General features: G+C 40.2%; 1 protein-coding gene across 9 annotated transcripts; it reads left to right on the plus strand.

The window, feature by feature from the left end:
* Positions 1–13,104: 13,104 nt before the first annotated feature.
* On the plus strand, positions 13,105–50,570 carry PPP1R21 (protein phosphatase 1 regulatory subunit 21). 9 transcript variants are annotated; one of them, XM_075147329.1, is made up of 22 exons: positions 13,108–13,266; positions 16,400–16,468; positions 16,900–17,046; positions 19,083–19,184; positions 19,894–20,058; positions 20,159–20,217; positions 22,625–22,719; positions 25,098–25,150; positions 27,346–27,495; positions 30,595–30,696; positions 30,772–30,860; positions 31,726–31,862; positions 32,872–32,964; positions 34,845–34,972; positions 35,415–35,567; positions 36,342–36,434; positions 40,995–41,228; positions 42,722–42,757; positions 43,998–44,114; positions 45,053–45,151; positions 47,376–47,504; positions 49,337–50,570. In XM_075147329.1, exons 1-22 carry the CDS (start codon positions 13,207–13,209, stop codon positions 49,364–49,366), a joined length of 2,340 nt encoding a protein of 779 aa, XP_075003430.1. In that variant the 5' UTR covers positions 13,108–13,206; the 3' UTR covers positions 49,367–50,570. The 9 variants fall into 9 exon arrangements, 8 of the variants coding, with proteins under 8 accessions (XP_075003436.1, XP_075003437.1, XP_075003434.1 ...); XM_075147331.1 differs by lacking the exon at positions 13,108–13,266 and adding an exon at positions 13,572–14,153; XM_075147334.1 differs by lacking the exon at positions 13,108–13,266 and adding an exon at positions 15,581–15,668.
* The last annotated feature ends 203 nt before the right edge of the window (positions 50,571–50,773 follow it).

Consider the following 50,773-nt stretch of genomic DNA (forward strand, 5'->3'; position numbering starts at 1 on the left):
CAGCGTCTACCCTTCTGCTCCCCTATACTGATTTGGGGGTGGAAAAAAGAACCCAAGAGTTGATGGTGGTGACAACATGGATGGGGGGGAGGCTTTAGGTGGCTGCTGAAAAGGGAACGTCTTCCCCCCTAATCGGAGACAAAATAGAATAGCTTCCTTTTGGATCAGTGAACCCTGAATTGCTTTTGGGGTTTTTGCCCCTTCTCCCCAACGCTCGTTGTTTTTTGTCCCGTGGGCATCTATGCCTTTTTTTTCCCAGATCACTGTGCCTTGTGCTGTGTGAGTCCTGCCAGCCTCCTGCTGCGTACGGGGCACCTCATGGGCAAGGCTTCAGCCTTCGGATGCACATCGTAGCTCAGGAGGACCTCTCTGTTTCAGGAAGAAATCCCTTCACAATTAGTTTTTGCAATAAAAGAATCTCTTTATAGTTCCCAGACATCCTTTGGCCAAAAATGTTTTAGTGGTATGGTGAACATTTTTCCTCTTTTTTTTTTTTTCTTTTAAAATCAGTGGTGATTGCTTAATCTTATTGTAGATGATGGCTTTTTTTTTTTTTAAAGTTTTCTGTTCACAACTGGGTAAGCAGTTCTGTTGGAGTGGGTTTTAACAGTACTGTAAGTATAAGGATGCCTTAAGTAAGTTGCAGAATCGTATACAACTATCAAAGGTCATCTTTCCTGTTTTCGAAAGGTAGCATGATGTGCCATAAATGTTCTCGCTAACACGTGAAGCTATTGCTTCCAGCAGGTGTTGGGCAAGCTGGTTGAAAATTAGGAGCAGAGCCACCTAGGAAACCAATGTCCACTGTTTTGGTTGTTGAAAACAGTGCTGGATTGAGCCAAAAGTTAACCTTTCCCTAATGGGGTATTTTTCTGGTTATTCTTTGATCAGTGTGGTTTTTTGTTGGTTTTTTTTTTTTTTTTTCTTACTTGTCAGTCTCTTCATGAATACTGCCATAAACTGTCTACTTTAAATATGAACACAGCCATGCTGCTGAAGGTCTGTTGCTCTGAGGGCCTGTTCCAGTGCCTCTTGAAGACAACGGTGGTGCTCCCGCTGACTCAATGGCTGTTGGATCAAGCCTGAAATATTTGAGGTTCTTTGTGTTTTGGAATTTAAAGCCAACATTATTTTTTTTTAAAGCACAAACACTAGGGAAAAAAGTGGTTCTTTTTTCTTTTTTTTTTTCCTTTTCTTTTCTTTTTCCAGTAATTTCAGTTTTAAGCATGATTTGTTTTATTTCTTGAAAGGGAAGAAGAATACTCTGCTGCATTCCTGCTTTGTGTGAACACCTGTTGGCCTGCACTTGTAACAGGGCAACGTGTGTGCAGATGTGTATGTCTTCTGGATATCACAAGTGGTGCATTAGCCAATTAGATCTGATATCGGATGTGTTAACTGACGGATAGTAGGGGTAAACCTCGCTATTTAAAGGAAAATGAAGTACCAACGCAGTGGTTCTTACGATTTTGGGATGTGGAGATGTGAATGCTTGGTGGGACTGCTTTTTGCTCACGGATTGCTTTTGTACCTTGGATGGAAAACTGCAAATGGCAGAGTTTGTGTCAATGCAAAAACGAGGATTCAGCTACACAGAAATATTGTTAGCAGTCTGGGATTTTGCTCGGTGCCATGATTTCAGTTGCACGCTGTTGAAGAGGGGTGCTGCTTGGCTCCCGCTGAAGGTGGTTGCAGCTTTTCTGTAGCTTCCAGTGACAGCTGGATCAAGGTCCAAGTATTCTGGAAACTGCGGTCATAGTTGGCTCCGTGGCTTGGTTTGGTTCTGAATTATTTTTTTGCCTCGGATAAAATTTGAGAAGGTTAATACTTACTAGGAGCGTGGCTGTGCCACTGTTAACCCCGAAGTTGGTGATAATGACTTCAGCATTTCTGAAGGGATGGGGTTGGGATGCTAACGATGCATTTAATTCCCATATGCAAGGAGCAATAAAACCATACTAATCAGAAGTTAACGATGAAAGCTGCATCCATCCTTACAGCTTTCAGCCTGGGAGAACTGGAATTGTGGAAGGGGGGAAGCGGGGCCATGCTCTCCACGCTTTGCCATCTTCCCTCTCCCCTTTGCGAAGGAGAAGGCAGCTGATCTGTGCCCCTGACCTATTCCACCACGTTGTCCCATGCCTCTGCCCGCATGTTTTGGCAGGCAAAGGCTGCCAGCTCAGTTGCGGAGCACCCCTCTTGGTAGCGGGAGAATAGCTGCCCTCCTTTCGCTTACGTACCTAGCATCGGGTTTGGGTTTGTTTGCCACCTCAGTTAGAGACCCTGGTGTATATAGTATAAATGGAGTATAATTAAAAGTTATTTTGATTGTTGGGTTTTGTTTTTTTTTTAGCGATATATGTAAAATGTTCATGCCAATGGTTGACTCGGATATATTTTGGCAAGAAAAGTATTAATGAACCACATTCAATTCTTTAAATGCCGTGAAGAAGTGTATGAGACTCATGTACAAGGGAGGCTGCTCTATTCAGGATAAATCTGATGTGAATACTGTACGAACCTGTATTGGCCTTTCAGATTCCAATACTAAATTACTGCTTTTGCGAAAGTCACATCAAACGTTTTCAAATCCGACTGTAAAATGGAAGTTGTATGGTTTGCAACTTTTCTTCAGCCTGAAAAGTAAGTACAAGCTTTGGTTAAAGCCAAGTACACTCATACACGTTAATAATGGTGTAGTCAAAATATTTATTGAAAAGAAAAGGTAGAATATTTTAAATGTTGCACCTGCCATTATATCGTAAAGCACATTCTTCACACCTAACTGCCAGTGCCATTATCAAGTCTGTTTTATAAATGTACATTTCTTCAAACTAAAAAGTGCATAATTAAAAGTATTATGTTACTGCCATATAGTGATATAAAACATTTTATAATTGCCAATTCATTGTAACTATTATTTATTTAAAAGTGAATTGTAAGAATGCTTTCTGATCAAATGAACCAGAGTTGTTTTTAAACCGTTCCCATTAGCTTGTTTCTAAAGTAGCATAAGCAATGTCCTTGGGTTTGTTTAGAATAATTTTGCCAGTAGGTGACCAATTCTAACCCTGTTTCCTCCAGTTTAGTCCTTTACCCGTTTTAAAGACGATTTACAGAAGTTTAGTTTTTTGTATGCTAATCTCTGTTAATTAAAATGTTTATAAAGTTTATTTTTACCAAAGAGATGCAATTCATTATGACAAAATATTGCAGAATAAACTTTGTTTTATAACATTTGTGACTTTTCTGCCCACATTTTTCATTCAGATGATCAAAGGGGCTTTTCTAAAATAAACAGCATTGCAAACAGAAAGCGCTGTGTTCTCTCTTTATCTCCAGACCCTGGTCTCAGATGGTGCTCCAGGTCCCCTGCCTTGCCATTCAGATCTCTTCCACAAGACTGGGCTAGTGTAAAAAGCCAAATGTGTAATTCATTGTAGGTCTCGGCTTGGTTAAGACTGTTGCATGCGTGTGCAAGTCATCTGTACAATAACGGAACCCTACCAAACCATAGCAGGGTTTGCTTACAGTCAGGTTCATCCACAGCTGGCCCGCAATATTTGAAGAGCATCTTATTAAGGCCAAGATTTCACCCTTCAACCTGGAAGTGGAGGTATGTTTTGACATCTTGGAAATTGCTGAAATACTATTGCATACCTGTTGCCTTCCTGTGCAAAGCATTTGTTTAACCAGAAATAACGCTAATCTTTTTTTGGTGAAACATCTGTGATTATTTGCAGTTCTGTATCCGTATCGCTGCAGCTCAGTTGCTTGTGTGATACTCAAAGACCAACAGCGTAGTACAGGACAGGTAATTTAAAAAGTGTGTCCCTGGATAAAGCTGCGTAGGTCTTGTTTGGTATTTTTTCAGTATTTACTTTTCTTTAGATATGATTTACAGCGTCTGCCGGGTCTTTATACACAGGGCCTTATGGGAAGCACACAGGTGGGAACGCCCCCCTCTTCATTAGCAGGAACGAAACGCTCCCCATCCCACTTGCCTCAGCTTGCTGCGCCGGGCAGCCTTCCCGCAAGAGCACGCACACGCGTGCGCCCTTCCAGGGCCCGGGAGGCAGAAGTACCAGAAGAGGGAAACAAGGCATGACACGATGCTTATCTCTCTTAAAGGCAGACATTGGTCCATCTCTTCTATTTTTATTTTTTTAACCTACTAGTATCACTGAGTTAAGTTTCCTCTGTAGGATCTGATGGAAATACAGTTTCTTTTGCAATACTTGAAGTGATGCAGTAGATTTTAACAAAGACTTGCCTTCATCAAATAATATTTAAATCACAAATGACAGAATACATAGGCGCTATTAATATCTTTGATTTAGTGTTCATCCTAATATACTGATAAGAGTACAACTGCTCCAATTAGTTCAGACAAAATCACAGCTATGTATCATATGTTAATGATATCTCTCTAATTGTTATTCACTATATTGTGCTAAGAGAGCCTTAAGTTCGTTGTTAAATTTCCCATGAGTGTTTTCCTCTGTTACGACTTTGCTGGAAATTACCCTCTGTATGGAGCCACGAGTCTCGAAATAAAGCATTAACTGAAGCAATTACCCACTTATACCAGCTGTATTTTAAGGACATTTGTAGAGGAGATACTTAATAGATCAGATTTATTTTGCAAAGATGGCTGTCTAAATTTAACACGGAACATGGTTATACTTTCACAGATCTTGAGCTTCCAGATACCTGTAAGTGTTCTTAGTTTGTGTAGTCTGAGTAAATATAAGATCCGGTGTGCTTAGAGGTAATCACATAGGAGTATTAGTCCAGCAATGTTCCTATGAACTTTCCCAGCATATTTGGACATGGAAACTTTCTTCCCTGTTTTTACCTGTGAGAGTTGTTCTTGCACCTGAGATAGCAAAGCAGTATTGCCTCTGCTCGAGTTTTGAGTCTTCAGATCAGCTGGGTTTGTTCTTCTCCCTTTTCTTCCAGAAGGCTCTCCTGAAAGCTACCTGCTTTTACAGTTATAAACTACTTACAGCTAAAGTAAGATTATTAACTACCCTCTGCCAGTGTTAGTTTAAACAGCTCTTCGTTAAACATCGGAGTGTTTGTTTTCCTATTGCATCAGTACAAAAGCAATCATTTCCCTCCTTAGGCTCTCGACTTATTAAACAAACCAAGATTATTTGGTTTCCGTTTGGAAGACATGATCTTTATTCCTCTTAACCACTTTCCTGTACTTCAGTTCCAGTTTGAATTCAGCCTGCTGGCACGTGCATGAGAACAGCTACAGACACTCTTGTAGAGTGCGGGTGGGTTTTGTAACCTGGCCTTCATACCTTCCCTGACTTTGGAGCACCACTCCTGCCTGGCGTGTCCTAGGCTTGTCATGGCCTTTACCATGGTCACATACAGTCAGCTAATCCTGTTATCAACTAGTCTGTCCATGTCTTTGTTCTCTTCCCATCACTGCCAAACAGTGAGGCCAAAAAAGTTGGTAGTTCATGACCTGGAACTTGATTTAATGAGATCTGTCCTGATCCTGCCTCTCCTGGTAACCTTCCTGCTCACCAGGAACTCCCTTTTGGCACAGTCTGTCCAAATAAAGGAAGAAGGACAAGATTTGTCAGCCATGATACGTATTTCGTCAATGCACGTTGCCATTCAGCTCATTTTGCGCTTATCTACAGGGTTGGTTTTTTTTGTTTAAAACAGTGGGGACAGATCAAAGGTGTCTTTGCCTCATGTGTTTATAGGAGATGCTACATTTGCCATTGTCACAATTCATTTGAGTCATCGGAATGACTACCCTCAATCAAGTACTTGTCTGTGCTCTTTCAACATTCAGAGAAGGACATCCAGTTTCTTAAAACTAGGTATGCCTACCTGAGTGTTGCTTTTGTGCTGGTTGCCGTAATCTCCATTTCCATAGTGTCTTGACTTTGCAAGCCCTAATGGGCAGCATACTAGGTTGGACTGAATACCTAATTCCTGAATCCATTCCGAAGACGCTGGTAGCAGTTAAGCACTTGGGTATTTTCATGCCTAGAGATGCAGGTTGGTCCCTATCAGACCAACCTCAGAAGCACTGATCTGCTTATGTGCTTTGCAGGTGGCAGGCAGGTGTTCAGAAAAATCTCTGTAGGTGCCTATATCAACCTTTACACAGCATCACTTTTAAAAACAGATTTTGTGCCTCAAAGGCTATTTTTGATTTAATTAACTTGGTATCTTGGTTTCTTACTAAGATCCAGTAGGTTCCCTGTTGTTTTAAATGCTAAAATTAGCTCAGCAAACTAAATTTTCAGTTATTTTCAGTAAGGGTACATTTTATTCTCTCTCATAAGCTTTGTGCCTGTTTTCCGAACTGCTGGTGGAGGTTTCCATGCTCTGAATACACAGTCAGACCTCTGCAAATTACAGGCATTTTGCTTTTATTTTGGCTCTGAGTAATTTGAAAAAATTAAAAATTCACCTGTTGAGTGTGACTACGGTGTGCTGGCTGAAACGACCTGCTGTTTCGCACAGACTCTGCGAGCCCTTCTGTGGCGCAGGTATGGTGTAGGCAGAGCTGAGCCATTTCAAAAGAAAAGATGTTTCCTTAAATCTCTGAGTGGCTACACAAATCTGGGTATTAACTCGAGTGCCATCGTGGTGTATGCTACCTTAAAAAAATGATGCCGTTGTGCTGCATGATGTCACCTTGACCCAATCATAACCCATTTTCTGTGAGCATAACGCTAACTCCCCAGAGAAGCATCTGCTGAGTGACAGCAGCATCCCATGCAGCCGTTGCTAAGCGACAAGATTCGGCTTTCAGCAGGATCTAATTTTAAAGTATTTAACCCTAGATCTGTCAAGGCTCATTATTTCCGATGTGGTTGTTAATCCCTACTTGTTGGTGTCCAACTTCGCAAATACCCTGTTTCTGGTAGCATTGCTGTTTTATTTATCATACATAGTGGCTCATAATGAGGAGAAGCATAAGCACCCCGGGTAGATCTTGGTACCAAATTTCATTTTAGTGCTGATCTCTATACGGAAATATGGGATGCAATTAGAGGTGGAAAATAGTGCGTTGTCATTCTGTGAATCTTCCTTTCTTTGCTGGCTGGCGCAAGTGGCACCTACTTTCTCCCTAAGGAATGCTGGTTTTCAAATGAATGAATGCTTATGGATGGGTACCTGGCAATAACAATTCAGCTTCAATTTTTAGTAATATTATGTGTCCTCTTACTTCTAGCTGAATTTCATCTAGGTTAAGAAGCTTGTCTTCTTATCTTAAACCATTCCAATAAACTGCTGTCATTTTGAAATGTAGTGGTTTTTTAATACTTGGAAAACTTTAACTCTTTTAAATCATTACATAGAATATTTACAGATCATGAGGAGGTTCTACAGACTTTTTTTTTTTTTTGTAAATAGTTTTCTACATTTTTTTTTCCTAAACTCCCACATTTTACAAAAAAAAAAGAAAATATTTCTGACCCACTGTGTCATTCCTTGATTAATTACTGTACATGTCCCTGTAAGTGCACTCAAGTTCACTGCTAGCTTCTTAAAGGTATGTGATATTTCACTCAGCTGAAATAACGCTGCTTTTACTGGTCAGTATCATAACCACACACACACACACAAAAAGAAAAAAGGCTGAGAACTGCACAAAAAACCCCATAAAATGTAATAAAATGCAAAAAAAAAAAAAAGATTGGACCATTCATATTTTTAAAAATGCTAATATAGTCCATCTCAGCCTTGTAATCCCCCCCTAAGATTCTTCCTCCTCCCATTGTTAGGATTCAAAACCGACACTGCTTTGCTCCTCATGCTGTTTCTCCTTTCCAGTTCATACTAATCCGCAAAGACAAACCTGTCTCTGCCAAAGCACTTTTTCCAGCAGTCAATTTGATCGTAATACTCCCCTGCTGCCTTTCGATCCTCCCGGGGCATCCCCCCTTCCACTGCTTCAAGTTCACGTTTCCCATCACCGGGCCTGCAACGTACAAATAACTGTTTATCGCTTTCTCCTTCCGCATGGCGTGTTCTGCCTTCTCCCCTTCCACCCCTTTGTCTGTGAGGAACCCTGCCCCACGTCTCCTTCATCCCTCTTATTTTTCCACGATGGTCTTTACATATCAAAGACCTAGCTTTAGTTCATTCCAAAAGTCCAAATTATTTCTGGAGGTGCCACAATTTTTTTTAAAATAAAAAAATAAAAATGTTCATGAACAGGAATGGTTCTGATTAAAATGCTTCCTGAACTACTGGTAAATCTGCCAGCTCTCTCTCCTTTCTCTGCTCATGTGTCTGTCTCTGGAGATTTGAGAAAATTACGACAAACTCATGCCATCTTTGCTGCAGGTAACAGCTCCTGGTTTGTTGATGTTACTCGCATGGGTGAGTCGGGACTTCTTTCAAAGGCGTGCAGGTCGGTGTCCACAACTGGTGTACGTGAAAGAGCTTCTAACTGTACAATCTTCATAATGCTCCTTCTTGTAGACATTGTACAGTCTACAAATGTGCAAGACTGCAGAATCTGAGTGGAGGCAGTCTTAGCTGGGCCAATGTTTCTCAGCTATGGCCCCTGCAAGCATGAAGAGAAGAAAAGCAGGAAACGAGGCTGTAGAAGATGTGTAGACCTTCAACAAAAGATGGCCGAGCTAGGGAAGAGGTTTCATTTTCCTGGAAGAAGGGAAATTCTGCATTCAAAAAAAATGGAAGAAACAAACTTTTTCAGCTGTTACTAAGTTCTGCTGTTCTATGGAGCGAGTATCAGTAAGGATTTGCTGTGAAGATACAGAAGTTGCTGCTGTTGCACCAAGGGCTGGTATGTGTCGTACCAGAGTGGAACGTGAGCTGCAAAGTCAACTCTGAATTATCACAGGCAGCTGCCTGCTCAGTTTTTCCATCTTCTCCTTCTCAGCAATTTCTTTTTACACAAAGGCACCACTCCCCTGGCCATGCACACACCCTACAGATGACTCAAGCTATTTATCCTATGGGCTGGGAAGGGACGCAAGAGACAGAGAGACTTGTTTTCATTCCTATTTTTAAATGCTACAGAAGCACTGAAATTATGATAATGAAGACTACAAATAATTAAAAGAAGCTGTTCTGTGAAGTGCATATCTGTACATGCATATACTTTCTTTTTTGAGTACTTGGCTTTTTTAAATTTTATCAGAACAATCAGATTTTGAAAGAGGTGAAAGGTTATATATAACAAACGGTTTGTTACAGAGTCACCATGAGAAATAACGAGCGCATATCGTGAGCACATATCCTGCTGTTCATACTTGCCGTTGCTAAGATAACAGAAACAAAACATCAGTTTAGGGTGTTTGCAGCTTCCGAGGATGTGATTTATGCATTGCTTGTGATAGTCCGATGACTGAAGATGGCTCCCTTCCAATCATTTTTGAATTTTTTCCGGATCTTAGATACCCTTTTGTTGTGAATACTTGTAAGCATGTAAGTGATGACAATGAAGTTTATTTTCCCAAAGCACAGAAAACATCCTGGATGATTCAAAATATATTCTTTGTTTATTTCTCTACCTGCGCCTATTCACAGGGTATGTGAGTACAAGTTCTGACTAATCGGACAGAGGGGAAGGCACTGTTTGAGCAGGGAGGGGAGGATAAACGAGCTGAAAATAGAACATATCAAAACAATCACTGTAATTCTTAAATAAATTATTTGTCTTGAGACAGCATCTAAAATTCAACACCCATTATACTACCTGCTGAGCACAGATACAAGAAAAGGACAGCCTCTGTTCCACTGTTCCTTTGCTCTCCATTCTCCCCCATGAAAGCCAACAAGACAAGCAAAAATGCCATGACCCTTGTAAGGGATTTCTTTGCTCAACACGTCATGTTTTAGCTTGCATTAAGTTCTGCTGCCATAACGTGTACTTATATTCGTGTGGGTGGATTTGCAGAAGGTAGTATTTTGGGGGTCCTGTGGCAACCATCCCACACTGCTTGGCATTCCACTCACTTGACCTCTCTTGCTCCGAACTCCTGATGACAGGATCAGTCCTTTGCAATTACATTCCGAGTCACTGACAAGAAGCATTACGACACCACGCTGCAGCAGCACGCGTTGTGTGCCTCGCCGGTGCAGTGGTTGGACAACCTTGCTCTCTAGGGAGAGATGAGTATTAAGAAAGTGCTTGCGATGAAACAGCACAATAAAGACATTTTTTCACAGCTGAAAGTAGGGGAAGTTGCACTGCAGCTGCAATGACAAATCAAAAGGATGAATCTGAGAATTTCCTGTGAGAAAGTTAAAAAAACCTACCAACCAACGAAACAAACAAACAAAACAAGCCACATAACTTTTGTTACCTGTATGTTTAGGGAACTTTGACTCAAGCTGTTCACCAAGTACCACCATGGAACGGTGATAAATTACAACGCTGTATGTTCCTAGCATTATAGGGACTCCAGGATCCATGAGAAACTGGGTAAGAGACAGGACCACTTTAAAATAAAAGAGGCTGGCCTGATGCTTAAAATACACTGAAGTAGAGCTGTTCTGATGAGCCTAACAATCCTGCAGTCAGCTCTCAGCCTTACAGCCTTTAAGCAGTAAAAGCACCCATCGTTTGATTCACTCAGTCCGCTTGTGTTTTAAGAAACTGGCATTACCTCCTATGATAAATGCCCTACATAATGTACATTTGGATCTTGCTATTCTGGATGGATGCAGGCAAATAAATTCTGTGTTCTTCCACCCTGAATGCTAGCTGCCCCATCACAAACACCGTTGCTATCAGTGGGAAGGCAATTCATTCTGCTACAACTAGGCACTGTAATTCCCTCAGCTCCTTTTCCCAGCTTTCAGCTGTGAAACCTCTCTGCCAGCATTCACTGCACCAGATACAAGGAGAAAATTTTATCACAAAAGCATCTTTGAACACAGCCCAAACCAGGAGTACTGTATTTTGCAAAGTATGTTCAAAGCATTTCAATCTAGCATTTCATGAAACACATATCCTAGAAAATGCAAACCTAAAAATACAGGCTTAGAATCAATTGTAAAGGTTTTTAATAATTTTCCAGCGTAAAATTTACTGCACTGACATGTGAGGACATACTATGCAAGGTATGCTGCTGTTAACCTTGGCGTGCTGAATGGCAATTGCAAACTCCATTTACTTCGTTAAGAACTTCTGTAGGGAATACAAAATGGAGTGGAAGGAGTAGTCTATCATGGCTCTAATGTTAAAAACTAGAGCTTCCTTATTTCTTATTCTAGTATTGCTATTTAAGCTCTTCTGGTCATGCAGAACAGCAGCAAGATCATTTGGATGAATAGTGACAATCTGTTTTGCTTTCTTCCCCTTTTAGACTTCCTAAAAATGTGCAGTCTCTGTTCTTGGCAATATGGATCAGCGACATGTCCTCCAACATTAAGACTTCTTGTGGAGATACAAACATATTTACTAATCTGGCCACCATATCATATTTAGTGCTTGCCAATTCCATTACTGTGATAAGCAAAAGAATAGCACACACCATCAAAGCCTCAAGACTGAAGACAAGGATTAGCTTCCATTACAGGCACCTACTACCTACTCCTACTTAAGGGAAACAACGAAAAAAGGAGGTAAGAAAATGATGATTTAGCATCTCTAGCACTACCCACTACTGAGGAAAGGCTATGAAGACACCATGCTGAAATCAAGTGGAAAAAAAATGATACCATGGAAACTGAACAAAAATAATAATTTGCTGTTACATCTCTATCCTAGACCACGAAGCCCTTAACCTGCAAATCACCAGATGCTCAGCATATACTGGTGAAGTATCATCATATTTTTGCCTTATTATTCTTTTTCTTACACATCTGTTTCCAGTAATTTTCAGAAACAAAATCCTGCATTGGCTGGGTATCTGGCAGGACCGAATACACCTATTATGGTGTCTTCAGATTCTGCTTAAAGAGTGCTGATGGTACACACACATTTAAGTGTTTGGCAAATCTGAGGATAAAGAAGAAGAAAATAGGAGATAATTAGCACAGTTTAAGCAATTTCTAAAGGAGGATGGCTGAATGGTGGAGAAGCTGAAAGGCGGCTCTGAAACAAAGGGACCTACAGACTGGAGGCAGCAAAGAAGGGCCCCCCCCCCCCCCCGGGAACCACAGGGTGCAGATACTCAAAATGACCCGCGAGACTGTGGAATTCGAGTTTCTGCAGCTTGAGAGCAAACTGACGGCACTGCAGTAACACACGATTTACCCGTGTTCCCCTTCGTTAGGATATAATGGCCCTGAAGGTTGAACGCAGCAGGAAGAGCCAAGTGCTGGCACCGACTAATCCCACCCCTGCCACTCACTTGTTGCGAACCATGACATATTACTTAACTGTCTTTTGTTTCATTTCTTCACCTATGGATGTGCAAAAAATGTATTTGCCTCAGTTTCTGTGGGTATTATGTTAGACAACAGCTGTAGCGCGCTCTGAAGGAGCAACGCCCGCCGCTCTGTGCTGCAGGCCTCCCTCCCTCGCAGGCCCCGCGCCTGACCCTCTCCCCCAGCAATGCACCCCCAGCTCAGGCTCCGCCGGGCGCCGTCTGAGGAGCAGCCCCTCAAGCAACCGCCCTCAAACATCGGCGGCAGGACCGGCCGGGCCTCTGCGGCCCGGGCTGACCGCCCCCCCCGCCGCCGCTGCGCGCCCCGCTGCCGCAGGCCCGGGCCCTGGGCTCCCCCTAGCGACAACCCTGCCTCGGGCGGGGAGCCGCGGGACGGGCCCCGGCACTCTGCCCAGGCAGGGAACGGTGCCCGGGCACCGCCCGCCGCTGCCCGCGTCGCGATCCGCCGACATGACACCCCCGCCCGCAGCCTCCCCACCCCGCCCAGCCCCGCCCCGCGCGCGGCCGATGCTTTTTGGGCTGGGTGGGGCTCCGTAGCCTCGAGGCCGCGCAGGGCCCGGCGGCTGTTACTATGGCAACAGAGGCGGCTGTGATCGCCTCACTGCCGTCACGTGGCCCAGCCCATCCCACCCCACTTTGCGGCCCCGCCCTCCTCCGTGCCGCCATCTTGGAAGTTGCGTCAAGATGGTGGCGCCGGCGACTTAAGCTCCGCCCTCCCTCCCCTCGGCGTGTGGGGCGGTGTGGTGACGTCATCGCGCTCCCGCCGCCTGAACCCGGAAGTGCGTCTTCCTTTCGCGGGCGTGCGGAGCCGGCGGCTGCGTTAGCGCCGAGCCAAGCCGGCGGCGGGGGGATGGCGGCCGCCGCGGAGCTGCAGGGGAAGTACCAGAAGCTGGCTCAGGAGTACTCCAAGGTATCAGGCGCCAGAGCCCGTCCCCGATGCCCCGCGAACGGCGGCCGCCGTCCCCTTGCCGGTGCCGCCCCCCTCCAGCCGCTCCCTGCGCGCGGGCTGCCGGCCGTTACGCGCCTAACGGCCGCCTCCCTGAGGGGAGGGGGCCTTCGCCGCTTGGCCCGCGGGGCTGCCCGTGCCTTCGCTCAGCCTGCCCTGCCCTGCCCTGCCCTGCCCGGGGGAGCCGGCTGCTCTGCCCCGGTGCCGCCGTGGGGCGGCGGGGCCCTGAGCTCTCCCGCCCGGCTTGGCTACCTTCGGCGCTGTGCTCTAGCCGCAGCGGGGGGCTGAGCTGATTTTTGTGGCAGCATGAAGTGTTTGGGGCCCAAGGGTTGCCTCTTCTTGAGGATGAGGTGAAGGCAAACTTGGGAGGCAGGGGAGGAGTTTGCAGGTGCCGAGGGAATACCGAATGGCCGAGTGCTGGCTGGGCAAGCCGATGCGAGGAGCAAAGCGGTCTTGTCTGCAGAGCATCCAGTAGGACAAATAATGGGTTCAGCTACACCAGGGAAGTGAAACTAGCAGTGCTTTCCCTTGCTTCTCCACTTCCCAGTCAGGCATGAGGCTTAGTTATCTTTTTGGGTGTGAACATTCTTTGAGGTCTCGATCTTGTATCTTACCCGTAGACTCTGAGTTTGCTTTGACTGGTGGATGTGGAAGTTCAGTGGTCTTAGTAGTGCTTGCAGTGGTGTTGCAGTGGCTTGGAAGTGAGGATACTTGATTCCACTCTTGCCTCATGTCTGTTCCCATTCTTCTGCAGCTGCCCTAGGTGACTTTGCTTCCCGTTTCTGGTGCTGTTTAACGGAGTATTTGCAAAGACTTCTGGCCCATAGCAGAGAATGCCTTTCCTGTCCAAGGTGCTTGAGATGATTTCTTAAATGTGTGCCTTACTTAATACGGAACTCTTCATTCTTTTTTCTCCACTAAAAGGAAGAGGAGACCGTTGGTCTTGAATAGCATAGTTCTTCAACGGCTGTGGGAAAGAAAGCCAGCACTTGGTTTTTGTGTAGCCAGCATCAAAGTGTTTGGCACAAGGCACTTGACTGTATTCGACATCTTTCCCTAGATTACAGAACAATGCATTTTTTAAATACTGTTCTCCTTGGGACTGCAATTAAAAACCTGTACAGAATCTAAATTGTTCAGATATTTATTTTTTTTACTGCTTCCACAAAATCATTTTAAGAAAACTGAATTCACTTTGGGGCTTTATAGGTCACAGAGTTCATCTTTCTTATTGCTTTCTACAGTGGCTCTGCTGTACTTTGGAAATTAAAAATGGATCAGGGTAAGGAAATTGAGTGACTTTGCTGCTTGATTCCCGAATGAAACTTTGAAATGTGGACTTTTGATTATAGCTTCTGAAAGTTCCAGCTGCTCTATCCTCTTTCCTTTAGTATCGTGGTGTCCAAAAGCTTTCATTTAACTTCATCTTGCAACTTTCAGCCTGTGAAATTTCATTGGTTCTTTGTGGGAACTATTTTTTGGTCTCATCCCACTTCTTGTGCAACAACGCCGGGGCATTGTGGGATCCCCTTTGCAGATAACTCTCCTCTTTGTGCAAATGATCAGTTGTTCAGTTGGCTGTTTATTGTGTGCAGGTGGAAATGGAGAGTAGCCCTGGGAAGCTATTTCCCTGTTTGCTTAATTGTGTTGTGGAAGCCAAGGAGAGAGGTAGACAAGAGCTTGATAGACTGGAGGGGTGGGATGCCAAGGGAATTACTTGCCAAAGAATTGCCTTCCCTCTCTGTTCACTGAGCAGTCCAGAAGAAGGATGTGCATTTTCAGAGTTTCTTCTTCCACTGCAGTTGCAGCTTCTGGCTCTCTCTCACAACTCTGATGGAAGTAGTAGTCAAAAGGCTCTTTGAACTTGTGACAGCCTTTGGTGGATCACACTTCAGCTTGGATATCTTAATGCAACACGATTGAGCTAGTTCATTCACTGCACCTGACATTTGTTCCTGCATTCCTGTGGAAGAAAAAAGGCGTAGAAAACTACTGCACTGCTTTTTCTTGCTAGGGAACCCCTGTGCTTGGAAGTCTTTCTGTGGCACTCTTGCAAGTTTCTTCTCTTGCCTTTGTGATGCCTGAGCAGCACAGTGGGAATACTGCAGGGCAAAAGCCTGTGCTTAGCAATGTCAGCTGACTTTTGATCTTTCAAATCTATTCAGTCATCAGACTGAAAAGATTAGCCATTGCTGTTTTACATTGAATCTTGCCTTTTATGCATCTGCCAGAGGTATTCCCAAATGCTATACAAACCCTTTTAATTTATATCTGCAACAGCTGGACTCAAACATGTCAAATGAATACAAACTGCCATTGAAGAAACCAGGATTCAAGCAATTATCAAGGAATTGGAAGATGGAACTGTCGGTATCCTCATTGCTGCAGGGTAGAGGTACTCTGTGAAGTAACTGGGAAATAGATTTCTTGAGCATCACTTTTCACTGCAGTGATTTTAGCTCAGATTTGTGAACTATATAAGTAAGACTATATAAATAAGTCTTATATAAAAGAGGGCTTTTTCTTCTATGCTTTTTATGCATTTCTTGAAGTGTTTGTCAAGCTGTTCTCTCTGGATCTTCTGCTGCTACCAGTAATAAGTATTTTTGCATTAGAGTATGGTTAAGCTCTTCTTGAATTGATACAGATTTTGACTTACTGTGAGCCCTGCTTATGTTCCAGAACCGGTCATGAATTGTTTTGGGGAGAAGAGGGGAGAGACAAAAATAGCACTGAATATGAGCAAGAACTTGATTAGTCAAGGAAGAAGTTGCAACTTTTCCATATTTGTTCACTGTTCTTCAAACTTTAACTATATTTAAGTAGCTAATCTTCCAAGATATTTATTGAGTAAGAATTATGTTCTATTTGAACAAAATACTCACATGATGAAGTAACTTCTTGTTTCTTGGCAATTCAGGGTATGAACTGGATACTTTTTCCAACCTGATACCACTACTATCTACCTGAACAGAATACTTTAAAAAGCATGTACATCTGGTGCTCTCATGAGAGCATATGCTTTATGCACATTCTAATGAATGGCTTTTATTTATTCCTTTGTCTTGCATAGTTATTGGCATCTCTTATTTTTCAGCTTCGAGCTCAGAATCAAGTACTGAAAAAAGGGGTTGTAGATGAGCAAGCAAACTCTGCTTCTCTGAAGGTAATCTCTAAAAACTGGTCATGTCAGATGTATTAAGCTGTGACAAAGTAGGTAAATGGGAAGGGTAAATGGGAATACCTTTTACTCAAAGTATTGTGATTAAAGAATAAAGAAGGAACTTGATTTAGCAAAAGAATTTCTGTTCTGCAACGAGTCTTCATTGTTCTCTGTAGGTGCTGACTTTGTAAAAGTGGAAGGTTGCTTCTTGATGATTAACTTATAGAATGAAGTACTTGAGTGTGATCTGTGGGCAGCTCAAGGAAGTGAAATCTGTTTTTTAGTTTAAAAGCAATACTTTTTGCCTCTTCAGTGTTCAAATAGTGAAGAAAGCAATTTTTTAATGTGTTCTTTTTTTAATGTGATACTACTTACTAAAAGCATGTGTGAAAGTAAGTGTGGAAGTTTTAAAATTAAACTTTTTGGTCATTCAGGAGCAACTGAAGATGAAGGATCAATCACTGAGAAAACTGCAACAAGAAATGGACAGCTTGACCTTTCGAAATCAGCAACTTGCCAAGCGAGTGGAGTTACTTCAAGATGAACTTGCATTAAGTGAAGCTAGGGGCAAGAAGAACAAGGTATGTGCTAAAGGCAAAAAAACTTGCTTAGCAGATGTCTGCTCCTCACCTGTCAATGTCTTATCCTGATTTCTAGCAGTAGTTGCTTTGTATCAAGGGTTAAGTGGAATGTTTTGTCAGAACTTGTGTTATTAACTGATGTTAGTGAAGATACTCATAAAACAGATATTGATACATACAATACATAAGTAGTTCTGTACTCTTCTTTCGAGTGCGTCAGCTAGCTGATACTGAATTGCTATCTCCCTTTCCAGATATTTATTAAGTGTTCAAATAGCTGGGAAAGATCTTGGAGCTCTGTGATTAATCTGCTGCTATGAAGAAAACTGATCACCCCTGATTTCCTATCCCCACCTCCTTGCTTTGTAATTTTGATGTTGATGGTTAACTCTTCAGCCTATGATTGCAGCTTTTCTAGTCAGCTCTTACAAGAATCTTGTCAAATGCTTTGAAATCTAAATTTTTAGTTAGTATTCCTTATGTTGTTTCAAAATGACAGAATAATTTCAGTACTGCGGTCTTTCTTTGCCAAAATGCTTGCTGATTAAACCTGGTTATACCATCTTCTGTCTTAAGACCAGCCATGTCTTCTGTAGGTAACATCAGAATTCCAGGGGTGGTGTATCTGGACTTAAATAATTCTCAAGCATCCTTTGCTATCTTCCTCTTATGAGGAAACCCCTCTTAATTACTGTCATCTTTTCTTTTTGGTTAGTTCCCAAAATGCTGTAGCTATCAAGACTGACATTAAAGAAATCATTCAACTGATTAGTGATATGATCATCTTCCTTACTTTTTCCCTAAACTCGTGCATTTTTTTGCTGTCCAGTTCCTTGACAAGCATAGTACCTCTGACTTAGTACCGCTTCACTAGACATGTTTCCAAATTTTGAAGGACCTCAGCCTGGCTTGAGTAGCTTGGCAAACCATTGCCACTGACTTTCCTTCCTGTTCAGCTGTCAGAATGCACAGTTATGTATTTCTTTTGTTTAAGAAGTGTTTGTACTACCTTTCAAATATGTTTCCTTTAGTTTTACCTATAGGGCCTCACTGAGTATGTACATTGTGTTGACCACACCCCCACTAAATTCCATGTCGCCCTTACTTCAGAGACTGGCCATTGGGAGACCATGTAAATCACATCTAAAATTACTTAGATTAAGCTTTGGATAGATGATCTGTGTCAGACTGCAGTCCTTTTAGAAGGAGGAGAACGTATGACCATGTCTCAGGTGTTGTAGGTCATAGGCTGACATCAAGTGCAGAGGTGGCTTAGCTGTCCTAGCTGTCCCGAGCACTTGAAGTTCGGTGTTAAGTTTAAATGTAAACAGTCTCCCTTTTTTTGGGTGATGGTACTACCTTTGTTCAGCAGTGTGGTAGAGCAGAGAAGCAGTGTGGGATTCACTGGTGGTCTCTGAGTCTTTTGGACGAAATGGGTGAAAAATGAGGCAACAGTTGGCAGAGAAATGTCTGTATTGTCAGGGTAGTTGGTGGACAGTGAAGACCCTGTGTTTTCCAGTGCCACCTTGTGCTACAGCCTGACGTGGGATAGTGCACTTTCAGTGATTGTTCCTGGTCCCTGCTGAGACCAGACCAGCTTACATCTGGACACTTGGTGGGGGCAGATGTGCCTTACACACAGCTACCAAACCAAATAAGCCTGTGTGCATAGGGTTTCATATCACTGACTGCGTGGAATCATGCAAGGTTCAAATGATGTCAAATGGGCACCTGCCCATACAAGCAATTTCGTGTGTGTGAATGTGACGCCTGCGTAGAGGCTTTCCTGAGTCCTTATTGAGTTAGCATTCTACCACTATACAGTAACAATGGTGTGAAGGAAAAAGTGCTGCTTTTAGGCTCATGCTGTGTGTGATATGTGTACCTTTTGATATATTAGTCAATGTAAGTAAGATATATATACTCATGTGCCTCTATTGAGAATTAGCGATGGGAAGTGTTTTCATATACTTGGGGATGGGCTTTGGGATAACCCCAGAAACTTGGAGATAATAAATGCATTTTCGTTCTTTTAGAAAAGTGCAGAATCCTCATCTCAGTTGAGTCAAGAGCAGAAAAGTGTCTTCAGTGAAGATCTTCAGAAGAAGATAGAAGAGAATGAACGATTACATATACTTGTGAGTGAAACTTTTTTAGCCTTTCTTTCTAGTTCAGAAAACTGGTCACACGAACAAAGACAGAGAAAATAAAATGCCATCTGAAAACTAGTGGGTTTAGAAGCGTAGTTGTATGCAAAACGGTAGATTAGATCGCGTAGCTTGTTTATAAAGATGTTCACTGGGCAAAGAAGAAAGTATTTTGACTTCGGATTCTTAAGCCAGTATGTGGAATAACCGACATAATACGTGTTTTCTCATTTAGATTTTTAACTTTTGGTGACACTGAGCTACTCTACTGAAAATAGCCATATAGTTGGTACTGGGTGGAAACTTCTTTTTAGTTCACTAACTGTTTCAGAATTGCCTTAAAGCTTAAAATACTTTCTGCAAGTTGCCATAATTAAGTCAGGAATTACTTTACCGAAATGGAATGCATTTCACTTTGGTTTAGAAAACTTGAGAAAAACCGTTTGGCTCAAGTTTAATTTTTCAGGTGTCTACTATTAATCGGCAATATGTTTAAGGAATGCTTGGTACTACAAAACTTTAATAAACACAAAGTACTTTGTTGCTGAATCTTTTCTTTGTAAATATCATCATAAAATTTCTATTTGTCTGCTAGTACTTGTTATTAACCTGGACTGGCTTATTAAGTTGGTGTAACTCATAGAACTAGATTCCATAGTAAAATGAAGCTTTCATATGAGCTCTGCTTTTCTTCTTTTAGTTCTTTGAAGCAGATGAGCAGCACAAACATTTAGAAGCGGAACTAAGAACTAGACTGGAGGTTTTGGAAACTGACGCTGCCCAGCATCAAGCTGTGGTGGACAGCTTAACGAGGAAATACACAGATACCATAGAAAAGCTGCAGAATGATAAAGCCAAATTAGAAGTAAGGAGTTTTTTCTCTTACTTGCAAGTTTGAAAAGTTTTTAAATGAAATGTCTTGCTGTGTCAGTACTTACATTGTGAGATTATCTTCTTGCATAAAGATCAAGTCTCAGACACTAGAAAGAGAAGCTAAGGACTGTAGGCTTCGAACCGAAGAATGGTAAGTGTTTTTATTTAATATAATTAAATATTGATTTAAAGAAATAACTGCTGTAAAAGATTAACTGGATTATTTTTAGAGAATAATAGCTTAAAAAAAAAGGGAGGGGAAAAGAAAAAAAAGAAAAAAAAAAGACTTTGATAAAACTCAAAATACTGGGCAACAGCGTATTAATATCAAGACTGTGCACGTCAGACCCCTTCTCCTTCTGCTGAGTATGTAATCAATTCAACAGATTTAGCTTTCAGTAAGAGCAGTTTTGTTGCCAAGCTACTTAAGTAGCTGTGAAGTTGATGAAAGCTTGAAGAATTTATTTGCAATGGAATGCTATGAAAAGTAAAAAAACTACTGAACTTGTATGAAACAAAGATAGGTGAGTTTTTACAAACTGCTTCTAAAAACAAAGCTTCGGTAAGGTATGCTGAGACAGCAGACTGAAAAGATTTTCAAAAATCCTCCTCCACCCCAAAATCTTCTTGAACTTGAAGCTTTTGCTTCAGGTATAACATGCTCAGCTAGAATATTTGAAAGTTTTTGTTGAAGGATTGTTAGTTTTGGAATACCTTAATTGTGTTGAAGACAAGTTGTAGAAAATGGGAAGAAGTTGAGGACTGTGGGCCTAAATCAAATTAGGGTGCGCTTCTCTGAAGTTTATTATTAAGATGCCTTTTTTAAAGATATATGTGCAGTATTGATCTTTAATGTAATGGATAAAATGCATAGTGAATGATCAGATGAAGAGTTCTTTCTTTCAAATGGTAACCTCGAAGTATGTATTTTAATTATTTTGATAGGTGCGAAGATACTTGAATTCCAATAACTCTTCTCTAATACAAGTCAGGGTTTCACTAAAATGACTTGCAAAAGAGGATGAAAGCTGTGTTTTGCTGCTCTTTGCTTTTTTGTGGTGTTTGAAAAACAGTGTAGTCTTCATCTGCTACTATTCAGTTCAGAGCTTGTCTGTCACATTCTATGATGACTGGGTAATTAATGTCATTGTCAGAAATTGTCCCTACCATTTAAGAAGGGAGGCTTTTTAAAAATAATAAAGCCTGACACTTCTTTATTTTAAACACTGAAATTGGTATCTAATGAAGATACGACAGAAGATGTCTTTGAGAGTACTGCTCTTCTGTTTTCCCCGCTCTTTCAGGGGAAGGGATCCATTTGCCTCTGACACCCACGCTTTATTCAGGAAAGCCAGGGGATACAAGACTTGACAGCCTGCATGCCTTGAAAATTAAAGGGCAGAATATACAACAAAACATATCAAAGTACTTGTTTGCCATTCCTTTATAGTACAAAAAGGAAACATCTGTACTTTCGCAGTTTGTCTTTGAGTTTATTTTCTATCATGCCCAATGCTACTGCGGTTCATGCTGTACAGTTTCTATGCAACTTTGGAGCTGCTCTTCAAGAAAAATGTTTGTTAATGTGCATGAGCTACTTATTGGCCAGTTTCTTCATATCTTGCTTGTCTATTTTGGATCCTTTTTCCTTGTTGGTCCTGATAAATTTCCACGTCAATTGTTTTTGTAAAAAAGGAAAAAACTGTCACTTTGACACCTTCCCCCCACCCTCCACTATATGTGCAGGAGTTCTAGATGTCAAACAGGAAGCAAAACAGTGAAGAATTTGGTGGCCTAAGTTGGGTAAGGTGTGGAATTTGGTCTGAATCAATATGCAGTAATTTTTGACATATGTATATAATGCTGGAATATGTTACTGTTCATCTCAAGAATCTATACTAATGATATTAATAATCTTAATGGCTTACGTTCACATCTGTATACACAATCAAATGCAAGTGAAGCAGATCTAGAGAAAAATCACTTGAGAATGCATCAGAAACATAATTGCCAAGTCTTGTGGGAATGGGCTGTATCATAGCAGTGTTTAAATATGGGGCTTTGAAAAGCTTGCGAGGTATTTCTAATAGTGATGTGACATAGTTAACTGACTTATCGACAACTCACTATTTGCATACTGGAATAGCAGATCAGATATATAGTAACTAATTTAAAGGCCCTTTTGCATTCCCATTCCAATTCCAGTAGAAAAGAACACCTTCATATAGCTTATACAGTAATTGCAGAATTGGAAAATAATGTAAAGGTTAAGTCTGAAGTAAGATGAGCTTCTCAAGAACGGAACTTGGGATTTCCAACAACTTATTGCATCTTTCATTGCATTTGTTAGGGATTAAAATACAATGTCATATATTAAATATGACATAAAAGAGGAAAAATTATTCCTGCTGTCTTATTTCTATCTAACTTCTAGAAAGAGACAGATACCTGTACACTCAAGGGATGCTTATGGTGAGCTATGATGTTGGTGATACAGATTTAAAATTTGAAGGTTTACAATGTATGTGTGTGGTTTTGTTTGTCTTTTTGTTATTTAGCCAGCAACAGTTAAAGAATCTTCAAGCAGCTTTGGGCAGTAGATTGGAAGAATCTCTATGCATAATCAACGAAAAAGTACCTTTTAATGATACAAGTACGTATTGCCTTGGTCTGGGTTTCTTGTTTAATTTTGGGTATCCATCTGGAGGAAGTACTCCTTATGAATTAAAATGTATTAGCTGGAAGAAATGTTGGACATCTGAACAGCCGCTTGGAGGTAATTGTTAATAAGTATTCATGATACTAGTCATAGACTTGTTTAGTGATCTTAAAATATCAAGTTTATATATCTATATCTAATGAAAATTAAAAATTTTGAAGGCTTTTGAGTAATTTGCCACTTGTCTTGCTTAGTGTTGACAGAATGTTGTAAAAGATGAAGGAACACTGTCAATTTACTGGTTTCTCCACAAAGATTTCTTTAGTTACTCATCTCAGAGAATATTATTTTTGGCAGGGTATATTTAAGAGTTACAGTGAGTTAAGATGGGGATAAACTAGTGGCTGCAGAGATGTTGACTTAATGAGGCATTGCCTCAATAATGGTCCACACTTAGTGGGAAGTCTGTCAGTGTGTCTCATGTCTGATCAGAGAACACCCAGCTTAGTTCTTATCTGTGGTTTGTCTCAGACTCGTTCATCTTTTCAGGGAAAAAAACCCTTTGAATCTATGGACTTTCACATGAAGCAACCTTTTTTTATGTTTCCTTTCCAACTGCTACTAGATAAACTGAAGTGCAGAGGATGCCATGAAGTTAGGAGTGCTCAGCCTTTGCATTGCTTTGGTGCAAGAATCGGTTAGTATGTGCCAGATCAGTGCTGTGTACTGGGTGCTTTTGTAAATAGCTTGAACACGAGGTTGTACTTGGGCAGGCAGCAGTCTGTAATCTTCTGGCAGTGAGACTAGAGGACCTAGAACAGTGAAAAAGCTGAAAGTAGTGGAGAAGGAGCAGAGAAGTGAAAACAGGCTGTTGAATTTCTGGTAGGTTTTTATTGGTAGATTTTGTATTTTTCATTCAGTTCAAAACTTGATGACAATGTTTTGAATAGCCTTAGGTTCTCTAAAAGCTGATCTGGTGGGGTGCTGCAGGGGTGAGCCTTCCAAATTCTTCACTGGGTTGGCAATCCAGTGAGTCTTGCCTTAGAAACACCAGATCATCTTCTCTTCAGGAAATGTTGACTCTCATACAGCATGTTATGCTTAGGTGTTGGTTATGCTTAGGTGTTGGTGCCTTGAGTTGATACCCTTTTCACTTCTTTTTCTCACAAAGATCACTTTGCCTGGCATCTGCTGCTTATTTCTACTTCTCTGGCTGCTTTAGCTGATTTTTTCTTTTACAGGTGGTTATCACTGTAGTGAGAACTTTGATGCAAATAATTTGTTTATCTGCTCACTCAGCTGCCATAGCATAATGCTTTTACTTGTGTAGAAAACATTGCAAATAGTGGACAGATCTTTAGTGACAAAAGAATGAGAGAAAGTCAGGAAATGTTTGTCTGCTATGGATTCCAACTGTCTTGCTATAGGCTCTGTAGTTGGTTGTAAGTGTAACTAGCAGCTGGCTTCAGTTTCAGTAACAATCAAATGACTTGTTTGCTGCTAAGCATGATTTCGAGAGCAGGAAGATAACAAAAAAGTTTTCTGAAGCATTTACTTTCGAGTAGAATTTGGTAATTTTGGACAGAGTTTTTTGTTCTGAATACAACTACCTCTTCCTATGTGTTAATTGCCTAAATGTGAATGATACAAAAGGAATAAGAAGCTGTAAATTTCCTTTGTGTGCAAATTTTAAACTAAAGTGGTTATTATTCCATTTAATTGAGGATGGATGTGATTCCTTTTAAATCTGTAAGACTTTAAGCTGTTCTCTAGGTACAAATATCCCTCTTCCTCTTTAAAAATCGTGCCTGCTTGTAATTGTATAATCATTCTAGTTGCTCTGTAACTGGAACAGATGCTGAAATATCTGGAGAGTACATCTTGTTGTAAATTATCAACAAATCAAGCACATACAGGAGGTTTTTTAAACATGCAAACCATTAAAAAATACATTCATCTTATTTGACAGTCCCTGGAATGTAACTGAAATTTGAAGGTCACCTTGAATTCTTCAAGGTTTTTTTAAAGATTTCTCACTCTTCTTAGTGATGAATACTGTTCTTTTGGGCAAGAGGATTCTGCTCTTACCTATCAAATTCAAGGTGTTTGGATGGTTAAATTTGACTTAGTCTAAGGCAAGTATAGAAGTGCTTTCTCTCCACGTAGTCACTGTAACAGTTCTTAAGTGAGGATGTTTAAGCCTACTTTATTGAAGCCAATTGTTTGTATCTTTTTAGTTAATATTACTTAGATGAACTGTAATATCACTGCAATGAAATGTTATATTTAAAAAAAAATCACTATTTACCAATAAATGTCTCTTAAAAAACCACAATTTAATAAGTGCATGTAACTTAATTTTTGTCCTGTAGGATCTAATCGATACAATGCTCTGAATGTACCGTTACACAACAGAAGATATCAGGTAAGCCCTTTTTGTGGCTTCATATATAAAGATGCAACTTTCTACACAGATACTGAATAAAAACAGTCATTTTAGTGACCTGAAATGCCAGAAAATAGGCTATCTTACTACTATCATGATATTCCAAGGGAATTTCTGTCCACAGAGCCCCTGTGCTTTTCAAAAGGTAGTCTATACTATTCTTATGTCAAGGAGTCAAGTTCTCTGCTTACCTCACTTCACTAGAGCTAATCCACTGACTACTGGCTGGTGAACACTGTAGGTATTAATTCAGGCATGCCTTTCTAAAAAGAATGGCGAAAAGGTTTAATATTAGTCTCTTATTAAAGTTATACAAAATATTCTTTTACTATGCCAACCTGCAGTAAGTTAGAAATTGAACATTTCATTTTTAAAGTTGGTTAAAACTATGTTAGTTCAGAGGTCTTAAGCTTCTTGTTGAAAAAAGGTAGTTTTGGTATCTTAAATTCCTTTTCCCTCAAACTGAGCTTCTTCAGTCACATCACTTCAGCCCCAAAGAATGTTTGCTTTCGTAAACTGTATGTTGGTGTGTACGCGTGAATACCATATTAGTTAATATTACTTGTCACTAGTCATAATCCTTTTAAGAAATAAATCATGTATCTTTGAGAACTCTGCATGGTTCATTTACATTTTATGGGATACTTCTTGCCAAAACACCTCTTACTTGCAGCCAAATCACCCTTATTAATTTAAATATTTAAAAAAAAGAAACCGTTTCTGTTCATTACTGTAATTTCATCAGTTTCCTTGGAAATGTGGTTTACTCAGTATTCAAAAATGAGCATTAGTTTTCTGTGAAGAGCTAAATATATTAAGGCTTTTTACAGTAGTAAATCAGATACCTTGATGCAATCAAAATTTTCCTGTTTTGCTACCACTGAGGATGGGCTCCATGGCACTTGGTGTTTTTTCTCTTTGCTTGTATGATATGTCTCAAACCTTCAAGTTGGTGCATTCAGGTGCTGCTGTAGAAAGATTTCAAATAGCTGCTTTCTCCTTTCTTCAGAAGTGCCTATAAAAAGAGACCTTGTTCCTAATGTGTCTGCTGTGACAACAGGTGACCTGCTATCCAGTTTTGTGATGGAAGTAGCCTTAAATCAACCTGTTGCTGAATTCTAAGAAAAATCTGAATAACTGCATGGAGAGTTTCTCCCTTTACTATTTTCTGCTAGCTATGTCAGCCAGCCTCATGCTTCAAGATCTGCAGCCTTGAAAATGTTCCAGGAAAGATTTTTATGACTGGCTTTGCCAGTGGAGGCAAAATGCTAGTGTATTAGTACAGGCTGCAGTATAAAGGACAGCAAAACAGTAATATTGTCTGTTTTCCTTCCTTGCATACCTAATTAACATACACAAACTGAGTATAATGACTGCATTAATTACTACCACTATCCCTGACCCATAATCAGGATTCACTTGATTTAAGACTTCATTGAAGCATTAGGAATACATCTCTGAAGGATAAGTCATTCTTGGCTGAAATGTCACTTTAACCTTATTCTCTCCTCTATAAATCACAACAGAGTGTGGTTTTCTTCTCTGTTGCCTTTGGTTTTTCAGAATGCTCCATTTTGGATTCATTTCTTGGATACCTTCCTGCTGCACTAAAGCCACAGAACAGCCTTATTCATGAGCAGCAGCTCAGTTCTGTCCAGGTGGGAGAATAATAATTGAGTGTTACTGGTTAGAGAAGAAGACACCTTTTATTCTGGGAGGAAACCTCATTGGTTTTCATGAATTAAAGTTAGGTTTCCTTACAAGCAGGTGTTACAAATTTCTCACTATCACCACACTGAAAGAACTGAGCTGTTGTCAGCAATTAGTCTATTGGTCTTCAGAAATTTTAATTTCAAAGATGGTTTCTGTAATTGTACTAACCTCTAAGTGGCCTGTAGTTTGAGAAATGCAGCAGAGGCAAAGCATCATCTGTTGTATGAAATAAAAATGTACTTTGTCATCATAGAAAAACATGCCCTTCTGTGTGGCATTGTGGTTTATTCATAAACTTTAAAAATTAAGTTAAAGATAATTGCTGCTATGTATTTTAGGCTGAGCTAGTAACAAGAAAGAAATCATTGGTAGCAATTTTGTGCATCTAACCAGAGTTTTTTTTTTTTTCATATTTAAATAGGTATATGTCAAATACAATCATTTTATAACTGTCTTTACAGCTGAAGTTGCGAGACCTTGCTGGCCAGGCTCTGGCTTTTGTTCAAGAACTTGTAACAGCTCTTTTGAACTTCCATACGTACACTGAGCAGAAGGTACAGATCTTTCCCATTGATTCTGCAACAGACACGATATCACCGTTAAATCAGAAGGTAAAGCTTACAGATTTCAGCTACGAGTATATTCAATTATGTAGACTTTCATGAGTGAATAATCTTAGTCATGCAAACTTCTACCACCTTTACCGGAATGCTATGAGCGTGTTCCTGAGAAGCAGCCTCTCCTGCACGAGAAGTCTTTTCTATTGGGTGAATTCTCTGAATGTGGGCAAAGGTGTAGCTGTAAAGAATCTTTTTCCCCTGTGCCTCTGCTACAAGAGCAATATGATAGTCAAATCAAGACTTTGTTTTTTAAGCGCTAAATTAAAGTGCATTTGTCAAAAGTTCAGCTGACTTATTTTAAAATACACAAATATTGCACTGCCAAATGGATGCTTGCCTTAGTTAATGCACTGGGGCATGGGAGATGTTGAGATAGAAGGTCTTGTGTTTAAAGTGTTTAACTGTAATGTGAAATAAACGGGATGTAAGTTAGGCTTATGAAGGAGAGAACTTGGACTCTGTTCCCTTGTCAAAAACCAACTTTATAATCTGATTTTGGGCTATTTGTGTAGAGACCTTTCCTGTAAGTGTTCTGAAGCTTCAAGTCTGTAAAGCATGTTGAAATCATTGTGAGAAACCTGACCTGTCTCTTTCTGTGCAACTCCGTGGGAAGACTTTTCTGAGAGTATCATTCAGAGTTGTTAAGCTGCATCTTTTGACTTTCTCTTTCTATGCCATGAAGCATGAAAAGAACTTCGAGCACAAGGATTTCTGTGGGGATGGATATATGTATGCTTTGGAATAAAATTGCTTTAACATCAGAGTTGTTGACTTCATAGTGCAAGTGGACCTGTGTGCGTTTAAGTTGCTGGATGGCAGTATTTTCTGATTGAGACTATAATTTCAATTTAGTAGTTTGTAGGGCTCGGACTTAAGCTACTGAAAGGGACATGATTGGCATTCATCAAATGGCTGCAATGCACGTAGTGGCAATGTTAACTATCACAAAACTTCCCTGTTCTTGGGAAGACCTCCTTTAATCTCTTTGCAGGCAACAAATATGCTTGTGGAGGTGTTTATCCACTAGAGAAATCCCACTCTATTTACCTTCTCAGTTGTTTCAACTATTTGAATCAAGAATACACTTTTACAGAGATTCAGCACAGATCTTAATTTGAGAACAACATTTTCTTGCTCCTGCCACCAAACATACTCAAAACGGTATATCCTTTTGAAAACTATGCGGCTTTGTCATCTTCCAAATACTTTGGGGCAGGAACTGTGTCTCGTTGTTTATGTGGCCCAGTGTGGTGACTGGATTCTACAGACACTACTGCAGTTTACACTAGGGGAATAAAATCAGGTTTCTTAGACATCACTTCTCACGCATTTTTTTTCTTAATGTCCTAGTTAACACTTCTTCGTTGCTTTTCAGCAAAGAAGTGCTTTCACAGAGCTGGAACATGCAACTTAATCAGAACTGTAACTTGATTCTCCTTTTCTGATAATTGACTCTGATTCAGTAGTTCAGGCTTTGTTTGTTTTCAAAATTATGTCTTTTGTAGTCTGCCCCATTGTGTATTCATGACCTAATTGCCTTGGTGCACTGCCACCTCTCAGGGCTTTTGCTGTGACTTTCCAGCGGTGAAGCATCTTTTATCACTCACCGAAGCTGCTGTTGCCTTCTGTATTTTTGATTAATTTATCTATTTGCTTGGCAAGTGTTCTCAGTGTGATCTTAGCTCCTCCACTGAGTGGTTCAAAAACCTCCCCTCAATGTGGTAGAGAAAATGAGACAAGTGTCAGGTAGTGGCTTAGCACACTTGCACTGATTTATTTTTCCCCAACTCCAGGTCTTGTCTGGCGCTTTCGAGCTATTTTCCCCACCAAACACTCAAAGTAGATGTGGACAATTCCTTTTCAGGTTCAAGTATTCCTTTTCTCTTTAAGTATTGGATTGCTGGGTTCTGCTGGGTCTTCAGCATTGTGCCAGATAACTCCAGTCCTCTCTCTTGCAACACAAGTCAGGAGCGTTCTGCATGTGTTATTTCTTCCTCCTTAGATTTAGGAATTTTCCCTAATTCCATCCAGATTTGTGCATGCATGAATGAGAGCTTGGCATCTCTCTTTTCTTGTTAACACTGTGTTACTGCACTGTAATAATACAAGAAAATAATTAAAATTTCTTGTACCCTGTTTGCCTGGATCTTTAGCTACTACTGTGGTATAAATAATCAAAGGTGAAGGTATCTTTCTGTGGGGTAAAATAAAAACCAAGATCACTTTTGACTACCTATGTCAATCTGTGGAAGAAGCTTTTTGTAATACTGTGGTATCAAAATTGAAAGCTGACGGTACTGTTGCATTTTGATTATTTGCAAGAGTAAACACCTTTGTTCTCAGGTATACTTTTTTTGAAGGCGAAATGAGCCATAGAATTTACTTAAGCAGTTTTTAGCAAAGTCAGGCAGTTCTATGAGGCCAAAGTTTCATAATTGCCCAAACCTGTCATAGTTCTTGAGAGTAAGAATTCTCCCTTTGATTAGTTACTGCTCCATCCTTTGCATTGGCGTAAGCATGCTTTGACCCATGTTGAAAACTGGACTGGATATAGATAAAGATTAAAATGTATCTCTTGCTATCAGTTTTAACTTGGTTTAGTTCTTCAATACTTTGCACAGCACAGCATAGCTGTGCAAATGTTTGTGCTGATGCACAGGATAAGGGCTGAGAGGCAAACCACAGCTGGGAGGAAGGTAGGATAGTTTATTCTGGTGGCTTAATGGTGCATGAATCTAGCTGTAATTTGATGGAGTTGAGCAAGGGATGCAAGAACGTTTAAACTTAGAAAGCAGGGGTTTGGTGTGCTGTGCATGGCAGTTAAATTGAGATAGAGTGCTGTGGCAAAGCCCTAGATGGGGTTTTGCCTGGACTTCCATTGTAGTCTTCACTATTTCTCACTTTCCCTCAAGGTGTGTGTTCTGTAGAAGAGGTTGCTGTACACCAGTTGACTGTTATATCTTATTATTGATGTTCTGGGGATCATTTAAGATGATAGGTGCTTTGCTAAAGTGGACTGTTCAACTGTTAACTTGAAACAGTTTGCAAGAGCCTTCAGCGAGCACCATTTTAAAATCTCTCTGTACTTAGTTCTCACAGTATCTTCATGAAAATGCTTCCTATGTTCGCCCTCTGGAGGAAGGAATGCTTCACTTGTTTGAGAGTATTACAGAAGATACTGTGACAGTCCTGGTAAGATTTCTTATTTTTAGTATTGAAAGAGTTTTTTACAGAGCAAAAATACTTATGTGTTGTTTTTCCTTCCAGGAAACAGCTGTGAAATTGAAGGCCTTCTCAGAACATTTAGCTTCCTACTTATGCTTTTTAAGAAAGATTCTTCCTTATCAGTTAAAAAGGTACTTTTGATTTGATAGATCAAATTAAAGGGGCACGAAGTGTCAGGCATGCAGCATTGTCAACATCTACAGATCAAATGCTATATCAACCCTTAAAGCACTCTGACTTAAAAGGCAGAACTCTTATTTTTTTTTTTTTCTGCTGGTTTTTGAGCATTTAGGTTATGCATGTCTCTTTCAGCTGGACATTAGAGCTAAACCCATGTATTTTAAAGCCTCCCCCCCCCCCCCCCAGATGAGACGTTAATTAAAGTTGCACAGATTTTTAATGTTTCTTAATGTTATTCAGTAGGATTGATACTATTCAGGTATGATACACTGAAACTGTTAATTTTTGAGCCTGTCTGAAGATTATTTATCATGCAGTAAATATAGGAATGTAGTAAAACTTGGCCAGATACACATCCCTACTGCAGTGAAAATCTTTGTTCCCAAGTGGGTCAAAGGGCAGTGAATTATTAGTGCAAAGGACTGCTTAAAAAGAGGATTTTGGATTAAAGAAGAAGAAAAAGTGTGTTTTATGCCTTCTTTGTACCTGTTCTCCTGCTCCTTAGGAAGCAAAAGGTACATTATATGTAGTAGAAGAAAAAGTCTTTAAACTGATGCGATCAATTTCTTGCCATGAGTGTAAACCTTTCCTGACTTGTGACTGAAGCCCCTAAGAGTGGGGATAATACATGCACACAGTAATTTTCATGTGTTGCTAAGTTACTCTGATATGTTAACCTTTCTAAAATAAATTTCTAGTCTATTGTTGCTTTGGACTGGGGATGTAAAGAACACTAGCTACCTACTCCAAAACTCATTAACTTGTTTTTTAAAATAATTGCTCACTTTTTAAAAAAAATAATTCATATATTCCTAGTTTGGAAGAAGAGTGTGAGTCTTCTCTTTGCACAGCTGCTTTAAGAGCTAGAAATATGGAGCTACACAGAGACATGAAAAGGTTGACTGCAGCCTTTGAGAAGCTACATACATACGTTAGTCTTCTTGCGTTACCAAGTAAGTGCCAGTTTTGGCTCCGTTGGTTACATTGTGACTGGAAGCTATAGTTTTCCTTTTGGACCATTTTAAAAACCAACCAAACAAACAACCCCCCCAAAAAAAACACAAACAAAAAACCTAAAACCCCACCACACGAAAAAAACACACACAAAAAATCCCACTTCTGTGATAGAGGAAAACAAGGTTAACGCTACTCTTCAGGTACAGCCTAATTTACGGGGCAAGTGAGTTCTGCAGTATGCTCTGTCATATTGGACCCTCTTTGATCCAGGCTGGGAGACTGAGTGTGCTGTAGGGTGTTTCTTTAATGCTCCACACTTGTCCTTCTGGATAGACATGGGCACGGTGCAGGCCTGGAAATTACCAAGCAGTCACATGTACCACATTTTACGTAATCATAGTTAACTGTAGAGGAGAAGAAATGACTGTAGGTTTTTATAGTACGATTGATAGTATGTCTTTTGTCGTCTCTTAATCACGAAATTGTTAATAAACTACATTTTATTACTAATTATCACTTCCAGCTCCTCCTGTTCTATCAAACTACAACTCTCATGGTAATGGCTAAATAAAAACAAGTAAAGCCTGTGTGTGTGGGGAAATTATGTCCAAATGCATAATGCAAATAAGAGGAAATAGTTATTGTATAGCTAGGTTATTTCAGTCTTCACTCTTTAGAAGGACCCAGATGGTCCTTCCTACAACAGTGAGCATGTAAGTCTTTCTGCATGCATGATTGCTTTTTGAGACCAAAAGAGTGGATATTTGCAAAATCTGAATGAAATTTAGGGAACTTGGAAGTCTTTTACCTGCCTATTCTGGCAAAATTTGGTTTATCTATATATCTAATATTAAAAGAAGGGGAAATTTAAGTAAATGAATCTGTTATGATTCTTCAGTTCTAAATGTTTCTAGTAGGTGGAAATCGGATGATTTTTCAAAGCTAACTTTTGTCATTCATAGTTCAATTTTAATTTTTTTTTTTCTTTCTTCATGGTACTTTTAGGTACAAAACCAGAAGGACTTCTTAGGACAAATTACAACTTCGTGTTTACAAACATTGCTACAAGTCTTCATGGATTTCACGATGTTTTAAAAGGTGAGAGTACAGGAATAGTGGTATGTTCCAGCTCTGCTTTTTTTCTGTTTAACGTAGCGCGCATGCACTCTCTTTGTAACAATGTTAAATGTGTAATATGTGATAAATCTGGTTTGTTTTGCCTTTACAAACTAAGATAAGAAACTAAACCTGCTAACTATGTTTTTCACGCCTCCATTCTGTTAGCTTGGTTCTTCTAAGTGGCTGGAATATTTAATTGTGGCACTTTAGATCTTTCTGAGCATTATCACTTTAGTTACTGAACTTCATTACTGTAGTGGAACTAGCATACAGAATGGAATGCCATTAAATATACATATTTTCCCCTGCTTCTGTACTGTTGACCTAGTACCTGCCTTCAAAGTGGAATCTTTTCTTGCATTTTTTAGGTTGATTACTATTTTTAACATGAATATATAATCAAAGCTTACAAAGAAGTCTGATTTCCTTTTGAAACTTAACTTCCTCCTTGAAAATGGCTTACCTTCCTTTTATCAGAAGGACATGGATATGTTACATTTTCAGTGAAGTGATGCTTGGTTAAAACTCAGAGTTATAACACACTGATGTTTCTGCATATCCTAGAATTTCTGAACCATGTAGCTGTTCCCAGGGAGAAAATAATCCATATAGGTGAATTCTTTTGATACTAGTCAGCTGTTTAAACATTAGGCTTTTATAATTTTAAGCAAAATGGTTTTTTGTTTTTTCTAGTCTTTTAGTAATGATGTCAATAGCACTGCCCCATTTTGCAGTGTCCCTGTTTTAAAAAAAAAAAAAAGATACTATTAGAGATTGTACCACAAACAAAATGAGACACTAAACCAAGAGTTTTGTAACATAGATAAGTTTATTGATAAATACCTTCTACCTCTTGATATAGTTACTATTATAAAACCAACCCAACTTATACTTCATCAAAAGAAATAAAGAAAATAGAAGCAAAGTACTGAAGAAAAGTGTCAGTAGAATTAATTAGCTAGCAGCAGAAATGTTGTGCTTAACACCTCACACTCCCATACTCCAGAACGCTTGATTTGTCACCTCTCTTCCCTTTCTTCCCTTCCTTCCCAATGCAAACTAATTTCCAACTGCTTAAGCTTGCCTCAAATTATAACTTCTGGTGGTGATGGCTTGGCATTTCTCCATTGTGTAGCAATAGTACTTTAAGATAGGTGCAAAGTGTTCACTTGTCAAATAATTACTTATTTTTAATTAGGCCAAGTTGGGAATGTTTGTTTTTACATGATAAATACTTGAGTATTTTTAAATTTTGGCGCTGTTGAAATTAATTAATGTATTTAAGCTAAGACATTTTTGTGAATGGCTTTCGAAAAGTTTTGTGGGTTTTTTCTCTCTGAATGCTCTTCTGTTGATTTTGCCTGAAACAATTTTAGACTATAGGAAGTAGTATTCTAAACTTCTGGTAGTCTTTTAGATTTGCTCTGGCAGAATTAAAATACTCTTCCCTTCTAAGCTATGTAAGCTTAAGACTCAGATATTGAACATGACTAAAAGTTCTACCTTTAGTGTCCTGATGTAAACACACAGAAATGGGAAGTGTACTTGTGGAATGAAATGCTAGTTCAATGTGAGCTTGGATCCGCTATATAGCTATTATTTTTGGGATACAGAGTACACTTAAATATACACCTTTATTCTGTCTTGTGTGACAGGCATAGTGTCTATTCCTTATGATCACAAACAGTTGTCTAAGGCGGTATACCAAAGAACTAAGAGTATCCAGAATAAACTTTCATACAACTTGCTTAAAGAAGGGAAAAGCGTTTGAAGCCTGAGGTCATAAGCTGAATTTGAAAATGGTTGCTTAAATAGACAAAAACCATAACTTGACATAAATGTGTGTTTTCTTTTTCTAGACATTTCCAAGCACTACAGTCAGAAAGCTACTTTAGAACAAGACGTTCCAACTGCCACACAGAAACTCATAACTACAAATGACTGTATTTTATCCTCTGTTGTGGCTTTAACAAATGGAGTGGGCAAGGTAATGGATATTTTTGTTTCAATATAATGCCCTAACTTGTGCAATTTAAAAAAACAAACAAACAAACAAAAAAACAAACAAAAAACCAAAACCCACAAAAAACAAACAAACAAAAAAACAAATCCCAAAACCCCCCAACCCCCCCAAAAACCCCTTAGTTGAATGATTTGGAAGATCTAGGTGTGCCTCTGATATTAATAATCTATAGTATCAGGTTTGTTCTAAGGTATTTTCAGGCTACAAGATAAAAACAACTGAATGGGTGATAAAAGTAGATACTGTGAAGAAGATGCTTTGTGTTAGTATGGTCTAAGTTACTGTGAATTTCTTGTTGTGAAGTCCAGTTTCACTAAATACTTATCTTTCTCTTGAAAGAGTAATTGCTGTTGTGAATCGTCCTGGTCAACTTAATTAGAGAAGTGACTTTTCTTGATGTGTCTAGATTGCCTCGTTCTTTAGCAACAACTTGGATCACTTCACTACTTCGTTGAGCTATGGCCCTAAAGGAGGAACAGAGTTCATCAGCCCTCTTTCAGCTGAGTGTATGCTGCAGTACAAGAAAAAGGCGGTTGCTTACATGAAGTCTTTGAAGAAGGTTTGTTCAGCTAGCATGCTTGCACAGAGAAAGCACAATTCAGTTGATAGTTGGTTATGTCAAAGAGAGTACAAACTAAGGATTTTCAGTATTTGGAATGGATTTTCCTCTGAATGAGAATCTTTGGCTGAGGAAATGGAACCCTTAGAGAAATAATGCTATTGAAAACTTTAGAGAGCATAGTTGCTCTCACAGCTGAGGGTACGTGCCAATACTGCCATTACCCATTTCCACTAATTATTTCTGTGCCAAGACTCCAAGGAGAAGAGGGTAGCTGCTTATTTAAATTTCCTCTACTGTTCACCAGGAATATGGAGTAAATGACGTCATATTCTTAGACTTGCATTCACTGGAAGACAGTGGAGAGCAATGGCGGTTGGAAAAAAGCACCTGAAAAGGAAGAGAAAATGTGCTGAACCAAAGGATTGAACACTGCCAGATCTCCCAGTTGTCTCCATTAAAATTAACGATTAAGTGATGGTGTACTTAACAGTTATCATTAAATCACTTAATGCAATGTCTATAAAGTGAACCTTAAGATGCATTTGATCATTATGTAACACCTGGGGTTTTCTGAGCACTTTTTAATCAGGTGTGCATTTGGGGGTGGTATTTTTTGTGAGCTTAAACCGTTTTTTCTACTGGCTGGTAAACACTTGGAAGATGTTTTTCTTCCCTTTGCTAAATTAAGCAGGGCAGTAAGAAGATAAAAGTAGAATACATATTCTGATCTACTGTGAAACATGTTTTGAGGTTTCTTTTATCCTTCTGCAGCCTTGTGCAGATTCAGTGCCTTATGAAGAGGCTTTGGCTAATCGCCGAGTTCTTCTGAGTTCCACAGAAAGTAGAGAAGGTCTTGCACAACAGGTATTCTGGTATAAATTTTACTAACATATATGATAGTGTATTTTAGAAAGGTAAAGTAGTATCAAATAGTCTCCAAATATTTATGTGTGTGGTTGTTTGTACATATGACTTAGTTTGTAGCTATGACTTAGTCGCCATCACGGAAATGTGGTGGGATGAGTCACACGACTGGAGTGCTGCAATGGATGGCTATAAGCTCTTCAGAAGGGACAGGCGAGGAAGGAGAGGCGGTGGAGTAGCCCTGTATGTTAGGGAGTGCTTCGACTGTCTAGAGCTCGATGGTAGTGATGACGAGGTCGAGTGCTTGTGGGTAAGGATGAGGGGGGAGGCCAACAAGGCAGATATCCTGCTGGGAGTCTGTTATAGACCACCTAGCCGGGATGAGGAGGCAGACGAAATATTCTACCAGAGGCTGGCAGAAGTCTCCCAGTCGCTAGCCCTTGTTCTCGTGGGGGACTTCAACTTTCCGGATGTCTGCTGGAAATACCACATGGCAGAGAGGAAACAGTCGAGGAGGTTCCTGGAGTGTGTGGAGGATAACTTCCTGACGCAGCTGGTAAGCGAGCCCACCAGGGGAGGTGCCTCGCTTGACCTGCTGTTCACGAACAGAGAAGGGCTGGTGGGAGATGTGGTGGTCGGAGGCCGACTTGGGCTTAGCGACCATGAAATGGTTGAATTTTTGATACTTGGTGAAGTAAGGAGGGGGGCCAGCAAAACCGCTACCATGGACTTCCGGAGGGCGGACTTTGGCCTGCTCAGGACACTGGTCGAGAGGGTCCCTTGGGAGACAGTCCTGAAGGGCAAAGGGGTCCAGGAAGGCTGGACGTTCTTCAAGAAGGAAGTCTTAAAGACGCAGGAGCGGGCTGTCCCCATGTGCCGCAAGAAGAACGGGCAGGGAAGGCGACCGGCCTGGCTGAACGGGGAGCTCTGGCTGGGACTCAGGAAAAAAAGGAGAGTTTATCACTTGTGGAAGAAGGGGCAGGCAACTCAGGAAGAGTACAGGGATCGTGTTAGGTCGTGCAGAGAGGAAATTAGAAAGGCAAAAGCCCGGCTAGAACTCAACCTGGCCACTGTCGTGAGAGACAACAAAAAATGCTTTTATAAGTATGTTAATGACAAAAGGAGAGCCAAGGAGAATCTCCATCCTCTATTGGATGCGGGGGGGTACGTTGCCACCAAGGATGAGGAAAAGGCTGAGGTACTCAACGCCTTCTTTGCCTCTGTCTTTAGTAGTCAGAGTGGTTATTCTCAGGTGTCCTGGTTTTGGCTGGGATGGAGTTGATTTTCTTCCTATTAACTGGTGTGGTGCTGTGTTTTGGATGTAGTGTGAGAATAATGTTGATGACACGCTGATGTTTTGGTTGTTGCTAGGTAGTGTTTGCGCTAGTCAAGGACTTTTCATCTTCCCATGCCCTGCCAGATGTGCAGGGGGCTGGGAGGGAGCGTGGCCAGGGCGGCTGGCCCAGCTGGCCAATAGGCTATTCCATACCATATGACGTCATGCTCAGCATATAAGGCTGGGTGAAGAAGAAGGAGGGGCGGGGGCGTTTGGAGTGATGGTTTGTGTCTTCCCAAGTAACCGTTACGCGTGATGGAGCCCTGCTTTCCTGGCGATGGCTGAACACCTGCCTGGCGATGGGAAGTGGTGAATGAATTCCTTGTTTTGCTTTGCTTGCGTGCGCGGCTTTTGCTTTCCCTATTAAACTGTCTTTATCTCAACCCACGAGTTTTTCTCACTCTCACCCTTCCGATTCTCTCCCCGTCCCGCTGGGGGTGGGGGGAGTGAGTGAGCGGCTGCGTGGTATTTGGCTGCTGCCAGGTTAAACCACGACATCAGGGTACTCAGCCCCCTGAGCTGGAAGACAAGGACGACGAGCAGGATAAACCCCCCATAATTCAAGAGGATGAAGTTAATGACCTGCTACGCCACCTGGATGCTCACAAGTCTATGGGGCCGGATGGGATCCACCCGAGGGTACTGAGGGAGCTGGCGGAGGAGCTTGCCGAGCCACTCTCCATCATTTACCAGCAGCCCTGGTTAACTGGGGAGGTCCCGGACGACTGGAGGCTCGCCAATGTGACGCCGATCTATAAGAAGGGCGGGAAGGAGGATCCGGGGAACTACAGGCCGGTCAGCCTGACCTCGGTGCCGGGGAAGATCATGGAGCGGTTGATTTTGAGGGTGCTCACGAGCCATGTCCGGGACAACCAGGGGATCAGGCCCAGCCAGCACGGGTTCATGGAAGGCAGGTCCTGCTTGACCAACCTGATCTCCTTCTATGACCAGGTGACCCGCCTAGTGGATGAGGGAAAGGCAGTGGATGTGGTCTACCTGGACTTCAGTAAAGCCTTTGACACTGTCTCCCACAGCATTCTCCTAGAGAAGCTGGCGGCTCATGGCCTAGACAGGTGCACTCTTCGCTGGGTAAAAAACTGGCTGGACGGCAGAGCCCAGAGAGTTGTGGCCAACGGAGTTAAATCCAGTTGGCGGCCGGTCACGAGCGGTGTTCCCCAGGGCTCAGTACTGGGGCTGGTCTTGTTCAATATCTTTATCAATGATCTGGACGAGGGGATCGAGTGCTCCCTCAGTAAGTTTGCAGATGACACCAAGTTGGGCAGGAGTGTTGATCTGCTCGAGGGTAGGAAGGCTCTGCAGAGGGACCTGGACAGGCTGGATCGATGGGCCGAGGCCAACTGTATGAGGTTCAACAAGGCCAAGTGCCGGGTCCTGCACTTGGGTCACAACAACCCCAGGCAACGCTACAGGCTTGGGGAAGAGTGGCTGGAAAGCTGCCCAGAGGAAAAGGACCTGGGGGTGCTGACTGACAGCCGTCTGAACATGAGCCGGCAGTGTGCCCAGGTGGCCAAGAAGGCCAATGGCATCCTGGCCTGTATCAGAAATAGTGTGGTCAGCAGGAGCAGGGAGGTGATCGTGCCCCTGTACTCGGCACTGGTGAGGCCGCACCTCGAATACTGTGTTCAGTTTTGGGCCCCTCACTACAAGAAGGACATTGAGGTGCTGGAGCGTGTCCAGAGGAGGGCAACCAAGCTGGTGAAGGGCCTGGAGCACAAGTCTTATGAGGAGCGGCTGAGGGAACTGGGGTGTTTAGCCTGGAGAAGAGGAGGCTGAGGGGAGACCTCATCGCGCTCTACAACTACCTGAAAGGAGGTTGTAGTGAGGTGGGTGTTGGTCTCTTCTGCCAAGTAACTAGCGATAGGACAAGAGGAGATGGCCTCAAGTTGCACCAAGGGAGGTTTAGATTGAACATTAGGAGAAATTTCTTTACTGAAAGAGTGGTCAGGCCTTGGAACAGGCTGCCCAGGGAAGTGGTGGAGTCACCATCCCTGGAGGTATTTAAAAGACGTGTAGATGAGGCGCTTAGGGACATGGTTTAGTGGGCATGGTGGTGTTGGGCTGACGGTTGGACACGATGATCTTAGAGGTCTTTTCCAACCTGTATGATTCTATGTATTTGCATATACTGAAGCTTAAAATTAGACTGTAGATGCTTTATTTGTAGAGTTTTGAAAGTCAAACTTATCCGTGTCAGGCTGGGTTATCCAAGACTTGTTCTCCTGAACTTGCAGAATGTACACGTAGTTATAAGAGAGAGGATTATGCCATTGATATCTTCATTTATAAATACAAGAAGTCAGGCAATCTTTAATAATTCAAATAAATGCAAAATAAAGACAAGAATAAGGCATACTGAAGTATTCATTTCTAATGTTATGTACTGTTTTGAGTGCTTTTTTGGGCTATGCAGGATTTATTAGCACTGGTTAAAAACAATGATTTTTCTTTTCAGTTAAAGTCTATTAATAGATTAGTTTCATTCTTGCAGTGTGCGTAGGTTGGTTTTTTTTTTTTCCCTGGAAGGTGAGGCAGAGGGAGGTTTCAAATAAATGGTATTTGAAAAGCCTATACAATTTGCCCATCTCCTCATGTGAATGAGACTGGCTAACTGATTAATACTAAAACTTCTTTATTAGCTTGAATGTTCAGACACTGCTTGAGTCACCGTCATTGAACTTTTACAGAAGAAAGACTTTGGTGTTTTTGTTGTAGTGGCCAATGTTCAAAGTGTACTGGTAGGGATGAGGTGAATTTCAACAGAAATGTGTGGAGTGATATGATGTGTACTGTTCCATAGTTGATTTCTTATCTGGACAAGTGGGTTGTTCTGTCTGCGTGAGGTGGGGCAGCTGGGAGGGGAGAGATTGATTGTCTCTCTAGCATAGAACAAGGTGGTGCTAGTGCCAGGCACATATCTTTCAAGTTTTCATAAAATTTTTCCCTGCTTTGATTTTAACCTAATATGGTGTTGCCAGTTCTATGAGCTGTAACTTCGTGATGCATATTTCAGACTAATTAAATAACGTGGTCATTTTTGACATGACCACAGTTAAGTGTACAGCTCGAATCAGTAGTTGTTTGTCTGCTGCATTATTCATTAGCTCACTTACGTAATGGTTTAAAATACTGTCTTCAAACATTTCCTGTGTGACTTTTTTCCCCTTGTGTTCAATAACCTGGACTGTAAACTTTCCCTCCTAAAGGTCCAGCAGAGTTTGGAGAAAATTGCAAAACTTGAACAAGAAAAAGAACACTGGATGTTGGAGGCCCAGTTAGCTAAAATAAAGCTAGAGAAAGAAAACCAAAAACTGAAGAACTCTCTTAGTGGACATTTAACTGAAACTATACAAGAGCGTTCTGTTTTGCCAAATGTAGCTGAACAAAAGAAGGAAACCACAGAAAAGAGTCCAAGGGAACCTATTAAAAGTACTAGTCTGGTAAGTGACCTTTTTCCTTCAATAGAGAAAAATTCACTTTCTTCAGTAGTAGTACTGTTTGATCAGTGGAACACTAATAACGAAAGCTTTTTGACTGTGTTGAAATGCATTCACACTTGGGCTCCTTGTATTTGCAAAGCTGCTTGCTAGTACTTTCTGCAAAGTTTGGAACTTTTTGGCTTTTGCGACTTTGGTATCTTTAGTATCATGGAGACATTTTTGTAGTTCTGTACTTGTATGACTGAGGGGGAAATAATAGATGCTGAACTTCTAGGTTTTTCTGACTCTGTAGTCAGGAAGCCTTGCAAGTAGTGTATATCTCAGGTTGGCTCTGAGCTTCCAATACTTTTTTTCATCTGTAGGTATGTTAAAGCAAACGGAAGTAGGTAATTAGTATTTTTAAATGGGTTGGAAGACTTACTTAAGTTAGTGCAGTATAACTTAATTTTAACTTGAAGCCATTCAAGTTTTCAGTGCTGTCTGGAACACTGATTTTTACGTAACCTTCATAGGCACGTACAACTTGGGCTCAACAATTGCATTTGAATATGGCATGCATTCTGTCCTTGCTCTTCAAATGCCTTTCCTGCTTATTGCTAGTAGTTAAGAGGTAGGCCTTTCCTCTGAATTACCACTTCTAAAGTGGTATTAATAGGGATGTCATCTTTAAGAAAGAAACAATCTTCTTAGCTCAGCACTCGATAGAATTCTTCCCTTTTTTTTTTTTCTTTTTTCCTCCCCACTTTTCTGCTCCGGAATAAAAATGACATGTGAATTGTTTTGAAATCCCCAATTTCGAAGTAAACTGGCATCTTAAGTTTTTGATCCTGTATTTGATCCGTTAGGAGTTTGAGGAGAATGGCTTTTTCTAGCCACAATGTTTAATGTAACTCACAGGTCAACATATTATATAAGTATTTCCCATAAACCTAAATCTCGAGTCCTGTTGAGGTCAGGGAAAAAACCCTCTTGTCTCTATGAAGACATTCTTCCATGAAACTACTTATTCGCATACGCCCCGCTGCTGGAGTTCTGTCAGTGCTTCACACTAAACTGTCAAACTGGAAAGAAAGGAATTCAGAAGGTAGCCAAGAAATCCAAGATGGGTTTCCTTGCTCTTGAACACAAAAAGTAATGCTTCAATGTACTACTGTACCTCTGAATTAGTTTCATGTAATCAAGCAGTGGCATAATCAGTGGCATAATCATACAAGTTAGCTGCATCTTGTTGCTTCTATTGCTTTTTTCCTATGTACGTGGTAAGGCAAAGGATATATTTGGAGAGTTGGTGTCAGCTTTAATTCTGTTCAAGGCATTAATATGTATTATTACCCTTGTTTATGTTACAGGTGGAAGTACTTAAATTTGGTTTTCGTTTTAACTGTTGCAAGATTTTTTTAATTTAAAGTCCTATGACTGAAGCCAAAATGACTTGCAGCTATAGTATCTATTTTTGCAGTTCTCACTTAAGCATGTTTTCTTCCTTGTTCTAGATTGGAATGTTGACTATAACTACTGATAATGAAAAGGTAATCTGTTTTAAACATTATCAAAGTACATCTGGTAAATACTTTAATTCTGATTCTGTTAAACTAATTAGGTCTAAGGTCTAATTACCAAGAATACTGTCGTATAATGGCATGAGTCACCCGTGTAGTCTGTATACTGTATCTTCGTTTCTGAAATGCATCTCTTTCTTAACTTCTGTTTAGTGAACTGTTATCTTTTATTCACATAAGCAGTTTGGAGCAGTGTGAGCTATGGTCCAGATCTGCTCTCTGTAATTTGAGGAAAGCGTAGGTCTGTCTGTACTTCAATAACCCTAACTGCATTCCAAGCCTCAACTCTTAACTCTTGAGGAAGGGCTCAAGCTGCAGAAAAGTCACTGACTGTAGTGCTTGGTGTTTAACACTTAAGTACAGGCTATCCCAAACCGGAGGTCATGCTGAAAGAAACTTCAAACCAGCTGTCAGACTAAATGTTAACTCTTTGTTTAGCACTGCTATAGCGTAATGCTTGCCCCAGCAGGAACTTAGCAGAGTAAGATTCAGTGCTTTCCCTTTTCTGACACTGCAGGGAACTGATGTTTACTCACCCTTTTCTTCTGAAGGTATGGTTAAAAAGAGGGTGGGAGCCAGATAATAACTGATACAAGTTCTTAAAAGCTACTGCATAGTGCTGAACTTGAAGGTAATGACAAGTCATGTGAAAGCTGCCTCTAGTGGGTTACTCTATAACTTATAGTAAACTGGTGAGTTGTGTTTTTGTGGGTTTTTTGTTTGGGTTTTTTGGGTTTTTGTTTGGTTTGTTTTTTTTTTTTTAGTTCAAATGCCTAAACAAACTTCTGGAACATGCAACATAAGAAATAGTCCTGACTGTTGTGAGCTTCTGAAACTTAGTTATGCGAAGGAATTCTTTCTTGTTGGGAAAAGCCAGTAAGTTTTTATGTAGGTGAAAGCAGCCCACTTCTGCAGTGGGTTTTCATCTTCATCAGAGACTTGATATGTTAAATCAGGCTAACTTCTTACATCTTCAGTCAGCTCTTTGTCCTTTAAGGACGTCTGACACTAAGAGTTACCATCAGAGTGAAAAATTGCAGAGTGACCGGCTGTAATTTGTCCATTGTGTTTGGGGAATTTATTGCTTTCGGGTAGAGCAGCCAGGCTTCAGGAGGGAAGAAGAGAAGTCAGTGTAGAGGACAATGTTGTGATGTAAGTGTTCAGGCTACTAAACATAAATATCTGTTTGCTTAAATTTTTGCTTTGCCAGGCTCCAGATGTTGAGTCTCGTGAAGACCTGATAAAAAACCACTATATGGCAAGGATAGCAGAACTTACATCTCATCTGCAGCTTGCTGACAGCAAATCAGTACACTTTCATGCTGAGGTAAGCATGCAGGCAGTGTCTATACTGAAAACAGTAAATCCCTTTTTGAACTTACCACAGGCAAGTGTTATGACAGTGAGTTTAAATATATGGAACATAATGTTTCATAAAAATCTGTTCCTGGAATATGTGTTTTGGCTGTGGTCTAATATGCATAGAAATGGATACTGTAGAAAGATTTTTTTTTTTTTTTTTAAATAAATCCGTTGGTAGGCTTGTCTTGGGTGTATTAAGAAGTACAATGTGTATTATGTATAGGTTTGTTCATATAAGCTGAAGCAGCTGGCTTTAGTTACCAAGCTAGTTTTGACTTCATCTTAAAGTGATGCTGATGTCATTCAAAAATATTTGAGTGTATCATGAAGTGATGAAAACAGCTCTCCTCTGAGAGATTGGTTTTTAGGCATAAATTAACTTCAAGAATCAACAAAACAATTCATTGTATCTATGACTTCCTGTTTTCATTTCAAATCATAGGTAATTTTTCTTGAAAGGAGTGGCCATTTCAATTTGTGTAATTAACTGATGTGGAGTATACCAAAGCTCCAGGTTGACAGAGCAAATCCTTTTAAATATTTTTTTAATAGTAGATGACATAGTATGGAGGAACCATCTTTCTCTGATATTTGAGCAATGTATGAAGTGAGTTGTTTGTATTGCTTTTTACTTATGAAATATTTCCTAGTAATTTTGTGAAAAATATGGTATTTGGATGATGGGCTATATAGTAATTCTGTAAAATGAAACAAAAATTTACTGTTAACTGTTACATTACCTTTGCATTTAAAAATGTGTATAAGCTCTGACTAAGTTGCTTGAAACGTAAGGGTTACAGAAAGATGGAAACATCCAAAGCCATCAGTTAAAGGTGGCACAAGGCAATACTCTGGAACTAACTTTCCTCCCTTCCACGCTCCCTATCCTCTTCTGATTGACAGTGTCGAGCACTTGCCAAAAGACTGTCTTTAGCAGAGAAGTCCAAGGAATCGCTCACGGAAGAGTTGAAACTAGCTAGTCAAAACATCAGTAGATTACAGGCAAGTAAAATGTTATATAATGCAATAGATGTGTTTCATTGTGTGTAAGGGGAAGTTAGAGGGGAAAAATTACGACCATTGAGCGCGGTCATGCCTTTACTAGATCTGTAGTTATGTGATGCAAAAACTCTAATGATATGTAGAGAAGAGACTTAAATAATACGCTTCAAATCCCAGGTATAAAGTTGAAGTAGAACATGCTTGCAAGGAAAGGGTTATAGTAGTCAAGCCTGTGTTTTAGCACACTTGATGTCAAGGTGTTTTATGAAAATGTTTTTGGTTTTTTTTTTTTTTATGTCCAGAGGTGTGGTTGTGTGACTGATTTCAGTGGCTTGTTTCCCTGTGCAAGGGGAGGATTACTTTCTATACAGCCAGCACTTGCATCTACTCCTCAGTTAGATGTGATGCTGACGAAGCTGACTACACATCAGTCCATTTAACTTAGAAACAGGACTAGGAAAGTGATGAAAGTGCAGTTTCCTAAATGACACACTGAATTCTTAATCCTTTCTAGCACCTGGGACTGAAAGTCTTAGAAATGCCAGGGTGGTTTTTTGAGACGGATAGCTTAATATTAAGCAAAAATAACTTTGGGGTAATCTTTAAGAAGCAGTTGTTGACAACAGATAATAAACTCTTATACCAGATGTCCTGTGAATGTCCTGTCCCTTTGCCCTTCCCCTCCACACAGTTCAGAAAGGAGCCAATAGTAAAATAAAGCGTATATAAATATTCAGTGCTTAAATGCCTTTGTGTTTTCTTCATATTTAGTTCATATCTTTATTGCTCACCTGTCTGAGATGGTGAGTACCTAAAATGCTCCATGCAGGCAGTGAATATAATGATAAACACTTAAAATAATTGTGTTCATGAGCACAAAGTGCTCTTTTGATCTGTTCCTTTAACAAATTCCACAATCAATAGCCAACTCAACATATGTTCACCTCCAATTACATCTTAAACTTCCTAAGAAAAGATAGCAGGCGCACATTTGTATGTTTAGTAGTCTGCATAATATTGAATCATAGAATTGTTTAGGTTGGAAGGGCCCTCTGAAGGTAATCTGGTCCCCTCCTTTGGTCATAGCAGAGACAGTGCAGACCAAGCTGTTGAATCGGGAGTTTCCTGTACAGCCGTGCTGGCCTTCTGCCACAGTTGCTCAACTTCGTAAGCACTGGACTGTTCTTTGCTCTGTCCTTGATCATTCAGCTTTCCTGGGCTCTGTTAACTTCCAGGGCAGTTTTACCTGGGATCTTGCCAAGCAGACCTTGAAAAAGCCAAAATCTACTCTTCTTAAATCTTGGGTTGCTGTAATTCTTCATCTTGCTTGCTTCCCTCAGGATCTTAAATTCCACTAACTCATGGTTGCTGCAGCCAAGGCTACCATTGGCTTTCACATCCCTGACCAGCTTTTCCTTATTTGTGAGTAACAGGTCCAGCAGAGAGCCCCTCTGAGGCCTATTGATCACTGGTATCGAAGAGTTCTTTACCACGTGCAAGGGAACTCCCGAATTGCTTGTGTCCCACCTTGTTGCCCTTCCAGGAAATGTCAGGGTGGTTAAAATCCCTCATGAGGATCAGGGTCTGGAGTTGAGATTTCTATTGGCTTGTAGCAAATGCCCCCCATATCACCCTTGTTGTTCTCCTCTGATCCCTACCTATGAGATCTTGATTGTCTTCAAACCACTCCTTCACGTAAAGCATGACTTTTCCCCTTCCTATCCTGTCCTTCCTAAAGGGTCTGTATCCCTTCATCACTGCGTTCTAGTCATGCGCACTATCCCACCACGTCTGTCTAGTGCCAGAGAGATCATATCTCTGCAACTGCATGTGGATTGCTGATTCCTTCAGCGTTGTATGCCATGGATGTTCATGCACAGGCCGTGCTCTAATCCTATAAACTTTACTTGTTTCTTGGCTGGAAGCAATGTTGGAAAACTTAGCTGTTAGTCTTTTAAGTAAGCTGTAAAAAGCAGGGGAAAAATTATAAAGGAAACAGAGCAAAAATAAGGGGAACAGACCATGCATGAAACTTCAGGTAAAAGAAAAATAGCTATTGAGTTTCTTTCAGCAAGTGATTTTTTTTTTCCAACGGTTTAGCTTAATTGCACACATTCAGCATCGAAAGTGTAGCTTACTAAGTGGAGATAGAAGTTGGCTGCTTGGCCACTTGTCACTAATATTGAGCAAAGGCTTCTGTTTTTTTTTTTTTTTCCCCCCTTAGGATGAATTGATGACAACAAAGAGAAGTTACGAGGATCAGTTAAGTATGATGAGTGACCATCTCTGCAGTATGAATGAAACATTAACTAAACAAAGGGAAGAAATTGATACACTAAAGATGACTAGTAAGGTAAGTTGCCAGGTGTTGACATTAAGCACTGGCTGCAGTTTGGAGGTCTGTGGGTTGTTGCATTTGGTATTCCTGCAGTACTACCCTTTAACAAACCAATTCACAAGCTATAATTCCTATTCTCGGCCAATTGGAAAGAAAACTCCAAACCTGGTCCTGCATATTTCAGTGAAGAAAAAATTCTTGCAAAACATACACATGGGAAAGAAACGCTTTATGTCACTGCTTCAAAGTAGGCTTTCAAAGTGTACCCTCTGGTGGATGATCAGCACCTTTTTTTTTTTGTTTGTTTATATCTGTTGAAAATGGAACTATTTGCAAATCCATCTAGTGATACCAGGTGTTTATGATTAACTTATTGGTAGGAGTGTCCTTCCTTCACTCCTGTCTTGGTTGTAGCATACTTTGTGCTTGTCAGCTATTCTTTTTCTCTGTTTTATTTCCATATTCTAGCTTTTCTGTCTCTCCTACGTAGGAATGAAAAATTTGCCACTTATGTTCTTCTGTGAACTTAAAATGCACATTTAAATTTTTTTCCAAGGAAGGAGTCTATCCATTTACCAGAAACAAGTTTTTGACTTACCTTTATGTTAATGATGAAAAATACAGAAGTCTGCTGTGAGCAGTCAGTGCTTAAATCATGGTATATCTTATCCTGACGGTTCTAGGGAGAAACAGATCTTGTGAGGGCCTTTGCCCTTCACTAGTCTGGCTGTGAAACTAATAAGGTAGCATTATTCTCCTCAATTGTGGAATTCATGGAAGCAGATTTCACTGAAGGGTTAAAAAAAAAAAATTCCATGTTTTGATTAAAGATCCCATTACATCAATTTTTATTTTTGAGTAGACTCTTCCCCTCATGTACAGAACAGTTTTTCTCCAGGTGTCAGAGTGTTTTGACTTGGCATCGCAATCTTTTAAAACTACTTTTTGGTGTATAAGCGCTTGTGTTTTTAGGGGGAAGCTCTTGGCTACATACTGATCATAGCACTGCATGTTTTTATAAAAGCTTTTCTGGAATTTTTCACTTGTCATACTTTCAAGACTTGAAGTGGTACTCTGTAAGGAGGTAGTTCAGGATCTCGCAACAGTAGACATGGATTTTCAAACGTTACCAAATGTAGAAGGTGATTTAGTTGAAATCAAAATGATGCAGTTAAAGCCATTATCACTTGGAGAGAGTTGTTGGTTAGATTTAAAAACAAATGTTATCTTAAGGAAATAGGAAGACAGAGAATTGCCAGCAAGTAACTATTGCACAAAAGTTTATTTTAAGCTACACGTTGGCTTTGTAGAATTGTTGCAAGTCAAGTGTGGGTTGGTTAGTTGTAGAACAAATTCTTTTCTAAACTAGGAATATTCTGTATAGACCAAGTTAAAGTTAAATTTGTTTTGGAACAAAATGATAGGGTGGGGGATTGATTTTAACTTGAGGCAATTATCCTATAAGGTTTATATTTGAAATATCACTTAAGGGTGAATTATGATTTGACTTGCCTTCACTGACCTTACAATATTAGTGGTATTAATACAATTGAGTGTCTTGGGACATAACTCAAATGTCTCTTTTCCACAGGTTTCAAGTGAAGTAAGGTACTGTTGTGCTTATTTGAAATATCTGGTACTTTCCTCTGTTATGCCTGTAAAGACAACGATTTTCAGAGCAAGCAAATACAAGCTTCCATTATTAAAAGCCTATGGACTGTTTATTTTCAGTTTGACTGTTCTTTGTTTGCTGTAGGCATAAATTATCAGACGTCAGGTTTTACATGTTGTCTGTATAGATTTTCTTATCTGAATTACATGTTCTGTTCACTTGTTTCTTGTTGCAGGGAAATTCTAAAAAGAACAAAAATCGATAGCTTACAGCTAATCAACTGTCTTCGGAAGCTGCTGCTGCAGAGGATGCAGTTAGTGAACATTCAATGTCTAATTCCTGTTTGTTACAGGAAGCAGAGGTGGTATTGGGTCTAGTAAAAACTGATTTGGTGCTGTAAATGGCTTTAAAATATTTAGAACTTGTAACAGATAAAACAGAATTTAATGTTGGCTTTAAACCAGGAAATACACACTCTGTGGATAATTTATATAGTAATTACCTTCAGTTTTTACTGTGCACTTTTTAAAACTAGGTTTTAATTTCATGTAATAACTTCAGATTTTGTATATTTTCAAATATGATTATGCATTAACAAATTTGGATCAGTGCAGTAGTTGTCTATTTTTGAGTTATATGTTAAACTGTCAACCTATGTACATTCCTTTACTTGTTAACAACAGTTTAAAAATTAATTTTGAGACTTTTTTGGCCATGCAAGCTGTGCCGTTACTGTAAATGTCTTATTCCTAATCTCAGCCCTTTTGAATTAATTGGAATTGTGGCTTTAAATGATTTCTATAAATTCACACAAGTAAATGGGATCAGTATTTTATTTTAGACTGCAATAGTGGAAGCTTTTTGCTGCTTGTATTTGGCACTTGGGATTTTGAAGTAAAGAGCACAAGTAGCTGAATTGGGATACTTCTATGAAATTGCTTTAAGCCCTTACTTAGGCATTTTGTTTACACATACATGTATATATATATTTGTTGAAATAGCTGTTTAAAGCTAGAGGAAATTGTGATTGTAATTTGCCCCAAAACAGTGAAGCAATATATGTGTGTAGAATAGATCAGCTTACTGTGCTTTCTTACAGTAAAGAAGAATATGAAATATGTAGAAGATTTAAACACTGAATTTGCAAAAAGTCTTCATGGAATTAAGTCCTGATGGATTCACTGGGGGGATGCACATGGCTTTTCCTTTGTTTTGGGAAGTTTGTGAACTTTAGGCCTCTCCTGAGATTTTTTTTTTTTTAAAAGTGAAGTCTAATACTATGAGTTTTCACAGCATTGATTATTTAATTTTTTTTTTAATCAGATGCTGTGCTGCTCCACACTTTACACTGATCTTCTGCTCCAGATTTTGCATTATGGCAGTTATTTGTCCCTAAGGGTTTACTCTGATAACAGCTGTGTTGATATGTATTATTAGTATGTAATAATAAAATCAACTACATGAAACCAGCTTGACTTTTTTCTTGATTCTGGTTATATCCAGGTTGCACAATGTAGTATTGTGGTGAAATGTTAACAGCTGTTCCTGGTGAGGTGAGCTTAAGTAATTAAATCAGTTTAGTTACTCTTAGTAGTGCTTCTCTTTATTTGAGCCAGGCTGCATTTCTGTACCTAATGCTGCAGTGTGCAAAGTACACCGAGTCCACTTTAGC

Source organism: Calonectris borealis, chromosome 3 (assembly GCF_964195595.1).
Source record: "Calonectris borealis chromosome 3, bCalBor7.hap1.2, whole genome shotgun sequence".
Taxonomy (NCBI): domain Eukaryota; kingdom Metazoa; phylum Chordata; class Aves; order Procellariiformes; family Procellariidae; genus Calonectris; species Calonectris borealis.

Excerpts from the sequence above, each read along its gene's own strand:
- PPP1R21 (XM_075147329.1), top strand. The coding sequence starts at position 13,207 with ATGGCGGCCGCCGCGGAGCTGCAGGGGAAGTACCAGAAGCTGGCTCAG. Across the intron at positions 30,697-30,771 it reads AAGATACTGTGACAGTCCTG|GAAACAGCTGTGAAATTGAA; the intron begins GTAAGATTTCTT and ends TTTTCCTTCCAG. Across the intron at positions 34,973-35,414 it reads TAACAAATGGAGTGGGCAAG|ATTGCCTCGTTCTTTAGCAA; the intron begins GTAATGGATATT and ends TGATGTGTCTAG.